This window comes from Clytia hemisphaerica, unplaced genomic scaffold (assembly GCF_902728285.1).
Source record: "Clytia hemisphaerica strain Z4C2 unplaced genomic scaffold, Clytia hemisphaerica genome assembly, whole genome shotgun sequence".
In the NCBI taxonomy this organism is placed as follows: domain Eukaryota; kingdom Metazoa; phylum Cnidaria; class Hydrozoa; order Leptothecata; family Clytiidae; genus Clytia; species Clytia hemisphaerica.
In genome coordinates, this window is record NW_027104247.1 from 77,558 (window position 1) to 149,646 (window position 72,089).

Consider the following 72,089-nt stretch of genomic DNA (forward strand, 5'->3'; position numbering starts at 1 on the left):
ATATAAAACTTTAAAACTGCTAACAAAGTTATGTGCCTTTTCTTCGTTTTGTCTCACTTGGTCCTTGGTACTTGGAACAATTTCCATCGACAAAGTCGGTTTTATTTTCGACGGAAGTTTTGTTGCTCACAGCTTTGCCATCTGTCCCACTCGAACAATTCACATTACCAAGATCTGTTGGTTTCTCGTTTTCCTCGTTGTCGTCTTCTAGCCACTTTGGCAGAGTTCGCTTAAAGCGGACTTTGTAAACTTTCTTACGACGACTCCAGAATTTGACAATCCCCTCCACAGTTGTTAAGCTCTCTGGAATTTCTTCACTTTCGGTTTCTGAGGTCACATAGCCCTCCGAAACAACAACAACGTCGCTCATTGCGATGTTAGCTCTTCTCGGGTGAGAAGAAACTGATTATTTGCTCTAAAAGGTTCCTTTTTATCATTACCTTGGAATCTAGTTCCCAGGTCTAGAGGATCACTTGACCTTTGTACTGTAACGTGTACAACATTGAATGGCTAGATCAGCTAAGCATATTGTAACACAAGAAAAGATTTTTTATTCATCATTGTATCAAAATGAAGACAATGCGAAAATTACATTTTATTGAAGACAAACACAGGCTAGAGAATACAAACTAACAAAGGAATTTTGTTTCCCAAAAATTTATCTTTTTCAAGTTTTAAGTTTAGAAATACGAAGTGAAAATACAAAATTATTTCTTTTTAGATATATTTACAAGTTTTTGCCCTAGTCAATAGTGTAGCAGTCTTTCGTGTGGAATGGAATAAAAACGCAGGATCTTTTAGAATGATTGTCCATTTGGGACCATCGTTTTTGTAATCCAGCTTTGAGAAAATTATCCTCCATTGCGGAAAACGGGACTTTCGGGGCACGTTTGTTTTGGCCTGGCTTTTTCTGCTCCGAAGTTTGCTGATTTGTTGAGCTAGTCGAATTATGTTGTAACTCTTGATTCTCCATAACAAAGTCCGTGATAGTATCCTTCTTTGGCATTAAAGTAGAAGGCGATTTTGAAATGTTGTGTAAAGTTTCCAATCCTGCACTGTTATTGGTAAGTTTTGCAATCAACTCCTTTGCACTTTTGGCAATCTTTTGTGATTGAAGTTTTTGATAGTGAATCTTTGCGACATGGGATGTGTGCTTTTGATCCAAAGAAATGGTAGCTTGTTCCTCAGAGGTTAATTTTTCAGCACTTGCTGTCTCAAATATTTGTCTGTAGCGGGTAGGATTTATGTATTTTCCTATGGCTTGGTAAACTAGTCTCCCAAAAACATCACAAATCCTTCTCTTGAGTTTTGAAAGTGCATTGGTCGATTATACCATCGCTTCCTATTGCAGAAATCATTTTGACAGATAAAAATTGATAGCTCATCGGTCTTGCAGCCTTGACCATTAAAACAATACTGCGATAATGAAAGATGTGGCAAAAGAAAGTTCATGCGAGGGTATAAAGCTTTCTTTGTTGTTCGCCATAAGTACCAGCTGTGCAAATCTCTCTCCGTGAAATGGTATCACTTGTTGCATTTCTTCGAGAGTTGCCCAGCAACCAGTTTCTTTGAAGTGGTCAACTGACAAAAGTGTCAACCAGCTAGCGCGCATTTTCTTGTTTAACGACTTTTTCATTCTATTCAGAAAAACTTCCGATGCAATCAAAGTTTGAGGGTTATTGTTTGTTAAGCCTGCTATCTTGCGATGGTCCATCAAATGTGAAATCGAGTTCAAGTAGCCAATGATTCCAGGATTACCAACACTCCAAACGTTCAAAGGATAGTCAACAAAATCTGAAATTAAAGTTACTGAACCAATGCAATAGTCTGTTACAGTATTAGAAATGTCCCAGGTTGGTTCGTGATCTTCACAACAAAACATTTTCATAGCACGTGATACAATCTGCTCAGCCTGACTGATCCCTTTCGAGCCACCAACTAGACTCGATAACCAAAATTTGAAAGTTTGTCTCAACATGCAATCTTTGACGTGTCTGATCTGTTCTTTAATGGTTTTACTAATGTCCTTATCTGCTCAGAGGGAAGAACAGCTCTAACTTCAGGCTTTTCGTCAAAATAAAAATACCAACCATGGTGTAAACACGTGTGCTTTCTACAGCCTCGTTTACTTTTGAAAGAAGCATTTTCACAATCCACGATTGGACAATTAAAAAGTCCATCTTTATCTACCACAAGCTTTAATCGTTTTGGTTTTTTCGAAGCCCCAACGGCAGTCTTCCGTATTGATTTTGAATGTCGTTTGTGGGAGGCCATCCTCCCAGCATTATGATCGATCAACGCAAATGGCTTCCTTTTAAAGCTGTTCCAATTCAATTAATGGTCGTTAGCGTGCTACAACGACATTGGACGAAAACTATCAAAAACAGGGGGTACTCCTTTTAACTGTATTGTTCTGAACTTGCGTTGCGCGTCACGAAAAGCTGACATAAAATCAGAACCCATCTACGCTTAAAAAGAGGAACAGGAAGTTCCAATAAAAAAAGAGAAATCATAATTTACAGACTGCAACGTTCTGCTTTTTACAAGCCACAAAAGTTTGTAAGAAAACGCAAAAGTTACTCTATGAGTTCCCTTTAAAAGGTACTACACATTCCTATAATCGACTCCAGAAGGAATGTCATTTGGGAATTAGGAGTTCCTCTCTCTCTATCAGAAGAGAACTATTACATACGAAAAGAGCCTAAAGGGAACACTTGAGATAAAAATGACAAATGAACTAATAGAGCCTCTTTAAATGTTCTCTTTTGAGAATTACGTTTTCAACCTGCTCAATTCTCAATTCCCTTTGCAAATTAAAATAACCAAACAAAAGGAACTAATTAAATTCCAACATTATAAAAAGTTTCTTACAAAATGAAAATGTGTGTTAATCGTTTTTTATTTACTTTTTTTTTAGATGCGGACAAGAAACGTTACAAAAAAGACTTATTAGACTCTGAAAGCAGAATTGGGGAAAGTATTTAAGCATGCTTCTCCGAAAGGCCAAATTGACTTTGACATTGATGAGGACAAAGAGAACGAAACGAACGAGAATGTTATGGCTGAGAAGGAGGATGACGAGAAAGAGAATAACCAGAATGAGACTCGTAAGAAGCAGTCGTCAAAGAAAAGACGGTCCCGTGTCCAGCTGGGTGAAGATGGCCCGGGGGGGGCACTCGATCTGAAAACGACCATACGTTCGGCCCAAAATTTGGCTTCTAAAATCGGACCCTTACAGGACAGTGAATTTTAATGAAAAATCATACCCTTACAGTGCACTTTTTCAAAATTTCTTGCCGGTAAGGGCGAAAATTTTTGCAATTTTCCAAGAAAATGTGGAATTTTTCCTCCAAAATTGACAAATTTTGTGCAAATTTTACCAAAAAATTGGCCTTTTATCACAATTTCCTACCCTTACAGTGCAGTTTTGTAATTTCCTACCCTTACAGTGCACTAGCTGAACTATGAAAAACCTACCCTTAAGGGCCGAACGTCTGGTAGGTCATTTATCTTGAGTGCCCCCCCCCCCCGGGAGATGACCTTCGAAAGAGTGATACAGCAGACAGCGATAGTAGTTAAAGTGACAATGAAACCAATGAAAATTACACATCGAAATAATATTCAAAACGTATGCGTGTTATTTGTTCCTCAGAATCCTCCGACGAAAATGAATGAAGGAAACCCTTCTAGGCTGTCATGTTTCATCATGTTCATGCTTTATATTATCTTCTATGAAGTGTTTTAACCTATATGGAATTTATGGTGAAGTCATATAGTAAAGATTATCATCAAAAAGAAAACAACATTTAAAAGAAAGAAAAACTTTTCATTTTTTATTCTTTTTGAGTGAACTCGTCAAAAAACAACTTCAATATACAATTGGTTAGCTGATTACGCAATGCTTTCATGCTTTGATCTTTATTATTTTGAGGTCAGATTTTGGTCGTTTTATGGTCAGATCTTGGTCGTTTTAGGGTCAGACTTTGGTTAATTTTTGGTCGCCACGGTCAGATTTTCGTCATTCGATGGTCGGGGATGGTCAGCTTTGGTCATGTCCATTGACGGTCAGCTTGTGACCGTCAAATGACGTTTCATATTCGACCAAAAAATGATGTTGACAAGCGACCGTCTACCGACGTCTTTTTGACGTCAAAATGCTTGCTGGGAAGTTGTTCCCTTTTTTCTGAAAGTCTGATCTAGACCTAGAAGGGGGTTGGATTTTTATCTTTCAAAATTTCCAAACTAATTTAGACCAAAGAGTGACTAAGAATAATTTCAATTTTTGAAAATATATATTTTTGTGCAAAATCAATGAATCACTGGAAATGAGGAAGATAAGGGTTCATCTTAAAGGAAGTGAAGGGTTGTTTTCCAAGAAAAGGGATTTTGGAAAAATAAGTAGGGTTGCAACTTCTGAGGAAGTTATTGGGTCTTAAACTTAAAGTAATATTCAAAGGGTTGGGTAATAAAAACGCTGCCTAATTTTGAGCAATATTCATTTTGAGCCTTTGATATACTGGTAAGTGATTTACATTAATTTAGCTTCCTCAGGTTGCCCCTCAAATGTTTTAAACAGCTCTTTTTTTGTCTTAATCAATCAAATAATATGTCAGCAAGTGAAAAAAGAGTTAGTGACATCTTAGATTCCAGTAATCCAAAAATCCAACAACGAAATCATGGAAATGGAAGCGGAAGCAACGACCATTATCAATCAGGTTTAATCTATGGAAAAAGAGGACAAGATAAACCAACTGGTTTTACTTTATTTGATGAATTACCAGCAGGAAGAATACCTTGTAATATAGCAGTTGAATAGAAAAATCTGATTGAGCTATGTAAATGAGACATTTCAATAATGGATGAGTATTCGGAAGCACAAGTCTGACAAGAAATTTTAGATCTTTTGAAACAATCTCTTAGTTTGAAATCAATTGATTTCATTAAACGAGAAGGGAAAAAGAAATCCTTTAAGAAGTATATGCACTCTTCTTCATTTAAGTATAACAGAAGTCGACTTAAGGCATACTGTGGAAGAGATAGTAAGAATGTACACCTTATATATCAAACCCTCAACACTAACAGTATCATCATAAAAGATGATTCCAGTGACGACAACAGTAAGTAATCTTTTTGGTGGTCTACATTATCTGGGGTAGAGTTCTTTTGCTAAGTATTTCATATATAACTAATAAGGGGCAAGAAATAGGGAAATCCTACAACTTATTATTGCCTCTGATTAAAAGCACTGGTATTTTTCACCAAATTTAAGATGGCCACTGTGACTAAAATGTACAAGTGGATGTGAAATATGAACAAAGTGATAAATACACGTTAAAAATACTAGCACAACTTGTAAAAACATTTCTATGAAAAACCAAAATTGATGTATATATCATTTATACTAGTACGGGAGTAAATGAGAAACGGAAGGGAGACAACGAAGATAGTTAAAAAAAACTAGTGTCCACGGAGTAACCTTGGTTTAGCATTCACTACTAAAGTTTAGTTGCCAAGTTCAGACCAGAGAAAGAGAATGAAAAAATGATAATGATAAAGAAAGGACCAAAAGAATAAAAAAGAACGAAGAGAGAGGAAAGTAAATAGCCAGAGTCTAATCAGATGCAAGTTTAGTTAAAATAAAACGATGTAATTGTTTTTTAAGAGTTTGCTTTTGATAGAGCATTTGATAAAGTCTTGAATCAAAACCTTGGTATGGAGTTCGTTCCTGTCCTTAGTTATCAGGGAAGCTACACTGTAAGAGCCATACTTTACCGTATTGGTTGTTGGTGGTTCAAGTTTCTTGGGTGACTGTCTTGTACCTTCGTGTACAGGAGAGTATCTAAGGTAGTTTGAAAGGTATTTAGGTAGATTATTTTGAATATGGTCGAGAGCAAAAAGGCAGTTCTTTACTTTGAGTTGTTTTTTGATTGGCAAGATCTAATAAAGAGTGGGCGAGCCGAGTATCTGCTATGTTTAAAGTGTATAACTCTCAAGGCTTTATTTCGAAGAACTTCAATTTTTTCAAAAGAGGCTTGAGTGGTATGACCTAAAGTTTGAAGACAATAGTTTACATGTGAGTCAAATAAAGCATAGTCGAAAGAAAGAAGTGTTTTGAAGTTCACAAAATGTGTGAGTTTTGACAGGAAGCGAACCGAAGACAGGAAGAAAGTTTGTTCGAGACACTGTGAATTTGAGGTTCCCAAGTAAGATGCTCGTCTAGCAGGATTCCAAGATATTTAGCTTTGCTTGATAGATGAAGTTTTTGTCCACTGAGTCTGAAATTAAGATGTTTACAGTATGTGGCCCCCAAAACGGCGATCAAATTTAAAATTTCTCTCAAATCTAGAGGAAAAAAGCTTTTACAAAGATTTTTGCTGCATGAAAAACTTTAACATCTCTACTTAATTTCCCAGGAGTTCATTTTCAAAATTTCAATTTTAACAATATTTTTCAATCGCTTAAAGATAGGTAGCTTTTTCTAATGGCCCCCAAAACGGAGGTTTGCAATTTTAGCGATTTCTCGAGATATCTTTAAGATATGAATACAAAACTTTGACCATAGTTTGGAAATTTGATTTAAAGGGTTTTGGGCATAAATTTGCTTGATAAAATTTTACAGTATACCCCTGGTTGTCAAAATACAGGTTTGGGGCCCCCAAAACGGAGGTATAGTTAAAATCAAATTATTAAGCCCAGTGGTAATAGGGGGGAAAAGTATGAACATATTTGTGTTTCCCCTTAAATTTACGACCCGATGGATGTAAAATTTATGATTTTAATGAAATATTTCAAGATTTTCGATATTGCAAAGTCCAAACTGAAAATTTAGAAATTTTCAAAATGACCATTTTGATTTAACAACGTCTTAATCAAGTTTCTGAAAACAAATCTCTTTTGAAAATAGTTCCATTCATGTATGGAATAAGCTGTAAAAATTTTAGAAAAAAAGCTTAACTGAAACTGAAAATATTAAGCTTTAAAGATATTTTTTTCCTATATTTTGCAAAAAAATGAGAGAATTTGCCGTTTTTGCTGATTCTATATATAATGTTAATTTTTTGTTATAAACTATTAACTCAAGGTGATAGGAATGGAATTCCAATATTTTTTTGCTGTTTCTCATATTTAGAACTTTCGGTTTTATCAATGCTGATTCTAGGGTCCCAAAATACTGGTTGACCTTCAAGATGCTATATCTTTTACCCAGCCTCTAAAGTCACAGATGTATCTGCATTTTCTGAACGCCATTAAGCGTTCCTTTAGACGCAAATATGTTATTCTGTCTAAAACCAGCAAAAGCATGCTCATTTTTAAGTATAACCATCTTTCTTTCAAAATAAACAAAAATCGTTTAATTCTGATAAATCTACAAGTCAGAATCTTCATTTTGATGACGCCCTTACCAATTTTTTCTCTTGGGTTGTATACTTAAACTATAACTCAAGTATATTTATTTTGTACTTTTACCACATGAACTATTGTATGAGTATATTTTTTTCATACTTTTGAGTTTGGAGTATAAATTAAGTAGAAATGGGTATTTTTTAGTTTTTATACTTATATTGTACTCAGATCTGTGGAGTATAAAAAAAGTACAACTTTTCGATCAATTTAAAACTTTCATTTAAAGACTTCTTGTACTTATATTGTACATCAAATCCGCAAGTACCACAAGTACAAAGAAAGTATACATAATGTTTTCAAAGTTGCGAATTTTCAAAATCGCATACTGGGACACTCATACTCATATTGTACTTATCAGCAATCTCGCAGTATTATAGCTAATGGGGCGATAATTCCCAACTTGTACTTGTATTGTACTACAAATCATTATGAGAAAAATGAAGGAAAGCGCGATTTCCTAGCACATGTCTTTGTACTTATATTGTACTTAGGCAGGGTTCCCTGCAGTTTCCCAACGTTAAAAAAGAACCCTTTTTTTAATAAAGTGTGCTGATTTTAGTGGTTATAATAAAATTTTTGGAGGACCCACCATGGTTGGGACTGACAAGGAAAATTTTAAAAAATGGAGAAAACCATCAAATTCAAGGGATTCTGCAAAAAAGCAAAAAAGTTCCAAAAATTCCGGTTTATCCCTGACCGCTGGGAACCCTGTCAGGACATAAAATCCGAAATAATATATGCCAAAACTTAATACTTCCATCTATTAATGTATATCAAACTCATGGGATTAAAATATGCAAATAATTATGCGCAAAATTATGTCTTAAAACTTGATGTCAGCAAAAATCAGAAATTTATATGTTTTCGACCTTAAACCACTAATCTTAAGACATCTAAAAAACTTGTAAAAGAGTAGGTAAACCACTTAACAAGCACGACAGAAACATTTCAAATATGGTACGGTGATATTGGGGCCTAGGTCACTTAAACCCTAAGCCCAGTTATCTGAGGCATAGCAATGAAAATAAGAAACTCTAAGGAACAGACGAGTAATCAGAAAAAATCTGGTACGGCAGCTGCCTACCCGGTGCGACATGCCTGCTTAATGACCTCAAATCAAGTCCCCAGGATTCATATTTTGATCGCTAATTTTTAGTTATGGCCTAATCTTTGATAATGCTTGTATGAACATGCATAACACTGTGAAATAACACAAATCTTAAATTGATATTTGGCTAAGAGTCCATATTGCGCAAATAGGTCTGTCTCGTCCCCCCTCCTCCCTTTTCCACAGTCTACAATGACATGGAGCTTTTAATTATAAAGATCTTTGAAGCAGTGACTATTTTGACTTGTCTAAAATTGCATTATGTGCTTTTGTGTAAAAAAAAACCTCACCTGTTTGTGATGAGCCTCCAAGCACAAAGATAAAGGTATTAATTGAGAAATTGAAATTGCTAAACCACTTATAGCCACTTGATAAAACCATGCTCCAGAAAAATAGTCTTACCAGAAGACACTCAGTGAATCATATCCAGAACCATAACATAACATAACATTTATAGGGCCATCCAATTATCAGCTTAACCAGCAATGGCAATCCCATCAATTGATAATATTTTGTTTCAATAGTTTTTATTATCTATAAGAAGTAAATAACAGGTTGCATATTTTTCCAGGTTATATTGGTTAGTATAAATTTCAAGTGTCTGAAATAAATTAATTTAAGACCTTATTTCTAATCGAAGTGCCATCTTTGTTGTTTTTAGCATTTGAAAAATTATGGGGAAACTTGTTATTACAGTTGGGACAAAATGTACAAAAACGAAAAATTTTGTTCCACAAAAATTAGTTCCCTTATTAAGACAGATTAAGAATTTCCCAGATAATCAATACCTTGCACAATGAGTCTGTCTAGGGAGAAATTATGCTACAGACTGCAAACAGTTGAAATTGTATGAGAATTCAAAGTTATAATGAAAGAACTTTAAATATTAAAGGGCAAAAAATATTACAGAATTTCAATAAATATTAACTAATCAGGGGGGGGGGTCAAGTAGTCACTCCAGAGCACTATATGTACTAACCAGTACTAACTGATTTTTGAAAATTTTGAAAATTACCCACCAGCCTCTTTTACTTGGTACGCTGTGTATTAACAGTACACTATGTGTTCTAACTACATTTGAAAATTTGACCAGATTTGAATAAAAGACCCACCACTATACTCAGTGTTATGAGTGTCATGTATCAACTGCTTGACCCCCTCGAAAAATCTTAAAAAATTATTGAATTCTTCTTCGAGCCATGATGAATATTTTCAATCTTTTTCAATTTTGTTTGGAAATTTAGCAATAAAATTCTGAGATTTGAAGCTAACAAAGCAACATAACTCATTAATGTCAGTCACCTTACATACATCAATTGTGGTGGAGTCTTCACCAATTTTAAGTAAATGCTTTAGATTTTCTTCAATTTTTGGTAGATCAATAACTGCTAAATACTCAAATTTATCACCATCAAACACTTGGAGATAATACTTAACAAACCCATAAGATGTACCAAATTTTCCATTGTAGCAAATGGTGTATGAGTTTCTCTTTATTACTCTACTATAACTTTTAGATTGTAATATCAAACCATTAAAGCACGCTCTTTTGAATTGTTTGATATCCTTGATCTTTGGAAATCTATGATAGATAACAGCTTTGTCTTTTGATTCGTTATTTGCATTTGTTAAAACTCCAACAGTAAACATACTATTTGCAATCTCATGACCTGTAATTTTAACAGCCTTGTGATAGTTGACAGTCATATTATGGTACAATGTGTAGCCGGTAGTGCCTGGCACTAAGGTTCGTGCAATTTCTGGGATTTTATGTTGTATTATAGTATTACACACAATTTGATAATCTACACTTTGCGTACCATGGAACAGATGCTTGAAGTCTCCATTGAAGTCTTCATACCAGAAGCTGGATTGTGCCCATAATGGCCCCAACTGTTTTACTGAATGGACCATGTGAAGTAAATTATGCACATTATAAGTGCTGTAGCGTTGTCCATAAAGGCGATGAATTTGAATGCAGAATTTCCTGAGCAAACTAGCGCATTCGTGCAGATCATGAGGACTTATTGACTGTTGTAATAGTAAAAAAATTGTCTTTATCAGTAAACAAAAATGAGCAAAATATTCAGCTTGCAGGTAATTCACTAAAATTGGTGCCGAATAAAACAAAAGAAAAGAACGGAACTCGCTACCTTTCCATTGTCCAAAATCATTTTCGATGCTTCTAGGTACTCTACTTATTAAATTAGGTAACTTTAGTAGTAAATTTATCAATGTCTTTCAACTTATCCCCTACGTACCAAGTTTGTTTTTTATAACTCTTATTAAACCAAAGTTTCATCATCATTTTGACAACACCCAGTAATGTATTGTGTAAGTAGTCCAGAGCCAATCCATTGACAACATCGAAACAAGGAATTCTCATGGACCACGATAAGCCTTTAACCCCACATATCTTCACCTCCTTTCCACTCTCCATCATCTAATTTAAAAAGGTTGAAAGGAGTTGAAAGTTTATTCTGCCCAAATGAATTTTCAAATTTTTGTCTCTTCTGAAAAAGATAAAAACCTTCATGAGCATTTTTCAAATCTCAAACCCTATATCTTTGAAATCTGTCAAATTTAATCTCATTGTAGAAGTTATTCATCTTGATTTAAACACCAAATTTACCTTCTTTTGTGCTTCTTTGGCATGTTTCAGTGTTTGATTATGTGTTCGCAGTGCTGCATGACCTGTTTTACTATCAAAATTGAAAGGGTAACAATGGGTATGACCTTTCCCAGCTTTCACTGTTATTCCAGGTTCAAGGCAGTATGGACAGCCATATTCCCCATTGAATTGAACAATGTTTTGAAACTGGCACTTTGCAGGGGCATCAAAAACTCCAGAAAGAAGATGGACCTTGACAGTTTTTGGACCAGCAGTAGTTTTCAGCGGTTTCCCTGAAAGAAAAAAGTTTTTATTGGGTCTTAAGGCATGTCTAAATGTATTCTTTTTTTGTTGAAACATCAAGGTCACCTCAGCACATTTTAGCCTATTCTAATAGAAAGTTCTTATTCAAATACAGTCGCATCGTGAGAGCAGCAAAAAATGTGCACAAAATGGCAGAAATAACTCGAAAATTTGAAGGAAAATCCGAGGAAATTGGTTCTTGTACCCCATCAAGCTGCCTCATTCATGCAAGTACAAATAAAAAAGACACGTTACAATGCAAGAAATGCGAACGTCGAGTTCATTTAGCTTGCTCTGAGCTTCCTCCTTATCAAATCCAGCTCTATCTTCAACACAAATCTAGAAGCTATCAATGCATGAGCTGTGTCATCATAACACCAGAATTGAAGAAGAAATTGAATTTCAAGTCTGTTGGAGATTTATAAAAGGAGATCAATGCATGTGAGAATATAATAAAAGCACAACGTGAGGAAATTTCAAATTTGAAAGCTGATGTGTCAACTAACAATGTGAATAAAGCAGTCGCAAAAATTGAGAACACCTTCAATAAAAGAATTGACGTGCTGGAAAGCAAAATAAATAAAATGGCAAACAAGAAATCTTCGTCTGTGAATGAAATAGCTTGTGAGAAATCAAGTTATTCAGAAATAACCAAGAAGCATCTCGAGTCGCAAACAAAAACGATTAAGCGTTTCATTGAAAAAGAAAAAACGGATAAAAAATGGATTGAAGCGACTTCGTGTAATCTCATGATACCTGTATGAAACTACAGAAGACACGAAAGAGATAGCGGATAAGAAAGATATCGACTACATCGAAGAACATGTAATTTCAAAACTAAATATGGGAGAAATCAAGGTGAAAAAATCAGAAAGTGACTTTTAGGTGTTATATATATGATTAAGTATTGCTACTAAATATAGAATATCAAAAGGCAACCAAAACTCCAGCACAAAATTAACAAAGTATCATAAAGTGATCAATAAGGTATCATGAAGTGATCAATAAGAATACCTTGAGCAAACTCTTGCAGCTCTGTAACAAAGGGCATCAAAAAGGTTTTGAAGTGTGGCTTCTTCAGATCAAACCACAGCCCCGCAAATAATCTGTATTTTCTTTGATATCTATAAAAAATATATTAGAATCCACTAAATTTACTAAGTACAAAAAAGAATGATGTAAACTTATTAACGTAATATTAACAAACTACTGTTCTTACCGTATTGAAGGGCTTAATTCATTTATGGTGTAATATATCGGCCATATTTGCATTTTTGATGACTTGAACAGACTAACTCCATCTGTGTTTATTTGCAGTGACATGTGTATCTCATTTTGCTTTTCCTGGATAGTTGTTCCATGTAAAAAACCATCAGAGTTGAAGTGTTTTTTGTAAACCTTAAAAAAGAGAAAATCGAATCTAAGGAAAAACCTGAGAACAGAAGCTTCCTGAATTGAAGAGAATGTTAATTCCCGCGTCTCCAAGAATAAGTAATAGATCGAAATGAGAAGCTAACGAGGCAAAGGGGTCAAATCAAAAGGGGTGAAAGAAAGAGGAGACATAAGGAGTGCCGAAAGAGAAAATTATATTTCGAAAGGTGAATGAAAGTGCAAATTAAAAATTGTACAAAACGGAATTTGGGATGACATTGGGGATGCATCAAGATAAGCTGTGACTAAACTGAACGCCTAACCCGTGTAGATGACGGGTACGACCTATGCCCGTGTAGATGACGGGTAGCACCTAAGCCCGTGTAGATGACGGTACGCCCTAAGTCCGTGTAGACGACGGATGCCTGACCTTAGAATAAGTATCTGGATAACTGACTAATAACTTGCCAGAGGTTACGTAGTAACCCAACACCCCTAAACTAACTGAACGCCTAACCCGTGTAGATGACGGGAGCAAGCTTAGCCCGTGAGCTCACGGGAGCGAACTTAACCCGTGTAGATGACGGGTGTGAGACCATAGCCCGTGCAGACGACGGGAGCAAAACTTAACCCGTGTAGACGACGGGATCGAACTTAGCCCGTGTAGATGACGGGGACGAACTTAACCCGTGTAGATGACGGGTGTGAGACCATAGCCCGTGTAGACGACGGGAGCAAAACTTAACCCGTGTAGACGACGGGATCGACCTTAGTCCGTGTAGATGACGGGAGCGAACTTAGCCCGTGTAGATGACGGGAGCAGCTTAGGCCCGTGTAGATGACCGGTACTTGACTTATAAACAAGTAGCTGGATTAACCAACAAAAAACTTGCCAAAGGTTACGTGGTAACCGGAAACTAATTGGTATCTCGATGCATCCCAAATGGCCTAATCTCCCTGGTCGAAAAACCTTGCCTAGGGAAAAACCGTGAGATTAGGATCCAACGCTGCAGCTGCGATGACCACGCCTTGATAAGCAGGATAAGATCTGAAAAGAAAAGGAGAGAAAGGCAGAACCACAAACAAAACAAAGATAAAAAAGGGGCAGGGAAGGGAGGGGAAGCTTAACTTGCAGATGAAGAGATAAGCTCAGGGCGAACACACCCTTGGAATATATATACGGGAACTCAGATAACCGGCAGCCGAGGAATACCTAATCCTAACCATTTCCGTAACCCGATGTAACTCAGTCGACTGGGAATTAACCTTAGCTAAAGATTAGCTCCAATTAATTCCCGCGTCTCCAAGAATAAGTAATAGATCGAAATGAGAAGCTAACGAGGCAAAGGGGTCAAATCAAAAGGGGTGAAAGAAACAGGAGACATAAGGAGTGCCGAAAGAGAAAATTATATTTCGAAAGGTGAATGAAAGTGCAAATTAAAAATTGTACAAAACGGAATTTGGAATGACATTGGGGATGCATCAAGATAAGCTGTGACTAAACTGAACGCCTAACCCGTGTAGATGACGGGTACGACCTATGCCCGTGTAGATGACGGGTAGCACCTAAGCCCGTGTAGATGACGGTACGCCCTAAGTCCGAGAATAAGTATCTGGATAACTGACTAATAACTTGCCAGAGGTTACGTAGTAACCCAACACCCCAACATCACCCAAAAACCGCAGAGAAGAAAAAAGGTAAAGGGGGGCTATCTAGGGCAAAGCACAAGGTAGAGAGTGAGAAGAGAAAAGGCAGAAAACAAAACTTTATGATTAAAAGTAATAGCGTATTAGTATTATTTCGGTAGCTAAAGAGCGTATTAAAATGTTTTTATAATTATTATTAAAAGTAATAGCATATTAGTATTATTTCGGTAGCTAAAGAGCGTATTAAAATGTTTTTATAATTATTATTACTATTAATAAAAATAAAGCAAGCGATATTGTGAAGACAATCAAAATTAATACGAGCAATATATTGATAGTGCACTCAGCAAAAATAATAGCATGGTATGAACTAAAAAGACCGGGTAGAACAAACAAGTACCATAAAAAAATACATGACATTGTAGACAAATTACCACTTGTCGGGGTCCCAAGTAGACGACACATGAGATATCTTGGCCATATTAGCAGTGGATTTTTGAATATCAAAATCCGAAACACGAAGATAACGAAGGTAACAGTCACTGGACCACCTGCCCATAATGCGAATCATTGAGTCGGAGGCACCTGCGCTCAAGGCGGCAGAAGCACCACCAATACGAAAACTATGGGTGTTCAAGTCGGAAACAGACGGGAGGGATTGCTCGAGTAAGGCGTATATCGTATATCGTTCGGCGGGTGAGGAGTTTACCATCATGAAATTGAAAGAGGGGGTCCGGTTTTGAACTTCGAAGGGCTAGGTAGTTTCTCATAGCGCTGGGCAAATATTGTTGGAAGTAGCAGCAATCCTAATATTAACACCTTGGCGGAACGGATCGGTTTTGCTTCCTTTAATACGGATGGTCATTAGGGAGTGGTTGAGGTTGAAGGTAACATCAGACTTCATGAGGTGAATTGACGGGTCATATCGACTTTGAGAGGGACAGGAAAACTCGGACACACGAATAAGGCCAAAAAAGGCGGGTAGGCATGCGGCTAAAAGCATGTACTTGTCTTGAGTGGGATGGCTGCAAAGTAATAAGAATCTTGAAATGACTCGAAGATGGGAAGTGGTGATGGGTTTACGTGGTCTGCGGGTAAGTGAATTTCCTTGGCGTCTACGAATGCCTTGAATGACGCGGTGAAGTATGGGCATAAGGGCAAGGGGCAACTTGAGCCAAGCATTGAATTTTGGTGTAGTACTCCAGTGATATAAACTTTTATTGTTTTGCAAGCAATGCCACGGTTAAAAGAAAACACGGAAAAGAAACACAACAAAGCTTCAGAACTAGGGAAAGGTATTAAGCCATGTGAGTCGCAAAAGTTGATGTAAGAACGGATACCACTCATGTATGTAGCTTGAGTAGATGGTGCAAGAGAATCCTTCAGGAGCCCAACAAGATCGTGGCCAAGAGATCCATTACAGAGTTGGGAACAGTTGACGGGAAGGGACAACACCCTGGACAGACTGATTTGAATTCTTCGACCTGCAAACGAGATAAAAGATCAGCAAAAACATTCTCAGAGCCAGGGACATGACGAAATGAAAGGTGGATGTTGTTTCGAGCAGTTAGGAAGAAAATCTTGCGAATGAGAACCATCATAGACTTATCCTTGGAAGAAGAAGATGACCAGACCGAGACGGTGGGCTCGTTGTCTGTGGAGACAACGATGCGGCAATTGCTGAAAGACTTAAGCCAGGTATTAAGAGATGCAAAAATAGCAAAAAGCTCAAGGAAGGATATGTGAGTGAGAAGAGAAACGTCAAACGGCCAAGCCTCAGAAATCCAAAGACCCTGGAAAAAACAACCAAAACCAAGAAAGGACGCATCAGTTGAAATCTCAAAAGGAGCTTGAGAAAATAGGTGTAGGAATAAAGGAGAACCGTTCCAAGAATCGAGAAACTCAGACCACATCTCTAAGTCAAGGCGAACATCAGAAGTTAAGTCAATGTGATGGTTAAGGCGAACAACCGAAGAAGACAAGTCAATGAGACGACGCAAAAAGATACGACCTGGACGGATGACTTTACAAGCAAATGACAAAGAACCAATCAGAGACAACAACTCACGTTTAGTACACTTCCTCTTTGAACGCCAAGCAGAAACCATACCTTTCAATTCCACAAGCTTACTGGTAGGCAGACGAATAGAAGAGGAAACAGAATCAATCTCGATGCCCAAATACGTCATCACCTGGCTGGGGCCCTCCAACTTGTCCAAGGCAACGGGCACACCAACATCCTTGAAGAGAGCTTGAACGACATCCATCTTAAGCTGGGCTTCGTTAAAGGAAGGAGCACAAAGGATAAAATCGTCAAGATAGTGAGAAATAGCAGTGATAAGGCATTTCCGGACAAGGATCCATTGCAAGGCATCAGCAAACATATTGAAAATGCAAGGAGAGGAGCGACTACCAAAGGAGGCAAAGATCAAAGAAGTACTTACCCTGCCAGCAATATCCCAGGAGGGGCCAATCGTCGGGGTGGACTGGGCAGAGGCGAAAGGCGTGCTTGATGTCGATTTTTCCCATGTAGCAACCAGGGCCCATCAAACGGATCATGTCAAGGGCTTCGTCGAAGGGGGTATACTGGACATGGGTCAGTTCTACAGGGATGCCATCGTTGACAGATGAACCAGGGGGGGAGGACAAGTCGAGGATGATCCGTTTTGTTCCATCTTTTTTGGGGGCAGCACCGAGGGGGGGAACAAAAAAAGAGGGGAGGGGGTGGGTGTCAAAAGGGCCAGCAGTATGCCCACGCTTCAATTCCTTCAGGATGGCTGTAGAGACAGCCTCGCAGTTGGAATCTGCTGAAAGGTTGTTATGTTCAGGGCCAACTGGTGGTGGACCTTGGAAGCCAATGTGAAAACCTGTAAGGAACCCAGACACAAGAAACTCAACGATCTCAGGGTCATACCCATTGAGGAACTCAAACAAGACAAGGGGTTTAACAGGGGAAGCTGGCTTGAAGGGAGAAGGGAGAAAGGAACCTATTGGGAGGTTGAGAAGAATTTGGTGATCACTGGGGGCGGTGGGGACATTGCATGACTGGATGGGGATAGTTGCAGATGAGGCAACTGTGGAGATATCGACAGGGGGGTCGACACTGGATGTTGGAGTTAAAGTTGTGGCAGTAGTTGGCAGGTTTGGCGGCAGAGGCAGCTTGCTGGGGGGCAGGAAAGGGCTGACGAAGGTTAGGGTAGGGCTGGTAGTACTGAGCACGGGGAAAAGATGGGGGGCGAGGGCGGGGTCCAGGTTGAGAAGGCATCCGTGGGGCAGGAAAATGGTGCGCTGTCTGAGAAACAGAAGAAGGGCGGGCAAAAGAGGTGGAGGGGGCAGAAGAGGGGCAGCGGGGGGCGAGATGGTCCTTGCTCTGGCAGATATAACACTGGCTCGGCTGCTTGTGACCCAAGAGGTGCAAGTTAAAAAAGATTTTGGTCCGACGTATCCCATCTAGCTACCGGGTTGTTGGTCAAAAATGTTCTAAAAGCCTTGTTGTAGGCGTACCAGCCAGAGAAGGAATAGTCATTAGCCAAATGGGCAATAAAAATCTGATATGCAATCATCTGATTGGCCAGGTTGGGTCTAAAGACTAATGAAGCTTGGAAAAATCTTGACCATGCCATTAACCAGGAATTTAGGTCGATAACCTTGGCTTTCTTTGAAAATTGTTGAATGGCAGTATCGTTTTTTTTGTAAAGAGATGTTGCCCTCCGAATCGAAGGCCAGAGATACAGCAGAATTAAGAGGCCGGCCAATGTTGGAAGGTAGAAGAAAATCAAAATCAACAAACTCACCATTCTTAATTTGTTTCAATATTTTTGCAGGTATCGCAGGGAGCTCGTTGTTGCAATTGTTGACAAAGTTGAAAGTGTTTTGATTTTGACCAGCAAGGTGTGGTTGCGAGGAAAGCGTGATGTTTTGATTGCCCATAGCGAGGGTACCATTATTATCCGTGAGAAGGGGTTGATAAGGGCGGAAGAACTATTCATGGGTGGCGTGTTGGTGGTGGGAGTTGAATCTTGTTGACTTGACAGGCTTGACGACGTCGCAATGGTCGAGAGAAGAACGTTGTTCGAAGAGTTGTCCTGTGATGTACTGGGCAGGACAGGGCTGACCAGTTGGCTTGAAGATGATTGTGATGAAGCAAAAAATGAGTTCAGGCGGCTGTCGACTAATGAATTGACCAATGATAAAAGTTGCGTATTTTGATCAGTAACAGTAGTAATTGTGGACTGGACGTCATTATTTTGAGTGTTAACAGGAAAGATAGGTAAGAGTTGTTCAAGGCTGACTTGGTCAGATTCCATGGTAAAATTTTCACTGAAGCTTAACTTGCAGATGAAGAGATAAGCTCAGGGCGAACACACCCTTGGAATATATATACGGGAACTCAGATAACCGGCAGCCGAGGAATACCTAATCCTAACCATTTCCGTAACCCGATGTAACTCAGTCGACTGGGAATTAACCTTAGCTAAAGATTAGCTCCAAATAAAAAATTTTAATAAAAATTTTCGACGAATTTGCACTACAGTTCAACCTTTCTCAAATTGTAAATAAATCCACACACACCAACGGACAACGGTTAATTTATAGGACCTCCAGGTAGGTCCAAAAATCATAACTAGCTCATAACAAAAAGGTTATTTCAAAAAAAATCATTCGAGCCATGATATTCAGAGCAAAATAGGAAATAAGATGCTACAAAAATAGCTCTTGTAATCACTGTATACATCGAAAAATGAGGATAGCGATAAGGGCTTTAAATAGTACCTCTCCATCAATAAGGTCTTCAATTTGTTGCCAATTTTTTTCATTAGTACCTAAAAGGAAAAAATGATGTGACCTACCCATTGTATTGGGGAGGGGTTTCAGAGAATCCAGTATTGACCGGTATTAGACGGAAATGTATGACTGGTATTCCGGTACTGAAAAGTCAAATTTTGGGTATTCCAGTATTCAACGGAACATTTTGGCTGGTATTTGAGAAGTTTTTGACCGATATGCCAGTATATTACCAGTAATCCAGTATTTTGTACCCTCAGAAGCCCCTCACTGTATTAGGGGGAGGTTACACGTATGAAGTGAAGTGACATCAATTTGGTCAATACACAAACCTCATATGTTGTTTACACATGTGCAGTGAAGTGAAACTTCCCCTTAGAATGATTTCTCTTTGATAAAATAGACCGAAGTGAAAACTTCCTCTGACGTGAAAAAAGCAAAGAAACAGTGTATAATAGCTTAACATAAGTGAAGTGAACAGGATTTTTTCAATGTTTTTTTTACAGTTGACGCCCTCTGATTTGATCGTCAAGGGGCAATTCATTTCCATCGAATAAGGGAGCTTATCAAATAATTGAGCGTTGTTTACGAGTTTCTTGTTAACGCTGACTTTCAATTTTAGCAAAGGAGTTATCGAATAGTAGAACGTTGAAATAGAGAGAGTCAACTGTAGTGTAGTTCACTTTTCTCATGGATTTTGAGCTTTTCAAACAAACAATATCAACTTTTATGGAGTATGCTTAACCCCTAACTCCTGACTTACAAGCAAAAAGTGACTGTAGATTATCGACTAGAGGGATAACAATAAAGTAACCATTGTTGCATTGTTCAGGTGGGGTTTGAGGGTGTTCACTATGTGACTAAGTTGTAAATTTTTTCTCTTTAATTATTCTTTTCTCTTAAATTTTTCTTTTTTCTTGTAGATGGAAGAATTGACAGAAGGTAGTTCTGTCTTCATAACACAGGAACAATTTGCTATCCTCAACACAAAGCAGACTGCGACGTCGATAGTCTGTTTCTTGATTGATATTTTTTATACGAAAGACGAGCAAACAATGATCAATCTGATGGGTGCCAATGGAAGGAGACCCATGAACCCAAGCGTGCTCTCTAGCATTATAAGTATGGGACCATTTCAGGGGTTTTTCCAAGCACCAAGCAATGCCTCCCTTTGTACTTTCAAATTGAGTTTTTAACAAAGGCGTATAAGCAGTTTACTACTATTGGCCAGTCTTGTGCAGACGCTTTTTATGGATGGTCCCCATGGATGAATGAATCTCTTATCCTTGTTTTGTTTTCTTATAGTGCTTCTAAGGCGGTGGTTACACGTAGCCGGGGTGAAATTCACCCCGGGGTGAAATGGAAAAATAATTCACCCCGGGGTGAAAATCATTTTGGGATACACGTCGGGGAAAGGCGGGGTGAAAACCCTTTTTTGCAGTCCGAGGTGAAAATTCTAACTTATTTTCACCCTGGCGTGAAAATGTAAAGTCTGTTCACGATAAGTGTGCACTCTTTTTTCTTTTACCTATAACTTTTGAAGGAATTCTTCAATCTTTATAAATTTGGTATCGTTAGAGAGATATTTGTGGGTGGAACAATTTGAAATAAAAAAATCTATAAAAAAATTCTAAAATTGAAGATGAAAATAAAGAAGAAAACAATGAAGATCTTGTAGAAAATTGCTATAACTTTCATATTCACTGGAGAGATTCTTTGATCTTAGGAGGTCATCACTGTGAAAAAATTTCACTAAAATATTTATTCAATATAAAGTTATGATGCAAAGTTAATAAGTGATCGACCTCAAAAAACATCAGAAAACAGCAGAAAACAACGTTTTTAGACGTCAATCAGCTTATAACTTTGTTTGATATCTTTTGCCTGAATGATTATTTTTGAGAAAATTTTTCACAGTTATGACGTTCGATGATCAAGGATTTACTTCAGTGAAAATGATAGTTATAGCACTTCTCTACAAGATCTTCATTTTTTTCTTCTTCATTGTCATCTTCATTTTTAGAATTTTTTTAAAGATTTCTCAATTCAAATTTTTCCACTCACTAATATCTTTCCAATGATACCAAATTTGTAAAGATTGAAGAATTCCTTCAAAAACTATATAGGTAAAAGAAAAAAGAGTGCACACTTATCGTGAACAGCCTTTAATTATGCATAACTTTTAGATTCAACCCGGGGTGAAAAAGAAATTGTGTATACATGTAAAAATCTGCAAAAATTTGCAAAAAAAATCCTCAAAAAAAATTTCACTCCGGTCCTCAGGACCGGGGTGAAATCAACCCCGGGGTGAGTTCAACCCGCCTAAAAATAATATTTTTTTATTTCACCCCGGGGTGAATTTCACCCCGGCTACGTGTAACCACCGCCTAAGGCTTTCAAGTTTGAAAATAGCATGCATTTTGAGTAGAATTGCTAAACAGGAGGGTGTTAATATAGGGGGTATACTACTATTGGCCAATCTTGTGCAGACGCTTTTTATGGATGGTCCCCATGGATGAATGAATTTCTTATCCTTTGTTTCATTTTATTATAGTGCTTCTAAGGCTTTCAAGTTTGAAAATAGCTTGTATTTTGAGTAGCATTGATAAACGGGAGCGTGTTAATAAATGGAAGGGTGTGATTTTTTCGGCAGAAAATAAGTAATGGTGGTCCCATAAAATTAGCTTCCAAAGAGTAACTGACATTTTCATTACCCCTCCAAGTTTGTATATCCAAAATGTGACAGCTTGTTGATCAAGTTTTATCTTAATCATTTCAGCTTAAACGCTTGACAGGTTCCCGAACGAATCTCCCGCGAAACTCCGGGTCGCCATGAGGAATAAGCTTAGTCAAACAAAGGCACGAGCAAAGAAAGATTAGATGATTTAATCGGATTTAATGTGAAAATTAGATGTTCCTGTCCAGTTTACAGTGAGTCCGTCCAGTTTACAGTGAGTCCGTAAAAAAAGGAAATGGAAAATGGTAAACAAAATATCCTCATAAATTATTTCTTATGGGGTGCAATTAATGTGTTTCAACAACTTGATTAATAATAAAGAACATAAAAGAGAAACATCAAACCATCAAATTTAACTACATTGTGAATGGCTTTCTCTTTTAAGAGCACACTTTAATTACATTCCATATGAAATGATTTATGAGGATTTTTTGTTTACTATTTTCTATTTCCTTTTTTACGGACTCACTGTATTACTTTAGGCGTACAAACTTTCGCGACCAGAAAGTTTCGCGATTTTCGCGAAAGTAAATGTCTTTGAAAATTCTTGAAAGGGCAACTCGCGAAAGTTAATGCTCGCGAAAAGTTATTGAAAAAGTTGAAAATCTTTAAAGCTTCGAAATCAATATAACAACTAGTATGTATAGCATTTTTATGCGTTTGTATCATGTTGAAAATTTCTTTGAGAGTTACTCCAAAATTTAGTTGACCAAAAGTTGCATACGCATTTACATAATTTTGTCATATCGTGTTGTTGTTTTCATAATAATAAATGTTTTCATTCATCAAACTAACAAAAAGTGAAGTCATATTGCTATGATGCATAATCAAAATTAAAGTTATAGAAAAGACCTTGTAAGCCGGGACAAGAATATTGTAGACGATATAATCCCCATATCAAAACAAATCAAAGGTGATGCGTGCAGCCTACAGTTTAATGTCTTGAAAGTTTTCGGATGTCAAAAATTTGTTCTATGACAGCATTTTGTAATTACTGTATTTTAGTTCGCTGATTCAGTAATAAGTTTTGACTTGATATAGTTTGTTATCATTGTAGTTTGTTTCAATTAGAGTATATATTGTATTGAAATTATCTCAAAAACTTACCTTGGGTGTATTATGATTTTGGTACTTACTGTTCTTGATCGTAGGGGGGGGGGGCACTTTGCAATTTTTGGAAAAAAATCACCCCATAGCATTTTATAATGATTTTATGAAATTTTCCTGAAAAAGTGCCAAAACCATAATTTATGGCGTCTTTTCAATTTTTCTCTGCATGGGGAGGGGTTTCAAATATTAGGAAAATTTTGCGTACATACTATGTTGATGACTCCGGCACTCGTGAAAATAATTACCACTCATAATATATGCATAAAAATTTGTTCAAATATTGTAACATTTATTTCATTTTTCTACATGAATTTTTCTATATACATTTCTATTTTCATAAAAGATTTCTTATGTATAATTTAAATGCTACTTTTAGGATATAAATATCAATAAAGAAAACAACAATCAGTTTCTAAATTTTATAAATATATTTACTTTAATGGGATAAATTTTGCGGTTGAGCTCATCAGATTTCACAGGGACTTAATTTCGCGGATGGCACTATAAAGAGACAATATTTTCACGATCTTGTGCCTTTTTTACTGCCAAATTTCCATTGGGGTTTCTTTTGCGGATAAGACCCAAATCTGCGAAAACAGCAAAATTTAATCACCGGGAAAATTTATCCCGTTTAAGTAATAGAATAATTTTGACCTCTGAACAAAAGGAATTAGATGTAAACACATGTTTACCTAAACAAAAGATGAGACCAAAACAGCATTTTGTTTCTTTAGCACAAGCCAACCAAAGATTCGATTAAAACTTTGTTTTCATCAGGCCAGCTGTCACTTTTGTGGTTTTAAACTTACAAATTCTGTCGTGTGTTTGCTTGTTGTATATAGAAGAGGTAGTTGCTTTAAAGAACGTATACGGCTTTTTAAGGGGGTATCCGAGGTCCCCCGCAAAGATCCAACCATGGTCTGCTGAGTCAGCATACTGATCTGACTAAACGATAAATTATCGTCTATTTTGAAAGCATTATTCTCTCACACATGCGCACACGACTATTCTTTTAAACATTACTTTTTTTCTTCTAAAACAACCGAAGATATCACCCTTACCCTTCATCCTGTTTTTATTTAATAGTCTTTTATATTGTAGCATTTAAAAGAATAAGTTTAAATCAATAAGGAGGAGAGAGGGTTTTGTTTGTTTTGCAAATTCTTCTCCTCTCATTTCATTTGAGAGAAGTTTGATTGTTAAAATCTTTTGTTTAAAAATATTCGTGTAGAGAATTATGCTAATTATGTGAATTCTTGATAAAAGACCCGATAAAATTTGAATTTCGATTTTTTATTTGTTATGATGACTCAGCATTTTATGGTCGGATCTTGGATACTTAAAGATTTCCTATGGCTTTAAGCAATGATGATGATTGATGTATTATTATTTGATCTTTTATCTTTACAGAGCTGAAATATAAAAAATGATAAATATTGGGTGTACACAATAGAGACAAAGAAGAAACTTTTGGTTACTTATTGCTCATCTGTTGTCTACCAGCCATACGCAGATTCTTGGTTTGCAGTGGAGGTATATGTTTCCATTCAAATGTCTGAAAATTTTATGACTCTAAAAGGTATAGATATTTATCGAAATGATTTTTAAAATAGTTTAATATTTTGCAAAAAATTTTACATGCAATTTTTTTCGCAAATCTGTAGGTTCCCATATTTCTTGTGGACTAAATTTTGCAAAAATTGCCTGAATATGCGAAAAATTTATCCACACAAAATTTAATCCACTTAAGGTAAACAATAAAAGAAAGAATGACTGGAGTAATAACGTCAATTAAATAGGTAGTGCATAAGCTCCTAGAGAGTTATGGTTTCGGTTTTCTTTCTGGTACTCCAATTTTTGTTGCGAGTCAAATTGTTCTTCTCTCAAAATTATACTTAAAGTAAATTTATCTATACTTAAAAGGTATTTCTTGCCAATGAATTAAGCTGATGTTCAGGAATATACTTTAAAGACATTTCCCTTTCTTTAAGTATACTTAAAGTATGTTTTACTAGCTCAATTTAATTTCAACCAGAGTATACTTTAAGTATATTTTAAATGTCTAAAATTACACCTACTGTAAGTATATTCTGAAAAGTATAATGAAAGTATACAAAATGTATATTTGGAGTATAGTTAAATTGTATCTATTATGTCTTTAAATTGTACACCGAAAGTATACATTGAGTACATATATGATATACTTAAAGCATACTCATTTCTGATGAGGGCGACCTCCGTTTTGGGGGCCGCCTCCGTTTTGGGGGCCATATACTGTAGTAAAAGTGTTCTTGGGACTTCTAAATAGAATTATTTCAGTTTTTGAGGCGTTAAGGCATATTTTTTTTGCTCTCAGCCAATGGACCAATAGAGCAAGATTTCTGTTAACCTTTCTGTGCAGATGTTTTATAGATTTATCACAGCAAATAAGACTAGTATCGTCAGCGAAATGAATAGTTACGGAGTTTTCTAGGGAGCGATGGAGATCATTAATATAGATGATGAATAACAGGGGGCCCAAAACAGATCCTTGAGGTACACCATGTTTGATGGGGACATGGTCAGAATGTGTGTTTCTTATTTCGACACAGTGAGTACGGTTAGAGATGAGACCTGAGTAAAGCAAGAGCTGGTCCTCTGATGCCATAATGAACCAGTTTATGTAGCGGGATGGTATGCTCTACTGTATCGAAAGCCTTCTTAAGATCAATGAAAACTCCAGCTGCAAAATTACCATTATCTAATCTGACAACTTCAGTAAGGGCAATCACAGCATGGTTAGTGCTGTGACCTTTTTTAAAACCGAATTGCTTTTCACTAAAGATGTTGTTGCTTTCGAAGAATGAAGGAGTTTTTCGAAGATTTTATTTATGTTGGATAGCAGAGAAATTACCAACTTCTAGTTTTGAGTCTTTCTTGTGTAAAGGTTTTATGTTTTAGACATCAGGGTAGATGCCTTCTTTAATGCTGACGTTAAAGATGTGAGATAAAATGGTGCTTGCAGTTGGAGATATCATTTTAAGGAAGGATGTAGGAATAATTGAAGGTTCTGATGCCTTCTGAACATCAAGATCATTTGATAACTTTAAGTACAGCAGTGGGTGCAATCTGCCTGAAACGAATAGTGAAGTATTTGTTAGTCCGAGGGATTTGATTTTTTGTAAGTTCAGCTATCAAGCCATAAAAATTATTGAAAATTTCAGCTATGTCTTTGTCGCTGGTTATTTCGCGATTATTATCTAGTAGAAGTTTAGGCGAGAGATCAGAAATGATTTTGGTGCAAATTATCTCATTAACTACATTCCACTTTTTTTTTAGGTCATGTTTGTTCTCAGCAAAGAAATTATTGTAATACTTGTTTTTACTCATTCTCAAGAGTTTCGAAAGCAGATTCCTGTATTTTTTAAAGGGCCCCCCAGCGGATTGCGTGAATGCGTGAATGGGCATTTTCGGTTGCGTGAATGGGCATTTTCGGTTGCGTGAATGCGTGAAAATTGGAAAAAAAATGCGTGAATGGGTGAATTGAAAAAATTTCCGTGAACATGAAAATTCACTTCTTGATTGCGTGAATGCGTGAATCTGGGCTATTTTGTGCGTGAATACGTGAATTTTCACTTCTTTCCACCGATCATGTGCAGTTTTCCCGATTTTCCAATGTTTGCCCGATTTTTCCCGAAAATTTTCCAATTTCCTGAAAAATCGGGTTATTGCGTGAAACTCGAGGAAAATTTGCGTGAATGCGTGAATTTCGAAAAAAAATTGCGTGATTGCGTGAATTGAGGGTCGGCTGGGGGCCTCTTTAAATTTAGTATGTTTTTGGGCTTAGAGATCAGGGTCTTTAGCCTTCAAGAATTTCTTATATAAAGAACTTTTCGTTGCTACTTGAGTCACCCGCCATCTAGATAAAAGAGAAGAAAGTTTATTTTTAATTTTTTATTAGGTTGCACCATTCGTAATTAGGTTTTCTAAACTTGGTGTCCCTTCATTCGGGTAAATAAATGTTTTGAATTGAATTGAAGCACAATCTAGAAGAGAAGCGATTAGGAAAGAAAGATGCACTATCGAAATGCTTGAAAAGTTGGCCTAGAGCCCGGTTTGGCGTGCAGTATTCGAGTGGCCGTACGAGTGAAAGAGAAGAAGGAAATGACGCATTTAAACATAAAACACATATTATATCAATACGAATTGACTTCTTTAACTAAAATTTACTAGTGTAAGTCGTTCAAACCTCAAAAGGGTCATTTCGTCAATGAATTTCAAGACATGTCAAAGGATTCTCAGCAAGTGCTCCAGTGAAACATAGGGCTCTACTTACTTAAAGGGACCCTCTGGCCTTTTTTAAAGTTCCTCTCTTATCAATCTCAACATAAAAACATCTACGAAAACTTTTCTCTTTTCCCTCAAAAGCTTCACATAATGAGATTATGAGAACTTTTTGTTTAACATATAGAGAAAGAAAAATCAATAGTCGCCATCTTTTTTTAAAACCTAACTTTTAACCGGATGCCGAAAGTAATGGGCTGCGACGTAGATTGTTATCACATAGGAAGTTGAAAAGCTTATTTTACAGTGAATTCCAGTAAATTGGACTGAGATTATCAATAACGTTTTCATTTTTTATTTGATTTTGTTTTCTTCTCGCTTCGAAAAATGGAAAAACCTTATTTCATAAGCTTTCATATAACTTCATCATTCATTTTCATGAGTGTTTGGCAATAAAAATCACTGGAAATACGAGAACGGTTGCAATATATTTTGCCTTTGAATTTAATGCAAAATTTCAAAAATTATTTTTATTTGAGATTATTTTCATTCCAGACTCCTTTTCATTTGTGGCTCTAGTTTCAAAGCACCCTAATCTTTCTCGTTTTCTCTGAACATGTTTTTCTAAAGACGAAAGAGTCTAGTCAGTGTTATTTTTTCTAATTGCCGACCCAAAAAAATATCAGCGTTTTGATTGGTCGAGAGCATTGAGATATTTGCGATATTTCATATTTCTATAGTATGGAAATTAGGCTGCTGGCATCCACTGACGGATTCGTGCCTCTTATAAAGGATGCTTAATAAGCGATATTTCCTTTGTCCGATATACAGCTAAAGACATTTTTAGCTGGCGAGTGTCTACAAATATAACATTACGTAATGTTTAAATTTTCTGTGAGGCACCAAATCATAGATTGGAAAATATATTCGGATTTCGAAAAAATAGTAGGCGGAAGGAAGTTTGCTTCTTTTTCTTCCTCCTTTCTTGTTTAATGTGGAGATTTTGTAAAAGATTAGAAAATTTAAGTGCCTTGATGTATTTTCTATGTGCACCAACCAAATTTGGCTTCTTAAAACTACATATTGATGCTTAAATTTGGACTTGTATGAGTGTACAATTTTTTACCACATTGGTTTCGTTGATCACTTTGGCTCCAGATAATCGTTTTGTCAGTTCTACATATATGTTGCAGATTGTTTAAAGGTATTTTAGTTATGTTTATACAGTACATTTTTGGAGTTACATTGAATATTTCTGACATTACTTCTTTATATGATTCTACAAAAGGGAGTGTTGTGATTCCCTTGTTAAATGTTAAAATAAACAAAACTTTTCTTCAGCTTTAGCATTTCACTTTTCGATACCGTATGTGTGGCCTTTGTGTTTAACTTTTTTATGTACGTAGCTTCAATTCTTTTGAAAAGATTGGAGTGTTTTGGTTGTTTACTAATTCATATTTGTATTTTTGAGTTTCGACCGAGGAGCTGAAGGAAAAGTTTTGATAAATTTACAGACCAGATATCTTATAAAAGCAAAAGTCAAAAATAAATTTACAAACTGTAGAAAATGCGTGCATCAGATTGTTTTTTACCTTTCTTTCTGTTTTGTTTTTCTGGTCTGGGATTCAAATTTCAAATGCAAACATTCTATTAAAAACGTTCGAAACGATCGTTTTTTAAGCGCATATCAATGTCAATCAAATTATTACCTTGCCAAGATTCTGTAAAATACATCGAATTAAAAAAAAAACGAACAGGAAAGCGGTTGGTAGATCATTAAGCAGACCTATACTACCTGGGGTTTTGTAGAGGTCTGCGATTCAGACTACAGTAGTATGGAAATATGACCGCGTTGACTTTTGGGGGATTGGGGAAGCGGCAACAAAAACCAAAACAAAAACGTTTGAATCGTAAAAAAATCAAAACAAAAACAAAACAGAAATTTTTTTCGGCTGTTGGGAAACTTTTTGACAAGAAAAATAACGTAAAATGGATCGTTTTGGTAGTTGTGATGAAAATGAAATTCAAGAATTTATTGCAAAATCTAAAAATTCTAATACTGCAAAATCTACCAGTCAGTGTAAAAGAACATTCGACACTTGAGCTGACCAGCGACAACAACCAAAGCAACAACTGGACTTGACCAAATGTTGCAACGCTTCTTTGCTGAAGTAAAAAAAAAATGGTAAAGACTACGAACCTGGCTCATTAGCAAACCTTCAATCTGGCATTGACCGTTATTTGAAAAAAAACATTACAACTACTCTATCATATTAAAGAAAGAGAGTTTACAAGTTTTCGAGCTGTTTTAGAAGGAAAATCTAGGTTCTTACGAGAGCAAGGAATGGCAAAAAGACCAAACAAGGCGATCAGCTTAACGAGAGCAGAGGAGGAGACACTGTGGGAGTGTGGTCAATTTGGTATTGAAAATGCATTTTCCCTTATTAACACTATCTGGTGGCAATTTACAATGCATTTCGGTTTGAGAGGTCGTCAGGAGCATCACATAATGAAGGTTGAAGATTTTACATGAAAGGTTGATGAAGAAGGAAACGAATTTCTCACCTTTGCTGAGTTTTTCCAAAACCAGACAAAATGGTCTTTGAGAGATTCACAGATCAGCGCAACCCAAGATGTTTGGTAACGGTTCTTCTCGTTGCCCAGTGATGATTTACAAATTTTATCTCTCAAAACGACCACTATCATTTCGATTATCGGGTCCAATGTATTTATCTATCAATCATAAATCAACAAAAATCTTATATAATTCTTTCTTTATGTTGGTCACTCAAAGTGTCATCAACCAATGCAATTAAATTATTCTTATAATTTGAAAGTGATCGCTTTTGCTCTAATGAGCAAAACTACCGAATTTTTTTTATTCTTTTCTGGGTCATTTGGATAAAGTATGTGATTCAAATGTAGAAAAGGAAGATTTAAATATAGAGCCAGATAATGGATGCATAAAGCCCAGTGGAAAAGGTCTTCTGCCAAATTTTGGAAGTAACAATTCAAATGAAAAGGATGGCCAACCTACTATCAAAAGTAGTGAGTCAAATGATGAAAGAGGTAAATCAAAGGCTGGTACTGCCGAGTCAAATGTGGGAACTGTGGAGTCGAATGCTGAAAAATCAAATGCTGAAAAAATCAAATGCTGAAGAATCAAATGCTGAAAAATCAAATGCTGATGAATTAAATGCTGAAAAATCAAATGCTGATGAATCAAGTGCTGGAGAATCAAATGCTGAAGAATCAAATACCAAACCAGATGTAGGTTTTCTATGATCCTATTTCTACCTCCTAGTTGCTAAGAAGGTCTCTGATAGATCTCTGCAAATCGGAGTGTGTATCTCATTCTACATCTTCATCGAATAGTTTTATCTTCAATAATGCCAATCAAAGGCATAAAATTAATTTTAGTTTTAAATATTCTTTTGTAGAAAGTTTTGACCACGCAGATTTCCACTCTTGGGGTAGAGGGTAATTTTTTCTTCACTTTTTGATAACTACATAGCACAGGAATTGAACTATTGTAACTTTCTTTTGTAGGAATCAGATGTTCACTTTAATGTAAATGCCAATGAAAATGTAAGATAGTTGTAAATTTCATTCTTCTCTCATTTCTGATCATCTCATAAGTTTGCTTTATTAATTTCGCATAGCGAAAGTATTACGATAGCCTTTCGCGGCGGCGGTGTAATAAATAAATTAGAAAACGAAAGTGTTTTGGAGGCTTCTCGAACAATCTCGAATATCTTAAAGATCGACTCACTCGCTAAGATAAAATCTAATTTTTGTCATTCCGCAAGTCATGGTAAACGTAACCAAGCGTTTGTAAACATTGCTCGTTTTCAAGTATGGCGGTTTTCAGCATGATGTCAGCTGCTGCTTGTTTGTATTTTTTGTGCTTTTTAGAGTATTCAAGAGGCTTTTATTTCTTATTTCGACTCTTAACCGTGCATGTTAACGTAACTTCTGTTTTTTTCTTTCAGGAAAAAAAATGTAAATAATTAAAACACAACTCTGATGCCGACGTTTTGGTGTGTTGTGGACCAAGCGTTCTACTTGCGTTGACGACGAACCGCCCTTCAAAGATTGCATTCATTAAGTTCCGTATTCGTTTGCTCGCAAACATTTTCATCAGTAGCACAGCATGTCAACATGTCTTCACTTCGTATGCGTGCTTGTGGATTGTGTGCTCCTAACTAATGGACAGTTTCACCTTGCATTACACTCGCGTTTCGAATTTTGACGTCGCTTTTATTTTAGTTATTCCACAAATTTCACCAGCAGCCATGGACTTTTAATGCTAAAGTTTCTGTGTCAGAAACGTACCATTTAGTCACACAGGTTCGGTTCGCCGAACTAAAGCCTCGCTGGAACTCTTCACGATGACGAAACCATGGGGTTTCTAGTGAATGTGTGGCAGTTCCTCTTTGGGACGAGTTCCACGGGGTAGCTTGGTTTGATGTTGGTTTGTTATACTGGTACGTCATTAATTAAAACATTAAAGAAGAGGTTTCAGGCATTTTGACGCCTTTGCTAACCTGTCGTGTCGTCCCTATACGTAATAAAATTTGAAAGCTAATTTGCGAACGGCAAGTTAGCGTATAAGGGGTCAAGGTGTCTGACCCAAAACTTACATTCGTACAACGGTTGAAGTCTTCAGGGACAACTGAAGAAGAATTAATCACTTCGGGCATGTGCATGTGGCTTGCTTCAATCATGTCGCGCAGTTGTCTCTTGAACTTGTCACTTGATTTCGGTGATACTGTGAATTGACGCTCCTGACTCATCTACAATACTGTGTTTAGCTGAAATGCGCAGAAGTTCTACCACTATCGCTTCGCTTGTAACGACGACATAGAAGTCCAGAGTGCATCGACAGACCTAATCTTTCATGTTGGCAACAATAATTGGAGTTTCTGGGTTGAAGTGTTCAGGTACAACTGAAGAATTAATCACTATCGCTTCGCTTGTAACGTCGACATAGAAGTCCAGAAATTAGCTTCGACCTCGTTCGCTTCCGAAGGAGCATCATTAAATGGCACCTTTATCGAATTAAATTAAAACTGAACTTAAGTCGTAATCCCTTCATTGCAATCATATGGAGATACATCGTCGCTTTCCAGTTTATGTCCTTTTGGAACGCAACAGGTGAATACATCGTATTTTCGTCGGCACACATTATAGACAATGGGCAGTGAAGACCAATTTTATAAGTCGGTATCAGGCACTTTTACGCCTTCGCTAGCCTGTCGTATCGTCCCTATTCGTCCTAAGTTTTAAAGTTAATCTGCGAACGGCAGGTTAGCGTATCGGGGGTCAAGGTTTTCATATTAACGTTAATTGGACTCGAACAATGAATAAATATAAAATTAGTTTTTCTTTTTGGTGATGCTGTCAAGTGGACCAACTGCCGTCACAGCTTTCATAATCTTCAGGATCATAACATCTAATTGGCAGATAGTTCATTTGCTTCTGATGGTGCGTCATCAATTGTATGAAGTATCGAATAGTCGTTTGACGTTATAGTTTCAGGTCTTTGTCCCTTAAAGCTTTCTCGATTAAATAAACAGAATTAAAACATAACTTACGTCGTAATCCCTTCATTGCAAATAGATGGAGAAACATGTGTAAGCGGACAGTTAGTATACTTGTAGCAATCGCAGAAGTTAGCGCAAATGTCATCTTCATTTCAATCTGACATTGATGGTGTTGGACTTCACCTACACCTATGAACTTTTAATCAATTAAAACACAACTCCGTATGCCGACACTGTGGTGTGTTGTAGACCAACCATTCAAGTTTTGGACAATTGTCAGCTCACCTTGCATTACACTTTCAAGTTTCCTGTTCGTTTGTCAAATAAAGAGTGAAGAATGTGACGAAGAGAAGCTTTTCTCATAAACATCATTTGCCTCGGATGGTGCGTCATCAATCGGAGGAACGTGAACATTGCTAATAATCTGTTGAGGGAATCAATGGCCCATTGAGTAATGTAGCGCTGAATTAAAGGACTTAAATGGAGGTTCCAGACAGGTTGGTACCCGTTAAACAGCTTGTCCCTAATCGCATAAATTTTCGGCTAGCTAGCAAATTGAATAGCCGTGCGGACCAACCTGTCTGGACGTTAACTTACTTCGTCGAATATACAATTGATGTTCTTTCGAAACCCAATATGTGAATATACCGTATGGTCTTGTGCTGACTTCGAACTGCTGGTCAAAGATGCACTATTCAACTCATGTTCAGACATTGGTACTCTGAATGATAGGTTGCTTTGTAATACGCCAATATACATTGTGGACAGTGCGAATTGGACGAGCGACCCAAATTTTTGACTCCAGTCAGAGGTTGTCGAGCGCGGAGCTTTAGTGGCTTCAGTCTTGGACCGTCTTTTTTTATCAGTTTTGGTTCCGCCTCGCGGGGGATATTCGGCAAACATGTTCTGAGCTTTGTCTTGACTTGTCCGGACCGGCTTTTTTTTATTAGTTTCGGTCCCAACTCGCGGGGGGACAGTTTGGCCTCCGGTACGGCCTATCGCCGGAACTGGTTCCCTCCGGACGGACCCTGCTAGGTTCCGGAGGACGGCGGAGAACCTCTGGCAGGCCTCCCAAGGCTCGAGGGGGCTTGGAAGGCTTTCGGGGCTCGTCCAAAATCGTCCAGAATCGAAATCTTGCCGTCGTAACCCACGGGGAGCCCCTCCGGGTGCCCAGACGGACTTCCGGAAGGGCCCACGGACCGGATTCGAGTCGGGCCACACTAGAGGAACGGAGAGCGAGCCGTCCGACCAGTTCCAACGTTCCCGGGCGTTCGCTTGGGTCCCCTCATGGAGGGACGTCGATGTCAGCCGAAAAGACATTTCCGGCCATTTTGACGGCCCGGGCGCGCCCGACATCGGGTCCTTGGGGGTTAGACCGGTTGGGCCCGAGGTGGAGTACACGTCTCAGTCCAACAGAACATTAACAGTCAGGAACTATTGCAAATTAGGATATGTTCGCCGATTCTGGCCTAACTTGGATACGATGGCCTAATTAAGCCAGAAATTGTAGCCTAATTAGGCTAGAAGGAACAAAATTCCAATTTTTGACTTGGATTTCAAAATCCGCGTCAAAATTTAGCTTTAAATGTCAAATTCTTATTTATTCGAATAAGTTCAGCCTGTTTTTTGGGTAAAATTTGAGCGGGCTGAGAAAATATTCAGTTTTTAGTACTGCGCATGCGTAATTTAACAGAAAAGCCAAATCTTATGCTGATTCAGCAAAATTATGTTTACAGTCGAAATTATTTCAAGATGGCGGACGCTAGAGTAGACGAAGTTGAAGTCAAGAAAAAGAAACTCAGCTGCTCATGCTCTTTCCACGAAACCTGGAAGAACTTTACAGTTGAAAATGGTGTCATGCACATAATAAAATCTAAAGTTGATGTAAAAGTTGTACGTTTCCTTGTAGATCATCGCTTCCTCACTGATAGAGAAAGCTATCTTTGTGAGGCTTGTATTGCAAAAACAAAATGTATAATTTCATCTAGCGACAAAATTTCACATCATCAGCATCTTCATGTTGCTGTGACATCATTCACTGACTCGTTAAAAGCATTTTCTACTGATGTAGCCACAGTTGATGATACAGTTTGGGAGGAATGTTTTAAAACACTTGGCAAATTGGTCTTGCATCCAAGGATTAGAAAACATGGAACAGTACTTTGTCAAAAATACAATATTAAATATCTGCAAACAATGAAACCTGAAAATGACATTGGATCATACGATTCTTTCCTTCTTGCTCTTCTTGTTGGATTATCCAAAAGAGATATTTCTGCTGAACGTAAAGCACAAGTAAAGTACCAAGTAATAATGATTATGGAGACAATATTCTCGTTATGTAACCTAAAGTGGATTTTCCCTTACCATTTTGCAGCTAATGTTGTACAATCATTTATTTCCGGTTCGAAAATAGTAACTGTACTGAACGGTAAATTAACACCAGGTGGTGGGTACACAACATATTTAACTTGGCTGAAGGGATTTGGGAAGCTGCCAATAACATGTATCATTGGGGAGATAATTACATTCATAGACAACATTGGCAGATACATCATTAAAAATTACAGAGTTACTAAGGACAAAGTTGGTGCAGCTGATGTAATTACCACTACTCTCCACATATTACTTAATACAACTCAGTCTCTTCAAACAAATGCAAGTTATAAACCAAATCTTTGGGGCATTAGTTTATCTATGCAGCAAAAACAAGAAATGATGGAAGTATTTATTACAAACACTTGTATAATCTTTCGCAGGTGTCGCTATAACTATCTTCACCAGATGATTGAATTATTCAAACAGGACGATGATAAAGTAGTATCTGCAAGAGTATCACAGTTGATGTCTACTCACACCAGAGTTTGCACAAATGAGGTAGGCACCCTACTGTACAACCTTGATATTTTAAAGTGTTTTTAATTCCTCTTATCTCATTCATGGCTTTTTATATCATTAAAGTATATATAAATACTTTGCCCACTGGAACTTGAAGGAGTAAAGAAATGGCAGGTTGTTAACTAGGTATATAGGCTTTAAAAATATTAGTTTGCTTTGTTTGTACCGCTACCATAATATTTTTATGTTTCACGTAAAAATTTGCTTTAAAAAAATGAATCTTTATTTAAAAATTTTTAGAATTGCAAGGCACTGTATGGGCCGAGAAAGAGAAAATGCGACAAGTGTAGTTCTGAAGTTAAAAGAATTGAAGAAACCAAAGAGAAAAGGGAGCAGCAAACTACATCTGAAGGTGGCAAATATCTCCCTCTTGGTGAAACGCAAAACATCAACACGTGTCCTATGAAGGTTGGTGAACCAATATTATTCAATCCAAACAGCTATGAAAACTTGGAACTTATTTTAAAGCAGCTGAAGGAGAACCTTGCCATTGGGAGAGGAAGAGAATGGACATTTGTTGGCTGCGATGGCCCACCATACTGTTTAGCAAATAGACTCATTGATCGAAACCCAAAGGCATATGATTGGTTAGCTATGCAACCTGGTCTTGGTCACTTGATATGAACCAAATGAAAGGATTTTTTAAGGTAAAAAGCACATTTTTCACATTTGAGTTGATTCCTTGGGTGGTGGGGCCATTCAAAAAGTGGTACGCTCTAAGGGGGAGGGTACCACCAAAATTGCATGAAAGTATATGAGGGGGAGGGGAAGGTCAAGTAAAAATGTATGTACTCTTTGACATTTTTCAATAAAATGGAATTTCAGCCAAAATTAGGTTAAATTTAAGTTAGATGTTCGGATTATTTCATCAAAAAATCAAAAAAAAGTTTAAACAGATATTTTTGTAATCTTCCCAATAATCCCAAATTACCTGTGTAGAGGTGTCCTTTAATCTGACCTATTTCTGAGGGGATACTGCCAAAGCGTACAAGGCGGTGGTCAATTTTCACCAATTTTGAGCAATCGAATTTAAAGATACCTATTTTATTATTTTCAGATCATGGACAGAGTGTGCTTTGAACCACTTGTACAAGACGTTCTGAACTTCAATTCGACCTATGCATATAATACGTTTATTAGCTGTACTGATACCCACCGAGCTTGGGAATCTTTTGAAATCTTTCTCCATGGTACAGTCCTGGAGCTCATTCGTTTGTGTGTAGAAGATAAGAAGGAATATCCTACTCCTGATGGTTTTAACGATTGGCTATTTTTACACAATTCCGCAACAACAAGATTTATTTGCCATATAGTGTTAAATTTTGGGCTTGGCAATAATGATGCTGATGTTAGTGATGCAGGGCGTTATGCCTTTAACAATTGGTTTTATGGGTTTAACCATCCCTTGTATAGAGAAATTGACCACGTGATTTATTAATGAAATCAACACTTCCTGAAGTAGTAGCAGAACAGACATGACAAAATTTAACATTTTCATCACACAATGTGAAAAGCAGGAACCAAGGTGGTGACTTCCTTCTTGAGCAAAAAGTTCAACGTCAAAAGCTAATGGCTCCTAAAGGAGTGGTTGACAAATTTACTTGGCAGAGGATATCAAGGTCTGTCGATACACTGGACAAAATATATACAAATGCATGTGAATCTTTACGTTTGTCACCCGATACCAGTACAAGAGTTGTACTACTTGGCGAGGAAATGGTTGAGTGGAGAGCTATTTTGCGACAATCCGGATATCTTGATCATAAAAATCCTCAAACTGTTTATAATATATATGGTGATGTTCTTTGCAATGACCTAGTAAACATTAGATCAAACCTTAAAGATAAACGTAGGGGGTATTGGCAAGCCCATCTTAATGGAACTTCATTGGAATCAATAAAGTATGACATGATAAAGATTTTTCCTGAAGATGTTGCGAGTCCAAGTGAAGACTCAAAATAATGAAAAGTTTTATTGTATCCAACTCATTACCCACCCTTTAGTGTGCTAAAAACCTCATTCAAATGGTCGGGAATCCAATCAAAGTTCTTTAATAATTAATCAAACAAAGTTTTTTGATAATTATTGTTTCTAAAATTTTTAGATCTTTTTGTTCTTAATCTTCACTCAATTTTGGGGAAAAGCAAGCCTAACGATATACACTTTATAATGCCCCCCCCCCTTGGTTAAGCACAAAAGTGTAAGCAAGATTTTAGGTTTAGGCCTGAAGGTGCTAAGTATTTTTAGAATTTCAGCCTAAAAGTTGCTGATGGATTTTGAAGGAAAACATTGACAATTCCAACATTTTGAGTTAAAAACCCTATTTATATAAAATACTTCAAGTTAAGCATTAAAATATCGTTTTTTTATTTCAGATAGTGCCTAAAATACCATAAACAAAATCTTTAGTTGCTTCTTATTTTCAGGTCTGGGGTTGCTTATTTAAAAAATTGTACAAACAATTTTCAATAATTTCTTTGCTATAATTATTCTTTTTGATTTAGTCAAATTTTACCAAGAAGAAAACGGGAAAGTAATAGAGAGACGTGTAGAAGCTATTTTTTTGTTTTCGTTCAGGAGATTTTATTGGATACCAATAGAGTAAAGTAGTAAAATATAATAATTTTACATTGTTTTCATAAATATCAAAAGTAGTTCAGTTTAAGTAGTTTATTGTAAATAATACTAACATTAACCTTAAAATTACCACAAAAACTATTATGACGTAAGACCACAACTCTTTGAAAAACAAACCACGCATAAAAGAATATAATTTCTATTATTTTCTTGATTTTATATTCTAAGTTATCATCAAATTTTAAACATAAGCAAATAAATCAAAAATAAAACTATAAAGTTTCAAATAAATCAAAAATAAAACTATAAAGTTTCAAATAAATCAAAAATAAAACTATAAAGTCTCAAATAAATCAAAAATAAAACTATAAAGTTTCAAATAATTCAAAAATAAAACTATAAAGTTTCAATTGGCAATATATTAACAAAAAAACTTTTAACCAAATTTAAAAGACAATGTAACAAAAGTGTTCATTTGTGTAACCAAAAATCAAGGATAAGATTGTGGCAACCAAGTCTATTTTTTCCCTTTGTTCAACTTTTTCTTGGACAAGCCAGATGGGGCCCTATTTTTAGGAGCTTCATTATTTACGATTACTATTTTTCCTGATGGTGATTTCTCTTTTAACACTTGATCTTTTAGTGTTAAACAGTACCCATGCTCGAATGGTTTTGGAAGGCTCAGAGGTACATTTACTCCGAATGTTTGCTTTGGTGTCTTTGTTTTTTGGATGACAATATTTTTTGCACCACTACTTTGTATGGATGCTAGTTTTGTTTCGATAGCTTTGTGCATGATCATGGTTTTTGCAGCACTGCTCTGTACGGGTGTAAGCTTTGTTTGAAGTGCTTTTTGGATGATAACGTCTTTGGCAGCTTTCTGAATCACAATATTTTTTGCACCACTACTTTGTATGGATGCTAGTTTTGTTTCGATAGTTTTGTGCATGGCCATGGTTTTTCCGGCACTGCTCTGTATGGGTGTCAGTTTTGTTTCAAGTGCTTTTTGGACGATAATGTTATTGGGAGCACTGGTCACTATTGACACAATTTTCCTCTGAACATTGCCAGTCTGAGAGGTTGTGGTACAGGGGGAACTAAGCGAGATGGCATGGGTTTCAATTGACAGGGATGGAGATCTGTGGAAACTAGGAGAACCAAGAGACAGGGCTGGGGAACGAAGGGACAGGGCTGGGGAACCAAGGGACAGGGCTGGGGAGCCAATGGAGTGGGGAGAACCGAGGGACAGGGGTGGAGATCCGACAGAACTGGCAGAACCAAGGGACAGGGCTGGGGATACAAGGGAGTGGGTGGGGACCAAGGGACAGAGATGGACAAATAGATTGGTTGGGTGATGTAAAAGAATTTGAAAATGTTGTAAATTGATCCATTCTCTTCGCATGCATCATTTCCATTGACGATGAGTACCGTTCTGTTACTTTCTTCTTTTTTCGTTTGTCGTCATGTTCGACATAAACCCTTCCGCCTGTCGTTAGTTCGTACTGGAACATCTTGGAAAGAATTCCTGAAAAGAAATTACATAATTTTTAGATCTTAAAACACTCGATTCTTTCCCAGCTCTGTACTATTTAAATTAGAATTTTCACGATTTTTTTGTGAATAAGTAACCGATATGGTCATTTTCTTCTCGTTGCTATCTTTTGGATATCATTTTTTCAATAATTGAAATATTTTCAGACTATAGACTACATAATCAAAGATTGAAAGAAACGATACCTTTCTTTCGTTTACTCTTAGCATCTGCCAATTTGGCGGGATCCGTGATTCGTTTCTCAGCCCTACATCTGGTCTTTTTGCCTTGCGCTATCGTATCTTCTTTCTTTGAGCTCTTTTTGTTAGAACATTTGTGTAAGTCCACGCACACACACAGTCAAGAATTTGTAACGTTGATTGAATTGATATTGAGGTTCAAGTTCAAACTAAGAAATAAAATGAATGAAAATTCCTAAGTTTCTAATTAACAAAATAAATTGAGCCTTGAATTATAAATGTATTTGACAAGTAGAGTCTAACTTAACTTAAGGCCTGAACAGTCACTATGCAAAAAGAAACAAAGAAAACAGAAAAAGTGCAAACAAGAAAAACCTAACAGCTGGCCAAGACTGTGTGCTGGAAATGTGAGCCAGTGAAAATACAAAGTTGAAATTGAAGTAAAATTCTGATTATGTCATTTGTCATTTGAAGTCATATTGATGTTGACTCTCTCGTAGTCAACTTGTGACTGAGTAGCGAGTGAGAAAAAGTTGGCCTTTTTATAATAGATTTGATACAAAAAAACTAGTTTGACAAGATATAAAAACAATGAATATATAACACTCTTGAGAAATCAAATGATAATTAAATAAAATGCGTGTGAAATAATTAATTACTAGATAATGACTAAATGACAAAATGATAATAACTGACAAAGTGTTTGAAATAATTGATAACATAGATAAATGACTTTAAAACATAGAACAAAACAAATGACGCATGAAACACGAGAATGCACGAGAGAGAAAAGACGCTGAAAAAGAAACCACTGGGAAAACAAAGGACGTTGGGGACAAAAAGACACTGACAAAAACAAGACACTGAAAATTGAACTATAAAATATTTTTGCTTTTTTAAATATAGTAACAATTTGATGAATCACATTACACTCCCACCAAAAAAGCAAACATTTACCATAATTTACGAATTCATTTACGAATCAAATCAACATATAAAGCCATTTCACCCAACTCTTTCATCATATCATAATCGTCCACGTGATGAATAACGACCAATCATCGAACAGCTCGCTTTGTTTCTCGAAATACGTTTTCATTTTCGTTACGATATCGAATGATGGCCTTACGTGCCACCCCATCACGACCGAATTCGAGCCTCTTGACGATTCCATAGGTGTACGAGTTTGACAGAACTGATTCGTTTTTGGTGAACAAGATGATATCGCCAACGTTGATTTTGTCTGATGTAAACCATTTTTGCTGGTGCATGAGTTTTGGCACATGGACGAGAAGCCAAACTTCAAACCAGACATTGAAGATGAATTGGTTCTCCTTGATGATATTTGATGGGTTGGTAGATGATAGAATGCCAGTGGGGCAACGATTATTGTTTCGTCCCATTAGTAAACGATTCGGCGTTATCAAGTCGAGACATTCGAAGTCTCCCACAATGTTACCAACAGCCAAGGGCAAGTTGTTAATTTGATTGCCAATAGATGATGATAACGTTTCCCACTGAGGGATTGAAAGACGTTGGTTGTGAACAGATTTTTCGATCGAACTGTTGATTTCACAAATTTTTCGTTCTACTTTTCCATGCAATGAGTGGCCTTGAACTGGACATAATTCGAACTCAACACGTGCTTGTTTCATCAGTTTGGATTTGATATCAATGAAATCAAGTTGCATTTCTTTGCAGGCTTGATAAAGAAGTCGTTTCGGGTAACCGTGGTCACAGGAGAAGCGATTGAAAGCAAGGATGAATGATGTTGTTCCATAATCGTCCAAAACCTTGATTTTGACAGCTGATGTAGAGCAGCAGCAGAAGACAGCCAACCATATTTTAACTGTCTTTCGTTTGTGGTGTGGTGTGTAGCATTGAAACGGTCCAGATAGGTCGACTTGGGTGTAGAAGAATGCTGGAGCTATGGTGATATTGCATCTGGAGATTGGACCCATAGCCATGTCGATGGTTCGTTTGGCCAAAAACTTGCAACGTTGACACGAACTTTTGATGGATTTGATAAGAATTCGACCTTCAAGGATGTAAACTTTCTTGAGGACATAGCGAAGTGTGGACTCTATCCCAGCATGACTGACTTCTGGATGATTCCAATGTGTGTCGAGGATGATACTATATGCAATTGGTGATCTTCTGTCTATAACTGGTACGCAAAAGGATGTTGAAGATAAATCTTTCATTGATTTGGTGAAACGTCCAACTATGGATACTTGATCATCGGCGAGGATTCGACCAGTGTACACCAAAATTCCATTGTTGTTGAGTCTGGTGATATTTTCATATTTTGATTTTGGAAGGAATTGAATTATCTCTTGTGATGCTTTCCTGTAGAAATACGTCTCGGCAGTTTTGATCTCGTCATCGTTAATGAGAATGGTTGAATGTTTCATCATGGTGAGTTGTGAACGAGATTTATCTTTTGTACGTTTGAGTAGAGTGTAAATATACTTGAAGACGATTGCCATGATACGAATAACTGTAGAAAACTTGTGTTGATTTGGGTTCAGAAGGCATTGAGAGAATTTATACCTTTCAGATGTTTCTTTGAATGATAAGATGTGATAACTTTGAACGATAGTATGTTCTTTGTTGATTTCAACCATCTGTTTGTTGGAGATCGTAACTTCAGATGCTGATTGGATGGGAAATGATGACTGTGATTGCTTCATCCACTGATGTCCATTGATCCAATTAGATGATTGGTCGATATCCTGGAATGTGGCTCCTCTTCTGGTGCCAAGGTCTGCAAGGTTTTGATCTGTTGGGACGTAGTACCAATCTTTCTTGTCCGAGAAACGAAGGATTTCTAAGACGCGACTTCGAACCCACTTTTTCAAAGGTTTGTCGTGATTGCTTATCCAGTACATTGCAATTTGGCTATCGGTCAGCTTGATAGATGAATCATGAAGACTTTTCAATGATCGTTTAACGATTTCGCTTATGTGAGTGTTTACAAGAGCAGCAAATAATTCTGCCCGAGGTAGAGTGTAATCCTTTGGTACGACTTTAGTTCTGGCGAAAATGAGTTGTGATGAAAATTCCCAACGAGGTCGAGGAAAACGAGCGTAAATTGCAGTGCAGATGAGTGATTTAGATGTATCCCCAAAATCTACGGTATTGACTTTTAATGAAGTTGCATCTGAGGGAATAACAGCACGTTTGAATTTGATATTTGGAATCTCTTGCATCATCTCGAAATGATCTAGCCAGATTGGGCGAAGTTCGTCTGGAATCTTATCATCCCAGTCGAGTTGTCGAGTTGAAAGTTCGTGGAGATCGAACTTTAGAAGCACAGTGACGTCTTGTCAATAGTTCTGGGATGATATTGATGGTTTCATTTGATTTCTTCCCTCTACGTTTCTTTGAAAAATTCAATTCGGATATATTGATTGAGAGCTCATCGGTTTTGGGGTGCCATATCATGCCTCCGACGCCAATTGTGACACCATCATCCGTTAGCTGTTCTGGTGGATCAGATCCGGAAAACGTGATTCCTTTTAGCTTGAAATTACCATGACTCAGGACGAATTCAATCTCATCAGCTCTTTGGTGTGCATCTGGAATAGTTGATGCACCTGTTATACAATCATCAACATAGACGTCGTGTTGAAGGATTTCGTCAACTTTGGGATATTGATCTTTGAAGGATGTCGAGATCGAACGAAGGGCGTATTCGGCTTGATTGATATATCTTCAGGGCGATGCTCTTGTTTGGTGCCAACTTGGTGAGAGGGTCTGCAACAAAGGGTAGAGTTGCAGTGACAATTTTCGTATCAGGGTCGATTTTAACAGAAGAATAAATGATGTTCTGCTCATATTCTTCTTTGATGCTGATTTCCTCTGGGATGTTTGAATTCTTACAATCGTTGCATTCTCTGCACTTGATGCACCGATAAGATATGGTTGAACCAGTTGATTCTATCTCTTCGAATTGCTTGATGGGATACGATGAGTAAGAAAATAACTTGTTGACATCTGGATTCACTTGAATTCCAGTTCGGTACAATGATAATTGATCACTCAAAAATCCAAGGAAGTTGGTTTGATTGAAGAATGTTTGATGAGTTTTCGTGAAAATCTCATGAGGTCCGCCAATAACCCCACGACCACCATCTTGGTTGTTGAAAACTGATTCATAGATCGTCAGTCCTGACGCAAGTTGATATACGACTTTTGGGTGATATCGTAAATAGCTAATACCAACCATGAAGTGGACATCTCCTCCGATACTTGAAGGTACAGATGGAAGTTGAGTTGAACAATGATCGGATGAGTGGTAGCTTTGAGCAATCTCCGTGTAAACATCAGTGAGTGGATACTGTGGAAAGGTAGCGGTTATCGTATCAAGTGATATACCATTGAATGATGCTAAATTGCCATCGTGCATTGGGATTTTGACGTTGAAGGTTCCAAATGGCTGCAATGATGTTTGACCAACTCCACCGATGGACGTAACTTGGGATGACATTTTTGTAGCTCTTGAACCAAGTGATTGAATGGCTGAACGTTTGACGATAAAGTCACTACACCCTGTGTCATAGAAGATAGTGTATGGGGTGTTGTCAATTGAGATTGTTTGTAGCATGTAGATACCACGCTGGTCAGTTGATTCTTTATCACCAGATGTTGGAGTCGTCTTGAACGATTCATGTGCATGAAATGATAAACTGATGTTTTTGGAAAATTCTGGCAGATTGGAGCTTCGGACACAGCGTTGTTTGTAAGTTGATAACAAATCTTTGTTGACTTGATCCTCCTTGTGGTCGTTGCAAACAAGGACGTGTTTTTTGGTTGGATACTTCTGGTGGATAGGATTTGGGCAGGTGTAATCACGTTGACATCTCCCTTCTTTGTGCTTAGGCGATGAAGCATCAGCACCTGGAAAAAGGCACTGAAAGCAGTATCTTTTGCTTCTTAATAATGAGAGTCTATCAGCTGGACTTAATTCTACAAACTTCTTGCAGGTGTAGTACTGAAGAATCCTCGTGCCTCCAGGACCAAGAGTGGATACATGTTCATCAGTTCCGTCTTTTGCACCACAGATAAAACAAATGGGCTCAGATTGAGGTATGGAAGGAAAAGAAGAAAATCCATACCTCTGAGTCCCGTTGTTCTTTGATGAGTCGTGATTTGATCCAGTTCGTTTGGATGAATCTTGATTGTTTGGACGTTTGTTATCGGTCTTGTTGTCTTGAATGCTTGATTTCACTGTCAGCTTCTGGTGTTGGATTTTCAGCTCATCTTCGAGGAAGGTGCACAGTTTTGACCAAGTCTCCTCAGGTGTAAGAGTGACGTTTGATATCTGTGTTAACCATCTTGATAGCCTGGCATCACCAAGCAGGTTATAGACTTTGTTGACTGCACCACCGTAATACAGATAATTCTCGACGTGATGTTCCCTTGCCAAAGATGTAAGGTCCTTGATGAGGTTGACAATATTGGTCATTGATTCAATGATTGATCCAGTCTTTGGAGCGTTGAATGGAACTTGATGACGTCAGTTGGTTGATTTTTCTTTGGAGGATGAGCATGACGTTGCCATAGGCTTGATTCAGTCGATCCCAAATTTCGTCTATGTCATCTTGAGTTTTGACACAACTCAGGGCTGGTTCCTTCAGATAGTTATTCTTGAGTAAATCAGCAAGTAGATGTTTCGGAGTAGTTTTGAGATGTAGTTTTTCAAATTTTGACTTGAAGGTATAAATATCGATACTATCTGAATATTCAGAAAATTTCTCAAGTTTAATGTTCAGGTTCGATTCAGAAAACAACTTTTACTTATATAGACTTGACGGTCATCGATTTCTTTGTTGAGATCTCTGATGTACACAGATTTTGATAAAGTCAAATGATCATACCGTTCCAATAGACGTTGGATTGCTTCTGTAGTAGTTTCATTGTTGGTTTCAGCTGAAGAGATGGATTCAAGACGTTTTGAAGTTTCATTGACTAAGTTGATATGTGATGATAGATTTGATTTCATGTCCATTAACTCCTCGTTGGAACAGTCTTTTGGTTGGCGTGAGAACTCAGTAATAAGCTCCTCGATAGAATTTTTAGAATCTTTTATTGAGAATAGAAGTGATTTTTCCTTACGGTCAACAGCATCACTTTCCTGCTTTGCTTGTACCATTTGAAAATGACGTTTGGATTTGGTAGCATCCTTGATGTAATTCTTCATCACGTTGAGTGTCTCTAGGATGGTTGTTGTCAAGATTGGATCGGGGGTTTCAGTAACGAGAGTTTGTTCATTGGATCGAATGGATTTAAATGATATAAACGAAGTTCAAATTAATCAATTGTAAAATCTGCAAATTTTTACGTTTGCCTAAACTTACTGATAGCAACCCTTCACTTTAACATACGTGCACTCCACTCAGAGTTTTGAGACGTAATGAGAAAAATTTGGAAAAAATTGCTTAGGTCATTGAAATTTTCATACTCAAAGATAGCAATTTTTTTCTTTTTTTTCTTCACCATGTGCGCAAAAGTAACACCTGGCAAATTTTTTCTTCGCCGCCTAACCTTTTGCACAATTTGGCGTTTTAAACGAAACCTTTTTTTTTGAAATCATTGATGAACAAGGAACAGAATGACACCAAACAGTCCTATGTCAAAATAAATATTGACACTTTTATGACATAAGCAATCAAAAATGAATGGACAATTAAAAACCATCCTTCTAACGCCCTTCTAAAATATTCCGTAGCGTCTTTAGGGGTTGGGTTAGTATATCGGGCCTAACTCCTCGAGACTTTGACCGGACCACTTGAGATTGCACCCGGACCTTCCCGGGGTGTGTCCGGATACCAGCACTCGGAGATGGAGAGGAAATATCAGGAACAATAGCATCACCGGCAGTGCTTGTTGAAGGATTAGATTCATCATAGTATACAAAACGCCTTCTTATGCTGGTTCTGGTATCAGGGTTAAGGATTGATTGAACATCAACGTCATTAGACAAGGAACAAATTGGATGCGGATTATTGGGCGACGGTTTGCTGTCAGGAAAATGAAGGGAACAAACTCTTGCTTGTTTTTTCGTGACCATAAATGATATTTGTTTGAAGATTCACGACGGTCAATTGATTTTCTCCAGATCAGTCTACCAGCAGAGTCTGCTTTCTCAGTGGGAACGGGTATAACCTGAAGTGAGCAGAACAAAAACTGTTGTTATTACACATACATAAATGTAATGATAGCTCCTACTTTAATTATAAAACCACACAACAAAGCACTTCTACTTCCCTGCCATTTCTTTTTTTCATTGCTATGGCTACCATTATTGAAAGTATCTTGTTATTTTAGTAAACATACACTGGGTCATTCTATAATATTCTTGTTTTCTAAGAAACCTTTAGACGGCTAACATTACACAACCACAACAGACAAAAAGCACACATAACACATTTAAATTTCAATCTGTTGAAGAGAAGGAGGAGTAAGATAAAGGATAATTAAACAAAATGATTTGAATCAGATCTTTATTTCTAAGGGATCGAACTTACTGAAAAGGTGTTAAACAATCAGAATTATGGATTCCATGATGTTCGCAGATCTTCTCTCCCCATTTAGACAACCGATAGTCACTATTCATACAGCCATTGACAGCACAATATCTTGAACGTGACCGTTTCTTTGATGATTCCAAACACAAAATAGGTAGAAATGTTGAGCAAAGTAATGAAATTGAAAAAATTTTGTCTCGAGCTGCGAACTACACACCGTTCCCCACGAGAAAGAATGCGCTTCATGTTTTCCTACCATCAATGGTAGGACAACCAAATTTGATTCCCGTACGCATGCGCACCCCAGACATGAAACCCGTGTATTCCTGGATTTCCAATACAAAATCAATTTTTTGGTGGAAAAATCTGGAATTTCCAATTTGACAATTTATGTGGAATTTTCAAAGCGCTTTGAAAAATTGATTTCAGAGTACTTTTTTCTCTGAAAATTCTCGTTGTCCACCACCAATATCAAATTTTTTCTGGAAGAGCCCATTTTCTATTTGACCGTTTGTTATTTTTGGGTTATTTTAAATCTTTTTCATTTTGGTTGAGTTCTTTTGACCTTATCTCGTTCAGTTGGTGATATGATTCCTTTTATGGTTTGAATATCTTTGACTTTTAGCTTAACATGTGTTGTTTCTGAATTTAATTAGCTTCTTCAGACATAATTATCAAAATAATGCAAATGTTAAATCTTACTTTTTCAAGCTCAGCAACCTTTGTAAAGTTGTTAACGTTTGAGTGCAAGTGTTCTTCTGATGGAGTTCTGTCTGATTGCATCTGATTGAAAGCTTTGAAACAACCAGGATTATCCTCATCTTGGATGGGAAAGGATAACCAGCGGAAGTTTTCTAATGGTTCACCAGGTCAACATTCGCTATTGTCACATTGCCGAATCTGTTAAAACATTAAGCTAAAAAAGGTATCATGACATTAAGGTTGACTTTAATATCTTCACAAATTGTTTTTATTTAAAAATTGTTCTTACCAGAGGACTGTGTTTCTGCAATAATCTTTACTATTTATGAGCAGGGGATTCATTTCTAGGAAACCATTTGTCAACGATCTGTCACGTATCCTCTTTTCATTATCTGGCAGAATCCTGTCATCCTCAATATGAAATTGAATTGAGTACCGGAATGAAACTTATATAACATGGCTTATAAGCAGAATTTAGGTGGCCCCTAATTGAAAGATATATTCTAGGTAGCCCCTAGGTTTGAGAAACTAAGAAAATTTGGAGAATAAAATGTCTTTAAATCTTTAGAAGTGCTATAATCTCATCGTTAGGCAGTATTAAATGCAACATAAATAAGCCTGTTGACAAAAAGCCTCAGAGATATTACCATTTCACACAACTTTCCTTAACGTGAAAAAATGTATAAAACTCACTGTGACCGCTTAACACAATAATTTAGAATTTAACCCCCTAGCTTTTTAGTCCGAATTTGATTAAGTCCCAAAAATTCAATTTTCATGAATTTTTTTCAACTATGAAATAAATCCTGGAAGAATTAGTCTCTTTTAAGGTATTACAGTCAAATTACTCTAAGGTGAATTGTTTCACAGGCTTTTAGGTGTATAAATCTTTGCGAGCAGAAATTCTTTTTCACAATTGTGATATGATAAACATTTTTAAAAGGGTTAATCTTGAATTTTGGAACATCGTTATTTTGAAAAATCTTTTCAATCAAAAGATATTACTCAAAGTCTTTCACTGATTAACTCTAAAAAACACCAAAAAGACTTTGTGTCATATTTATTTCTTAATTTTTTTCATAGTAATAATTTTCTGAGATTCAAGAGTAACCCCTGTAAAAGAAATCTCATCATGTCACAATTCTAATCAGAAGTTGATTTTTTCTTTCTCATTTTTGGACCTACCTCGATGGGTGGAGTAGCCTGTGCACTTAGGTACAGATAGTCCAATATTTCCCGCAGAATCCTGCGGATTGACTGAAAATATGCAATAGGAACTTTTCCAATATTTAGTTATTAGAACCTGGAATCCCGCCACAGCCTGCAGGTTTCCAAATTTCACAGCCGATTAGCCGATTCCCGGTGGGTAATTTATAAGTCTTTAGTTATCAAAACCTCAGAAATTTATGAATTTCAGTAAACTATTTGGACACTCAAATCTTAATGTGTTTGTATTTTGACTAAGATTCCATATTATTCAAAATCTCTAACGCATAATCAAACTTCCAGAACAAAAATATAATACTTCCGCAAATATAAATAAAATTTAAAGTCACAGCCTTTTATTTTTTTTCCTAAAATTCCTTTAGATATAGATAATATCTACAATCACGTGTTAACAATATCCGGCCTTCAGTAAACTTTCTACATATTTATATAACTTCTATATATAATTATAATGGACTTTATAACCTGAAAAACCTCTTATTATTAGATTTTTGAACGGTGCCAATAATTGCTATACACAAAAATTAAATTATAATCAAATCAAATAATAATAGATTTATGCTTGGATTCTTTGAAACAATTTTTGTTATGAGTGTCATCAATAAATTTATAACATAACAATCTCTTGCAATAGCTCATTTTTCGAGTGATATACTTAAAACGATTAAGTTGACTGTTCAGCTACTTTGGTGTTAAGTCCTCTCACGCCACTAAATCTGTCTAAATATTGATTATAAAGACAATCGACATGTGGAAGCATACATTTTGGCTGAGTATGTTTCTCGACATGAAATATATCTACGATGAAATCTAACGCCTCATAATATTTTGCAATTATATTCTCCTCGTTACTCAACCGTTGTATGAAAGGATGCAATCCACATGAACGATCGCACACAATTCCATATAAATTTTAAGCTGTTTCTCCTAACGTGTCAATAAGATACAAGAATACTTAAGAATACTCAAAACAGTTGTCTTCTGACCTTTGAGGGATCAACATCTCTCATAGCTAAGTTTTCAACTCTGTGCGGACAAACGCTAATGCGGACAAACGTCTAAGCGGACAAACGAAAAAGTGCGGAAAATCTTTTTTTTTTTTTAACGGTCCGGTTTCAGTCCTACTGCATAAAGCCGGCCGGTTTGGTTTCAGTTCTACTGCAAAAAACCAAACGTTTCTTGTTGTTTATACATTTTACAATAATTAATTTTACAAAACGCGTTAATCACTTCAGTGTGAAAGCGGAAAAAATATACCAATACTTTTATAATATATCACTTAACAATACAAAAAAAAATTTTTTTTTCCAAACGCGTTAATCACTTCAGTGTGAAAGCGGATCATATACCATAATCTTGATACAAGAGAGGTTTTTAAAGTTTTTAATCGTTGATAGAGGGGCTTCGGCCCCGAAGTACATTGGGCCTAGTGTACTTCTTGTTCCTGTTTGCTAATTTGAAATACCTCTGTCTGTTTAGTAATCTCTTCTTTTAATTATCTTATCTTCTCTGACACTTACGTCACCACACTATGTCAAATAGTACCAAAAGAGGTCCTCCATCTCCTCTTGATGATGTAAGTCACAACATTGAAGACTTAAAAGCTGATTTTAACTCTCAGAAGAAACAAAAAGTCCACTTTGGCATTTCCAGAATTATTAAACCACGTTCTCGTTCTAACTCACAATCCTCTACTACTTCTAACTCTGAAAATTCTGACTTGTCTTCCTCCTCCAAATTAAAATCTCTCGAAAATAACCGCTCTTCTACTAAATTAAAATCTTCTGAAAATAATCCTTCTTCTTCAAAATTAAATCCTTCCATAATTAAACCTCAAGAAACACACTCTGATGAAGAAATGTTAGAAACAGGCTTTGAGACCAAAAGAACACCTAGAAATCCTTTCATCCAAGAAAGACCCAAAAAGAAAAAGATAAAAGTAATACTTCATGATCATTCGTTTAATAAACCATATAATTTAGAAGACTTAAACTCTCACATTAGTAATTTTTCCTTCCTTTCTGCTACTGAAGCACACACAAAATCCTCTACTTTAATATGTGAGATTGACGTCACTGAAATCGAATTCCTCCTTGATAAAGACAATTGGAGTGAAAAAATAAACACTTTATCGATAGATAAAAAATCTAATCTTCTTGATAGTTTTTGTATTAATAAATTAGCCATGGAATCAGAAACTGGCCCCCCTATTTCTCTCCAATTAGTCTTTGACCATCTGGAATATCATGTGAAAAAAGTATATAATCTTAGAAGAGAAGGTAATCTTGTTGTTTTTGAGGTCCTAAAAGGAGACATAGAAGAAGAATTTCCACTCACCATCAAAGCCAATAACAAAATAACCAAACACTTCGTTAGAAAATTTGATCCCATTGATAATTACATCATTCAATGTAAAAAGTGTCTAAAGTTTGGCCATGTACAATCCACCTGTAAACAAAAAAACTCCTTGTGTAGCTGGTGTGGAAAAGAAGAATGTAGGAAAAAATGTAATCAGAAAAAGTGTGTCAATTGTGAGAAAAACCATTCATCATTCTATAGAGGCTGCTCCGTTTACAAGAGACTAGTAGAAAAAGCCACCATCACACGACAAGACAGACAAAGATCCTCCAAAATTTCTGCCATTAACAACTCTGTCAAAGAAGTTAAAAGTTCGTATTCCCAACTAGAAAAATCTTATGCACAGGTTGCAAACTTTGGCAAAGAATCTGAATCTTTGAAAACAAGTGTCAATAGTTGTACAGAAGGTATGGGTCTAGTCAAATCCCAAGTAACAGAATTAGCCACTCTTCTGGAAAAAATTACAGTCAACACAGAAACTATCTTTGCAAAATTTTCAGCTCTCGAGAAAAATGTCACGAAAGTAAATAATGTAATAAACTCCATATCCACACGTCTAGAAAAAGTTGAAAACCAAAATAAAATCATATTTGAACACCTAGAAGATATAAAAGACAATTATGTCACCAAAGAAAACCTTTCATCTGAACTCTCCTCCGAAATCCTATCTCTTTCCCAAAAATCTGTAAACCTTGAATCTTTCTCTTTAATCCTCTTTGAAATTTGCTACGCCATCGAACAACAGAAAATGACAACTCACCTAGAAATCTGTTTCCAACTTCAATCCATCTTAAAAAGACATAACAGCAATTTCAGTAAAGAAACTTTCATGCAGTCAATAGAAGAACTAGAAACTACCTCTCTCTTACTACAAGAATCCCCGACTATTTCTTCTCCACCATGATGATGACTCTAAAAATAATTCAATTAAACCTCAATGGATATAAATCTAAAAAACAAGATCTGAAAACTCTTTTAACCGAGGAAAGACCTGACATTGTCTGTCTTAATGAGACAAAATTAATAAAGAAGGAAAACATCAACATTAAAGGATACACGTCTATAATGAACAACAGAAGGGACAGAAGGACCTTAAGATCCTATGGAGGGGGTACAGCAATTTTACTAAGAGAAGACATAGCTCATGACCACATAAGGAAATTCCAAATAGGGAAGCATGAAATACTACTAATTAAAATCTTCCCAGACTCTCAAAACATGCAAAAATTTTTCAATCTTTGCTGTTGTTACTTTCCACCTACTTTCACTGCTAATCCAGAAACCTTAAAACTTCTCTTCCTTCCTAATTCAATAATCGTTGGAGACCTAAATTCCAAACACCACTCTTGGGGCAGCCTTAAAACAAACTCTAGAGGTACAAACTTTAGAGAGCTATTCGATAATAATGATTTCGAGACATACATGATGCCACCAAACTACAAAACCAAGAAAGGTGAATTTAAAGAAGTTATCCAACAAATAGTTACTTCTCCAGACAGATTCTTCCAAATTAATGACATTACTTCCTTAAAATCAATCGGCTCTGACCATTTACCTGTTTCTTTTTCTTTCTTTGATCCTTCTGCTCCAAAAAAATCTAAATTTGTAAAATTATATCATAAATTAAACATGGACACAGCATCCAGAATCATAAATCAATTCTCTTGTGAGAAAGTCTTTGGTACTAAGAAAGTAGAAGAAAAAACTAATAAATTAATGAATATTCTCCAAGAAATTGATAAGCATATCCCATTTAAGAACATACCAAACAAAAACCAGGGAATGTCCATGGAATGCAGAAAATTAATCAAAGAAAGAAGAAGTACCATCAACCTGCTAAGAAAATACAAAAACAACAACTTTCTCAGAAACAGGAAAACAGAATTAAACAGGCAAATCAAAAATGAAATCCAAAAGAGCAACGATAAGAGATTTAATTTAATTAAAAAGAGGATGAATGAAAGGGAAACAACCAAAAAGACATGGAGTTATATCAAAACCATTTTAGACGGTGAGAAAGTAAACACCCAACATAAAGAACAAACTTTTACTAAAGACGACGGTTCCAAAATTAAAAACAAGCAAGATATTGCAGATGCCTTTAAGGAAAGACAAGAAAATATCTTTCAACCCAATCTATCAAATGATAGAAGACATAAGTACGTTGTAGACCACTGGTTCGAAAACACCCAATTCCACAGAAGAGAACGACATTCAATCTACCACATGTTAGACCCACTATTAACCAGGCACGAAATAGATGAAAAAATAACAGATCAAGAAGTAGCTAATGTCCTTAAAAGCCTCAAAGTCCACAAAGCACCAGGTCATGATGCCATACAAAATAAACTTCTCTCCACACTTTCTCCTATTCTTATATCACCACTATCTTCTCTTTTTAATGACTGGTTAAATAATTCCATTTTTCCAGATACATTAAAAATAGCCAAAATCACAATGATTCCTAAAGTAAAAAACTCCAAGAAAATTTCCGACCATAGACCTATAAGCCTTTTACCTGCCATAGGTAAACTTTTTGAAAAAATCTTGGCTAATAGAATTAATTGCTGGGCTGAGGAAAATAATATTATAAATAAGGAACAATCTGGCTTCAGAAATAAAAGAAGTACTGTAGATAACCTTTTTCTTTTATTAAATGACTTTCAAGAAGCAAAAATAAAAGGTGAAAGAATGCACGCTGTGTTTGTAGATTTCGAGAAAGCCTTTGATAAAATAAACCACTCTCTTCTTCTATTTAAACTAAACTCTCTTGGAATCCCTAAATATCTTTTATATATCCTACATAGCTACTTAAAGGATAGGAAAGCATACATAAATTACTCCCATTTTAAATCTGACACCTTTTCTTTGAAGGCAGGAGTTCCACAAGGCTCCTGCCTATCACCCATTCTTTTCTCTCTCTTTGTCAGTGACATACCTAAACCAGTAAATAATAAAATTAAAATGTCTCAATTCGCAGACGACCTTGCTACTTGGGAAAGATACAAGAAAGCCTATGTTTCTGAACTAGATGAATATGTTGAGATCTTATTTGACTGGTTTAGCGGTAAATATGGACAAAACTAAACATATAAATTTTGGTACCAGTAAAATGTCAATCTGGATCAGAAATGTTAGACTCAAAAAGGATAATAAAATAAAATTCCTAGGTTTACAACTCGACAAACAATTAAATCTCATCACACACATTTCTGATAAAATTAATAAATCATACCACATACTAACCAAACGTCAAAATGTCAAAAAATAAATTATTAATGCTGTATAAAAGTCTATTAAGATCAAGACTGGAATACTCGCATATTTGTTTACTAAGTATCTCCAAAGCCCAAATGTATAGAATGGAGAAAATCCAAAATCAAGCTCTGAGAATTATATTAGGGAGACCTAGGAGAACGAGAATAGCAGACCTTTATCAGGAATCAAAAGTGTCATCAATAGAAAACAGATTAAAAACACTTGCAAAAAACTGGCTAACCAAAAGTGTTGGAGTTCTCCACCACCCTCTAAACGTAAACAACTTCATGACTAGACAAAACCCTGAAAAGCCAACACTATTTGAAAGATTAACTTCTTTATAAAAATCAACTCTCTTAGAAATATATATATCTTTTTCTTCTTATCTCATATACTCTCTTTTATTCTCTTTTATTTTTTCCTTTTCTTGTATTTATAATCATATACAAAAAATTTGATCTTTTATCTTATACAAAATATTTATTACTTTCAACATAATCTTGAGTAACTCAATGTTACTCTTGATTTTTATTATGCACCTAATATGTATTTTCAAGCATTCACTTTTATTACGTTATTACGTTCTAGTAATACCTTATAAGTCATAGAGACACAACTTTTTTCCATCAAAAACATTTTATATGTACTTTATGTACATCGTTACGTTTTAGTAAACATTTTAACCCATTAAGTTAATATTATAAACCTTATATATGTATTATATACATACCTTTCTTTTCTTTTATTAAATAAATCTATCATAAAGTCCATGCACTTTCTCGACCACTAATAAATTAAAACTAATACTCTTCTAAAATCCTCTTAATCCTTACTTAAAATTAAATTAAATCCTTACTTAAAATTAAATTAAATCTCTTACTATCTCCATGTCTTTTCCACTGTATATATAAATTTTAATCAGTAATTCCACAAGTTCAGTAGGCTGGGTACAGAAACTTAAGTAAAATAACAAAAATCCCCAATGGGTAAAGGTAGTTAAAAGAACTACAACACCCCTAAACACCAACTTCACAGATCGTCAATAAGATACAAGAATACTAAAGATGACGACTCTGAATTGTACATTTCATAGTGTGATAAACGTATACTACAGGGTCTGACAAAATTAAAACATTCCTGTGTCCTCGAATGAAAAAATCGACATTCTCCTCTTTATTACATGTATCTTCATTGACAACTACGTTGTCTAAATTATTAGCAAATTGTCTGGTGAATGGCCTCATGTCAAGTTGCGTTATTGTTTCACCGATTATTTTATGCACAAGAGAGACTTTGATTTGGTTTGATGTTGGTTACCTCTCTGGGGATTTCGTTTGCACAACTCATGCAAAAGGGTCCTTGCAAGCTTCTGTTTGGTGCCATTTTATATCCATTCACACCATCCACATCACATTTTGTATAATAAATATTTTTCGTGCTTTTGTCTTGTTAGGCATCATATTTTATGATTTTGTCATTATTTTTGTAAGGAAGTGTCACTATGTCAAAATAGGTTGTTATTCTATTCAATTGTCATTTTATAATATCTAAATAGCATGTATTACTTTTTTGATGTTATGTTATGTATATGTTAGGTTTTTTTTTTCCGGTCTGCACTTTGTTGACCTGTGACGTGCGACCTGTGACCTGCGTTTTAAACTAACCGCCCTTTTGCATTTCAACATTACAGATAGCACATTTGATGACTGCAGGCGGTAAATAATTTAATTTTGATTTCGGAATACGGTAAGACCTTATACCACTTCCATCTCCTTTGACAGTTGGCTGCTCTGTAAATGAATTTATCGGTCTTCTTTATTTTGGTGAGCGCGATAATCGCTGCTTTATTACTTTACCACAATCAGGACAATGGTAATGGTAATGGCAATGTTTGTTTTCTTGGTTCGATACACCAATGAAATTGCTTGATTCTTTGCATGCAATAGACATATCATTGTTTAGTTTGACTGCGTGTTTTCAGAAAATGTGTCTGCCTTAAATGTCGATTGAGACGTGCAAGTTTTGATAATGTTGTAGTATGCTGCATTATCAAATATTTCAAATCAAGAAAATCTTACATTAAATATTCTACCTGACTACGTAAACATCATTCAACTTACCATACAAATTATTACTGGAGCCAGTCCCGGCATGGGTCTTTTGTGTAACAAAAGTTAATTGTCTTTAAATAAATAAAAATGAAAATATTTGTTATATATCACACCGCACAACCTAGCTTTCCTTTGCTTTTGGTAGGTAAATTTCCTGGGCCTGATGTTACTTAAATATCGAAATATATATGGTGATATATAGATAGCTATAGATTTCATAATAAATAGCTTACCTGCTGACATATCTTCGAGCTCCAGTCATATAACTATAACTAGAACAGCGTGATCCTCACTGGTGTGACCGCCTCTATAGTAACAAAAACATTGCAGCTAAGAGAAACAAGACCAAAGTTTACCAGACAAAGTATTAAAATTTAAGGAGAATCGATTTATTAGAGAATAATAATCAAAAACGTTTACTTCCCAAGCTTAAAAAAATCATCAAAAGAATAAGTGGGCTTGTTGAAGGCAAACTTGAATTACACATTTAAAAAACTTTTTTGCGAGTAGTGTTGTTTCAAAAGAAGGTTTATTTGGTAATAAACATTACGAACAGAAAGTTTTAGTCCTTTTCTCACAAGGTTGTGTTAGTACATAATACAACGAAAAAGAGACGAAAGCAATTCAATAATAAAATACGAAATCTGTTTTCTTAAAATACCAGAATAATAATATATTAAGTATAACAAAATAATAAATACAACCTTACTTGACAAACATTTGTCGAATTCCGATTTAATGTTCCTTGTAATCTACATCTAAACTATTTGAGAAGTCTTATGTATTAAACCATTTCAAAGAATCGAACACAACATTATATATCGCAACTTAAGGTGAAACTTGTGTCAAAATCTTAAGCATAAAATTTATAAAAGGTAAAAAATATAATTAAAACTACAACATTATCTTCCTTAAAAAAACAACAAATAAACAGAATTTGATCCATTAAATGACAACACAACAATAGAAATACGACTCAAAAGTAAACAAATATTTAAGTCCCGGTTAGTATATTATGTTGTTTCAATTCTTTCACCGTTTTTTTTCTTGGATGTGACAACGAAATCGTGTTTTTGGAAACTTCATTTCATCAGTCTCGTTTAAATATTTTCCAGGAGATCTTGTGTCACTGTCACATACAGGATACCACCGGGTGTCTTGAGATCAAGCTCAACGAATTTCTTTACACTTCCATCTTCTCTGAGCAGGCTTATTTGAAAATTACGGCCATATGTTGGACAATTACACACACAGTTCCAGCAGTAACTTGAAGTTTCTACGAGCAATTCTTGTATGTATAATGTGTATTCACTTTTACTTTTTCAATTCTGGGACAACAGACCAAAATGTCTTCTGGGGGAGTAACAGTAGCAGCGGTACATAACCCTTCATCGAAATGGACGTCTAGAATTTGTGATAAGTAGCAAATGCGAGTTGAATAGTCGATTGTGATCGACAGCTCTTCGTTGTAAATTTTGGTCGAGGCGCTTGTGAACTGGATTAAGGGCTTTGACCATAGTCGGAAAATTGATTTTAGTATTTGAACATAAAAGTTATGTTTTAGATTCTTTAACACTTTTAACAAAGAATTACCTTTATAAATTGCTTTGTAATCAAATCCCTTAAGAGTAATTAAAAATTTATATGTTGCATCACCTTCTTTTCTAAAAAGTGCTAAGTTTTAATGGGTAATTAACCTTTTTGTTTCGAAGTTTTTTCAAACTGTCCGCAAAGAATTGAACTATTTTAAATTTTTCGGAAAATTTTTCTAAATTAATGCATCAAAAGTGCAATAATATGCCGGTAAAGCAGCAACGTTATATTTTTGCACATTTACAGTGTAGATGAAAAGGCTGTCCACAGACATCGCACTCGATCCATTGATCTTCTGATTCATCTTCCCAGAAACCACCACATGAGTAGGTAGATTCTATTTCTTCGGCGCTCTCAATCTCATCATCAACATGTTCTTGACGACGGGTTTAATGTCGAACTTGATGATGACGATGACAGGTTTAATGGTGAATTTGATGATGACGATAACAAAACCTTTGGTGAAATTGGTCTCACAGGCACAATGTCCTTCTTGGAGGGTCTTTTTGGCCGTTTTTTTTCTGCTGCTCACTTCGTCGCTTCTTGCATACTGGCCAGATGCTGCACGCTGACTTCGTTTAAACAAGACGTTTCTCTTGATATTGTCTCTTCCTGGAAAAGAATTAATTAGTATCATTAACAAAACAAAGTAATATTAATTCGAAGGAAGTTAGGCTTACTTAGATTTATCTTTTTCAAACCACGGCATTTTTATGATTTAGAGTTAAAAATCTTTACTTATAATTCCAGAGGTAATTAATGTAGCAAACTCCAGGGAGAAATGTAAGGGATGAGCATATAACATAACACAATAATTTTTTGCTTAAGAAAATTTTAAAGTTGAAATTCCAAATTACCGCTGTTTGGATTTTCTTCAACAATAGTTCTGGCTCCTAGTGGATAGATGCCGCAAGTCTTGAAACCACTGATGAGCGAATCTGACTGAAGCGCCTCGTGCAGCTCAAATACAACGATGGAAACTCTGCAATTGGAATTGTGCTACCAGAATTCTAAAACGTCATAATAACTAGTGTCATCAAAACATACTTCAAGAACTAATTTCACCAGCACTAACTTTGGCGGTCAAAAGAAATTCGAGAAAACCGCGATTAGCGGTCATTAAATTTCGCGGGTTTGAGTTCACAGATATTTTTCGCGGGTAGAAAAAAGCGAAAATTAATTCAGCCTCTCACGTAAATCACATTTTAAATAACGCTTAATTTAACATTTACTAAATTCCATGAAACTAAGTTTTTGTCTTTATTCAATCTTACCTCAATTCGCCAGTCCGTCAAAATTTTTCTCCATTTTGCCTTTAGCCCATGGGACACGGCAACGTCAAATGGTTGTGCAAGGTGAGTTGCGTTTGGAGGAAGAGCGATGAATAAAATCTTTTGTTTTCACACATTCCTGAAAATGATGGAAAATGTAACCAATCTTAATGTAACGTATACAAAGAAGCATAACCCATATACTTTTTGAAGTTGTCTGGCACTGTTGGATCTTAATGTAACGCATTTCCTAATTCAAGAGAAAATAGTACTTAGTAGAGATAGTCCTAACTAACAAGATTTGTGTTATGGTAATTGTGAGAGGGAATAGAAAGACAAACAAGAGAACAAAGACAGAGTTTGATTAAAAAATGTTCGTTCAGTCTTTTGTGGAAAGCTATTTACCTGACGAGGTTGCTCATGCGTGATCACATTTTTAATTAATATTTCAAATGATTTGTAAAGCTACTACCGTTATAGGTAAACCTAATGGAATGCTTGGTTTGAGTTGTATTATTTACCTCTAAAATTTCTAACGAAAAGTGTGCACCAAGATTGTCACCAATGAGTACACAAAACTCGTCATCACGGAAAGGCTGTAGAGGGTGGGTCAGAACTCGCATCAGACCAGCTTGGAGCCCCCGGTGGGACGGAAATCTGTGAGACGATTCTAAAACTCGAGAACCACTTGGCGGTGACGTACACCTTCAGCCAAGTCCAAAAAATACTTTGAGGGGTCCCTAATGAGCTCTGGGCCAATTCAAGCTTACGAAGGATAGACATCCTTGAGAAACTTCGCCAGCGCGCAGCTCGAGCGTGGCCCAGTGGTCTAAGGCGCTGGTTCACGCACTGAGGGTAGTGAGTTCGAATCGGGTCGGGGTCACTTGGAAATTTTTGACCAGGTTTCGATTTCTAATGTTTTTTTGGGTGTAGATTCCGAAAAAATAGGTCCGAAGTTCTGAAAATGTCACGGGAAGGCTCTACGGGCCGTAAAGGACTCGTACGGGACCGTAAAGACCCCCTCCCCTCCCCCTAGTGAGAATAGTTTGCCTCGTTCTCACGAAAAGTAGCCATTTTAGACTTTTCACAAAAAAAACAACGCGACGATGGGGAGATGGTTTTTTATGGCTTGAATGAAACATGTCTATGTTTTTACAGTTTATTTTAGCATTCTTAATGTCTCTTACAGTATTCTAAGTAATTTTGGAAGATTCCCTCACAAGCTATCATAAGGCCTACGAGATGTATTGTGATTTGAGTTCTTCATACTGGTGGATGCAAACAAGCAAAATGAAATGAAAGCTCTAAAATGTTATATACTTTTTTTGCTTGTTTTTTTAATTTTTGCTGGTTTTAACTTTCATTGCTCCAAAACCCTTATACCCACTTAGAATAAGGTTCACCAAGAAAGAAAAAGAAAAGTTAGAAAATTATTTTAAGAAATGTTTCCACAGCAAGCTGTAAGCAAACTAATACGTGCCATTCAAACTCATACTTTCCGTAGATTTTTTGCAAAAATTTTATAGTGTGGTTGTACCTAAATTCTTCAACTAATATATTTTTGAAAGGATTGCCAATTCAAGGCACTTTCTTAAAAATTGGTTTTAATTAAAGTCGACTTGTTCTTCCTGCGAGAAGTGCAATACATACCTGTGAGTTACAATATGTCTATGATTGTTTTGAAATCGAAGTACTTATTATTTGTTCTTTTCAGGTGCGTCAACCTCAAGTTATTTAAGATGAGCAGGATATTTTAACTGTTCTTTTCCATTCAAATATACACTAACAATACAGTTCACGCTCTCAAATTGAACGTTTACTGTTCGATAAGTTCCCTTCATGAATTAAATTCAAATCACTTTCAAACTTCAAGTCGCCAAAAATTAACTTGCACAGTTTTTCCAGGTTTGTCTCCCGAAATCTCAAAAACCCTTAAGAAATTAAAAGAAAATATGTAGTCAAGGTAAAGAAGGCATTATCTCGCAAAATTAAGTTTAAAACAAATATTCTTAAATTCTGAAATAACACATTCTTGGAAAGTTCCTGGAAGTTGATGACAATTATAAATCTCAGATTTTTGTATCTCGGTTGAAACTGGTTGAACCAAAATTTTTATATATCGTATATATAAGGGTCCCCTTATTTTTACAGCTGGGACATAGCTGAACCAATATTTTCTATATAAACTTTTACTAGACAAAATAGAAACTTTATAAAATCTCTAACTTAAAATAAAATGTATATAAGAAGGTTTACATTACTCTTTTGCCTCATAAGCTTCAACCCAATCCAAGAAGTATTTGTTTCTCTAAGTAACTTTTTGTGTGTGAAAATAAATAATGTTTTCTTTAGTAATGAAAACAGATGCACGCGCATTATTTTGGTCTTCGGTCTGTCTTTCCCTTGGGGAAGTTGTTTTTTTAAGTTTTTCTTTTTAAGTTCTGTTGGTCAAAACCCCTTCAAATTTTAGTATGTTCTGCTTCAACGCCTAAAGTGGTCTAAACACTAAGAAATATATTTTTCATGATGTTTTCTTTTTTCAGATACCAATATTTATCTACTATCAAAATTCAAAATATAACAGAACATCCCATTATGAAGTTCCATTGACTGAAAAGAAAAACGACTTATAAAAATCAGAATGCTACGTCAATGACATAAATAGAATAAATGTAGTAAAAGATGCTTGAAAATTAAAGGAACATAAAATTCGTCACAATGACCAATACGATTGCGGTGCTACCAAATCCTCTGTTCCAGGCGTGCAAAATTGACGAATTTCCTTACGGAGATAACTTGCTCTTTGTTTTGTGAAACCTTTGGGTGTTACAATTGTTGGTAGCTCAGATGTCACTTTCGGAGGATTACGTTTACGGAAAATTGATACTTTAACTGGTTCATCATCAAGCGATTTCAAGCAGGTTACAATACCAGGTTCCTCCTTAGTCATACGAAAATGGTGACATTGTAAAATGTCCTTGATAGCTTGAAAGTTCAAGTCTTTCTCAAAATATGTTGTCCAATCGTATGTGACAACATTGATTTCCTTGTTGTGGTTGCCAACAAGAACGGGAAAATTGCACTTTGACTTGCTGCACACGTCAGCGATTTCGTATAGCGATGAAACACGTGTTTTTCGCAGTTGCTTTTTGAAGCTGCCGAAGCATCTAAAATAAAATTTGACAGTTATTAAATATTGTTGTAACAAAAAACTGGAAATGTTTTTTATCAACATAAAAGGGCTTGCGGAACGAGCGTTCTGTTTTCGCAAAGCAAAGAAATCGACGACTCCATTATTAATACAGAATTTAAAAAACAAACTAATAAGACCTTTACATTTCACCAAGAATTTATTGCCAGTGAGTCATAACAATAATTTCAAAGAAGAGGATGTTGAAAAAATAAAAAGACAGATAAAAAAGTCATTTGTACTAGATTTTGTAATACTTTTGTAGTAGTTTCAAAAAATCTTCCTGGAAAAAGTATAAAGATATCTGCCCAATACAACTTTTCACAAGGTAAAATAACAAAAATAAAAAAATAAAACTGTAAAGAGTAACATCGTAGCATGGACATGGACTTAGTAACATAGGGGGATTACTAAAAGGGTAACACAGAGTATTTCATACAGAGCTTTTAAACTGAAAATAATTTGATGAGTTGTAAAAGATCCTTCTAGAATTTTTCAACAAACTTATCCTTTGAAAAAAAGACCCTATTTCAATCATGAAGTCATTAAAACAATAACACATTGATGTGTAGTTTTAGTAATAATGTAGTCTTTCTCGTCATTGTTTTGATTCTGTAGTTTTAAAATATTACAGTAAATGTGACATTGTAATATGGACTTTTTGATAGTTTAGGATGTCATAACTAAAAGTGGTAAAGAATAAAATCAATTTTTACAAAAATATCACTAATTTATAAATTTACTACTAGTTTTCATACATTCATGCAATCAAAAAAGCAAATCATGCAATGACTTCGAACCCCTTGAAACATTCCAATATTATAAGGCAGCGATCACGAACCTCTCCGGATGCATTTCATTTTGCCAGTAACATGTTCAAGAATTTTGAGGAAAATGCTGTGAAAGAGCTTATATTATTTGGAAATTATTTAAAGTGTTTGAACTGAATAATGACCACCAGCAGCAGTGAATTTGAAATTTTCTACTACTGACTTTAAAAAGATTAAAAATAAAATGGAAGTGTATTTTCTGATTGCTGCCTTACTGTTAACATGTACAATTTAATGTCATTAAGCATCACATGTCACACACAAAACGTCGCATGTACCACCAAAAAATTCACAATTTGTCCCCCTTCTTGTGTTGCATTATATTATACGTAGCTACATAATATTAATATTGAATCTTGATGGGAATCTGGTAATGTTTGCGTTTGCTTGATCTCAAACTACAACAAAGTTTTTCTTATGTCGTGTTGAATAATAGACCTTATTGAAGTTTTTTATTTTTCTAAAAAAGCGATTTGTATTTATTACAATAGAATTCCCTCGAGGAGTTCCTAAGAAATATTATTTGTAATACACTCGAAACAATCCCACAATGCATCGCTTTTTTAGAAAAGTCAAAAACTCTGATAATGTCCATTAATAAATAATGTGTCTGTTCTTCCCAGCATACCTCCTCAACAAATGTTACTGACCACAATCACCAAATATTTGATGGCGTATGTATGATCTTTGTCGTAAAAGCGTTTACTCGAATACGCTGAACCGTTTATAGACAACATGACAAAAAAATCATTGTTCGACTGAATGTAAAGTTTAACCATGACATGATATTCCAATAAAATAATAAAGTCTAAATGTTAAAATATTTCGAAATCCAAATGTTGCTTTAAATCTGACTTGACAGTTTCAGATATTTGGTTTGATCTCAAGCCATAAAAATAGTTTTCGATGAGATCAATTGATGTAGTAGGAATGGTTACTCCAATCAATTGTCACAAAAATGTGCCATGCAGTATGGATGCCACAAGGTAAACAACCATCTGTCAAACCATTGCATTTATCGAAAAAATTTCAAGTTGCACACATTGTCACATTAGCAAGTGGATGGTAGGACAGCTCTCCTCTCCCAGAGGAAGTGGTAAAAAACCTCAAGAATGATACTCGAGTAAAATTTCCAATAAGTGTGAACAGCAGTAACGTTATTTTACAAGCAAAAGATGCCTTCCAGCTTAAAAAATCAGCAGGATCCTGCCTTGACAAAAATCGCCATCTTCTGCAAAAGTGAAAGTAGCAGCAACGACATAAAAACAAACATCTCGCACTTGATTGGATGGTCAAACTCGATATAATTTTAAAAACACTTTTATTTTATGAAATAAAGAAAAGTCTACTTTGCTCGGGGCTTTTTTGTGAACCAAATCGGTAGCATTTCTCGAACATATACAAATTTACGTCCCGCGTACGCAGATCTTGCCAAAGGATTATTTATGGATGAATTTGTTAAGCTAAGATTTGCAGAAAAAATTATGTGTATAATTTTTATTGTTAACCTAAGGAAACTTTAGCATTATTAGGATGATTCGATAATGACAATTTTTAAAGTGATTTTGATCGAATCCTCTGTTAGTTTTTAGTACTTTAAAGGTTTTGTTTTTAAACAAGAGTGATATCGTTTGCTTACTCATCAATCTTAATTCACATTGGATTGACACAAATGTGGAGCAAGATTGGTCAGAAAGAGGACAAGAACACTTATGTAAAAAAAAACCTTTAAATAAACTACTGTACCTGTCGCAACTAGACTTGGTATGTCCGGCAACCATAAACGAGTATTCAATAGATTCGTGATATCCATTGATAATCCTCCACATGAGGTACCATACAAAAGCATTGTTTTTGTTTTGTCCTGAAAAAAGGAAAAAAAAATTGAAATCAGAATTGATCTTGTCATTGTAAAAGTCTTAAAAGAACAAACCTTACATTGACTCAAAATTTAACTAACATAAAATAAGAAGCAGAAAAACTTGATGCTCATAGTGCCGAAAAAAGTTTTATTAGTTGACTCTCTCGATCTTCCAGGGCTGAGAATTTTCTTCGAGTTAGAGGAAGACTCGAATTACAGAGAATACTTTATACCGACTTTATACTAATTTCTTTCTGAGAATACCCCCTCCCTCCAACTAGGCACAGAAGAGTAAAATTCGAAAACAAATTAATCATACCAGAACAGTTATCAGCGTGTAGATAAGCATCCTTTTCTCCCATGCCAAAAGTTTTGAAAAATTGGTGAAGATAACTGACAGTTGTATTAGCCCCAGTGGTGCATCGTATTGGAGGTTTATGCCGTCGTTGCAAATACCAGAAATTGCACATTTCCGGGGCGTTTTAAAATAAATTGGTCCTGGTTGAAGAGGATTTGCCGGATAGTGTGTTTGCTGGGCATAATCCCAAAAATAATGTGCAATGACATCGGATGAGCATGGCGCTTTTTGAGAAAACGCGTCCGTTAAACCTACAGCCTGTTCTTTAGCGCGTTCAACTTAGGCTTTGTAATACCGTGCCTCTCGAACGGACTCCTCAATATGCCGCCTGTGCGCTTCATCTATTTCGTCAGCTTCGTCGTCGTCGCTGTCAAATTGTGACCTCAATAGTTGTTCATTCCCTTGCTGGCATACCCAACAAAGGTCTCCCATGGGCTTGGTAATAATTATGTTCGGTAGTTGGGATTTCCATAACTCGCTAAAAGAACTAAACCCCATAAATTCGAAGCCCTTCCCCTCACACAAGGCCTTGTATTGGTTGTGCATGCTCTCTTTCGTTTCAAACGAGGGTATCAGCAAAAGTTTAGCATCGTCATCGCGGTGGTTTGGTACGCGACCCGGAAGAGGTACAGCAATTGCGAGCGCAAAGTTTTCGATAAAATTGACGGCCATTTCTCTCGTCTCGAAACTAAAAACATTGTGTGGACGTCGTTTGGTGTTGCCATGTACACGCGAAACTGGGCCATTCTTGTGAAAATGTTTAGACATTGACGTCAAAAGAGTTTTAGAAATGTCATAGCAAAACATGAAAAACTTCCGGCAAATACGAGTTCCGTATAGTGAATATTGAATACTATCACCCGTTTTCGATTTTTGGGATAGAAGGAAACCCATTAACATCATATCTCTTTCACTTTCATCCAATTCCAAAATACTGTTCCTTAATTTACGAATGTCTTCTTTAGAGAAGCTTTCAACACATTGCTTTCGATCAACACCCAATTTACAACTACAACCATCACGAAAAAAATTGTCTACTAATTCTTCCTCCTCAAAATCTAACATGCGTTTTTCGGCCATGGTTACACGCAGAGATTATAACAAATCAAATTTGAAATGGCGAACTCAGGCTATTTATAGAATGTGAATTTTCGGACGTTAAAGAAAACATACAAGGCAGTCTACATTGAAAAATATATTTTCAGACGTAATAGTACGTAGTTAAAAAATTCTTACAATAATATATAAATTTTTTCGAACGTAAAAGTAGCAACTCTACTATAAAATTCGAACGTTCTGTTGCGGACTTGCACCTGACCATGAACTATGAAATGTAGAACATTCGATTAATACATCAATCAAATTCGAACGTGACGTCAAACGTAAGAGATGCCTTGGAGTTTTTACAAGATACTTCACTAATTGGTCATTTAAAGTGATAGTGATGACGCGTACTTTAGAGAAAGATTCTTTTATTACATCTTAACGACCAACCAAATCTAATAAGAGCTTGTAAAAACTCGCTTGTCCCAAACGTAAATCTGAACCCTATAAAAGAGCGAAAGTATAATCAATCGCTCTCCCGGTTTTTCACAAAACTTTACGGAACAGAAGCTTAGAAATAAGAAATCTAACCTTATTTATTAATGTACATCTTATTCTTTCGTTATGTCAAGAAAGCCTTTAGCACAAAAATTTGCTTTGATGCATTTTGAATGCGATAATTCGATTAGTGTGGGGTTGACAAAAAGTGTGAATTGGCTGGAATTGGCTTGTCCCAAACGTAAATCTGAACCCTATAAAAGAGCGAAAGTGTAATCAATCGCTCTCCCGGTTTTTCACAAAACTTTACGGAACAGAAGCTTAGAAATAAGAAATCTAACCTTATTTATTAATCTACATCTTATTCTTTCGTTATGTCAAGAAAGCCTTTAGCACAAAAATTTGCTTTGATGCATTTTGAATGCGATAATTCATTTAGTGTGATGTTGACAAAAAGTGTGAATTGGCTGGAATTCGGCAAACTTGGCCATTGTAAAGATGGATCTAAAAGGCCGGTTGGACGTGTTTTAAAAATGGCAGGTAGTACCTCTATCCTACATCCTATCTTGATCACGAGAAGTAATCTGAGTTCCCATCTCGGACCGTGCGTAAATGATCAAGTTATTCTTCTGTTCTACGCTGTTTTAACTTAGGATGAGAAGTAATTCGATGAGCTGTTCTTGGATCATTTCGAACCATGCGTAAAGAATTTGTTAGGATAGTGCAGGGGGGGGGGGGTTTCAGGGGGTACCCGATTCCGTAATTCCGCCAATTTTTTCTCCAATTTCCGTCACACCGTCTGAAATTGAACCAAATTTCCGTCACCGAAAATTCCTTTGAAATTCAATATTTTTGTCGAAAATTCCGCAAATTTTGAAAATCTTTTACCAATTCCGAAATTCCGCAAATTTTTTTGCTAAATTCCGTTTTTCCGCACTAAAATTGTCTAATTTTCCGTCTCCGTCAGAGAACCCAATTTCCGTAACTCCGTCTAAATTTTCGCCAAATTCCACCACTCCGTCCGAAAAAAGGGCTGATTCCGCTCCTCCGCCAACCATGAAACCCCCCCCAGTGCAATAAAGAACAGAAGGACTGAATACGTTAAACTTAAACTACTAAAATTAAAGATCGCTACTAGTTTTCTTCACCAATCGTGCGAACCTATCTTATAATGAGAAGTAATTCGATGAGCCGTTCCTGGATCATTTCGAACCTTGCGTAAAGAATTTGTTAAGGGAATTGGATAGAACAGAGGAATAAAACATAACTTTCAAGGTCTATTTTTTCATTTCATTTCTAAGTCTGGAAAAAAACTAACACCATTTCATTTCATTTCTGAGTCTGGAAAAAACTAAAAAGGTTTTCTAAATTTCAAACCTCAGGGCTTATATTTTTCATTCAAAAAAAAAAGAAAACCGTCTAATGACCAAGCCAAGAACATATTGTTTTCTGTTCGATTTCTAGATACTGAAGTTGAACTCGACGAATATGATATTCACGGAGATGAAGAAAAATATGACTATACACAGGTATATATTGAGTTTAAAGCCTGGAAGACCAGAATTATTGAACTTTCCGGATCTTGGAGCTTCAAACTCAACAGTTAAATGTATTTCAAATAAAAATTCTAGTTCTTTTTAACAATCCTTTGCGATTGATTTGTTGTAACCAATGGAACCAAGCGCGATAACTTTGAATTTGCATTTTCGATCGTTCACAAACCTGTTTCCGAGTTATGTGCGTCCAAAATCCAAAAAAGGTCATAGTATTCCACATACACTATACGGAACTCTTTGTCAAGAGAAATGGCCGTCAATTTTATCGACAACTCTGAGCTCGCAAATGCTGTACCTCTTCCGGGTCGCGTACCAAACCACCACGATGACGATGCCAAACTTTTGCTGATACCCTATTTTGATACAAGGCCTCGTGTGAATCTAAAACATAATTTTTTTAAATCATTCAACTGCGTTAGTAGGCCATGACAAGGCCCTCAAAACTTCTCATGTCATGTTCAAAATTTAAAAAAATATTATATCCTTTAAATTATTATCCTTGGGAAAATCTTTTCATCTTTTTAACATAGCATTAGTGAGTGCAGAGAGAATGGCAAAAAAAACGTTTCCACAGAATTTTGCTGTTTTCAATAAAAAAAGTAGTTTGTTGTATAATTTTGACTTTTTTCAAATATTAATCTTTATTGTTTTGAAATTTTATTAATCAACAAATTTTCTTTACTCTTTTGAGAAATTTTTTGATTTTTTTGAAGACAAAACTTCCAAAATGGTCAAGAAGTGTGTGATGAAAATCAAAGGAAAAAAGCTTCTGACTCCATCATTGATAGTTTGCTTGAATTATCTGTCAATTTTCAGTCTGAAAAACTAACAATCTAATCGGTCTAATCTGTAAAATTTAAGATTTTAAGAGTGGTGTCCCTATTTTAACAGCAAAAATGAAGTAGTACCTGGTACTAAATATGGGTGGGTGGTATTAATCAAAATTTTAGTAAAAAATTTGTTTCTATGTTCATAATAGTCACCTTAATGCTCCCTTCTCTATCCTATCAACACTAGGCTTTTAACAGACTGAGCTTTATTTTCTAATACCTTAAAGGAAGAAATTTTGGACGGGAATTTAATTTGGCGCATAGCTGAATATTTTAGGTCAAAAGTGTTATTAAATGAGCAAAAAAATATGTTTTTGGGCTTGAAAAAGCACGAATTTGGGGAGCGTACAAAATAAATTAAATTTGGCAGAATATAATTTGACGGACAAAAGGAAAAAATTAATTTTGGTGGAAACTTTATTGGGTGGATTTTGGCTAAATCCCGCAATTTTTTTTCAACCAAATTTTCTTCTTTTAAGTAATTAATTTATATTATCAGATGAAATTCGAAACAGAAATAAAACTTTTTTTTTTAGCCTCGAGAAATCAGCCCATAGGAGCAAGCTGTTATCCAGAAATTCAATGATCAACAGAACGAGAGGTTGAAAAGTTACAATTCGTTTTTGGTGGAAAAATTTACATTAGAAAAAGGAAGAGCCAAAGACGAGCAAAATGAGGCGAAGAATTTTTAAAAAGGCCAAGGACCATCATACCCTCCACTTCAGTCATCACAATCCAGAAAGAATTCACCTACGTCATCTCCAGAACCAAAAAGATCACAATCGACATCATCTCCAGATCCAAGAAACCATCACCTAAAAAACTATTGCCATCGCCATCACCATCGCCATCACCATCACCACCGCCAACACCATCTTCAAAACATATGAACATATCACCATCACCATCCCTCAAACATAAAAAACAATCTCCAAAGTCATCTCCCGAACCAAAAAAAACATCTCCAAAGCCATCTAAAATAAAATTGACAATCTAGACAAATTTGTGCGATGCGAGAAATGAATGATCGTTTAAGTAGGCTGGAAAATTTAGTAACTACTAACAACCTCAATGACATGGATGCGTTTGTGGCAGCAGGTAACAATCGATGTACCTATCTCGATATTGTGGAAGACCCTGAAGCATTCTTTGACATTGCAGAACTGGACACACAGGACAACCCACCACCTCAGCGGCAACAATCCGTCAACCACAACATCGAACCGCCTCAATCAAACAACCACAACCTCCAACCGCCTCAATCCAACAACCACAACCTCCAACTGCCTCAATCCAACAACCACAACATCCATCTGCCTCAATCGAAAAACCACAACATCCAACTGCCTCAATCGAACAACCATAACATCCAAGCGCCTCAATCGAACTACCACAACATCCAACCGCCTCAATTGAACAACCACTACCACCACCCATCTCAAATGATCAACCACAGCATATCTCAAGTAATAAATGACCAACAACAAAACCAAATGTGTAGTATTAGTGAGTATAAGTTCAAAGCAGCCATTGAAATGGGTAAAAATTCCATAATTAAAGACTTTGACCATGATGTGGTTATGCGATCAAACATTGACGGGGTCCAGGGGTACAAAAAGTCTAATGAATAGAAGATAAAGATCATTTTTGATATTGTTTTGCATCAGTTTGGGCTTCACAAAGACATGACATCGTTGTTGAAAAAAGAAGTTGGTGCCAAGTTGAAGGCATATAGAAAACAGATAAAAAAACGTCAGAGTGACTTGATTGCAAAGTCTA

General features: G+C 36.1%; 3 protein-coding genes across 3 annotated transcripts; 1 reads left to right on the plus strand and 2 right to left on the minus strand.

The window, feature by feature from the left end:
* Positions 1–10,718: 10,718 nt before the first annotated feature.
* On the minus strand, positions 10,719–16,711 carry LOC136816382 (uncharacterized). The gene is made up of 8 exons (XM_067072711.1): positions 16,555–16,711; positions 15,785–15,928; positions 15,452–15,569; positions 13,785–13,845; positions 12,646–12,824; positions 12,441–12,550; positions 11,145–11,416; positions 10,719–10,955 (listed from the first exon to the last, which is right to left on the minus strand). Exons 1-8 carry the CDS (start codon positions 16,709–16,711, stop codon positions 10,719–10,721), a joined length of 1,278 nt encoding a protein of 425 aa, XP_066928812.1.
* Positions 16,712–34,625: 17,914 nt separating this feature from the next.
* LOC136816347 (uncharacterized) lies at positions 34,626–37,751 on the plus strand. Its single transcript, XM_067072668.1, has 3 exons — positions 34,626–35,762; positions 36,024–36,430; positions 36,841–37,751. Exons 1-2 carry the CDS (start codon positions 34,638–34,640, stop codon positions 36,405–36,407), a joined length of 1,509 nt encoding a protein of 502 aa, XP_066928769.1. The 5' UTR covers positions 34,626–34,637; the 3' UTR covers positions 36,408–36,430; positions 36,841–37,751.
* A 3,398-nt stretch (positions 37,752–41,149) lies between these two features.
* Positions 41,150–43,306, minus strand: LOC136816383 (uncharacterized). The gene has a single exon (XM_067072712.1). The coding sequence runs from the start codon at positions 43,304–43,306 to the stop codon at positions 41,150–41,152; it is 2,157 nt and encodes a 718-aa protein (XP_066928813.1).
* Between the last annotated feature and the right edge of the window lie 28,783 nt (positions 43,307–72,089).

Coding starts and splice junctions, on each gene's coding strand:
- LOC136816383 (XM_067072712.1), bottom strand. CDS start 43,306: ATGATGCAAGAGATTCCAAATATCAAATTCAAACGTGCTGTTATTCCC.
- LOC136816382 (XM_067072711.1), bottom strand. CDS start 16,711: ATGGATGTCGTTCAAGCTCTCTTCAAGGATGTTGGTGTGCCCGTTGCC. Junction 12,825..13,784: donor CGTTGGATCCTAATCTCACG/GTTTTTCCCTAG, acceptor CTCTTTTTTAAG/GTTTACAAAAAACACTTCAA. Junction 10,956..11,144: donor CCAAAGAAGCACAAAAGAAG/GTAAATTTGGTG, acceptor TTTTTAAATTAG/ATGATGGAGAGTGGAAAGGA.
- LOC136816347 (XM_067072668.1), top strand. CDS start 34,638: ATGGCGGACGCTAGAGTAGACGAAGTTGAAGTCAAGAAAAAGAAACTC. Junction 35,763..36,023: donor CCAGAGTTTGCACAAATGAG/GTAGGCACCCTA, acceptor AAAAATTTTTAG/AATTGCAAGGCACTGTATGG.